We start from the raw sequence: 72,089 nt of genomic DNA on the forward strand, positions 1-72,089 counted from the left end.
GAAGGCTCCAGAATAGTTGACACCTCCAAAACTAACCTACCCGACAGGGTAACCCAAACTAACCTACCTAGCAGGGTAATTAGGACTAACTAAAAAGGGACCAAGTTTAACTTGACCTATGGCATTGGTGAAATTTTGGATGATAGTATGTTAGGGAAGCTTAGTCTATGCATGTCTAGGAAGATATGCCTTCGACCTGCTGCATTTGGCTAAGTGGAACTAACCGAAACTACCCTTTATGGATTCTAACCAATTAGACCAAGGTTTTGTACTAAGTCCAGTGGATAGGACTATTTGAAAAACCCTCGAAGGCATGTTTACTCTAATGATGTCCAAGTAACTCACCATAGCCCAGAAGTTTATCCAAAGAATGTCTATTTGTTGAATCCAAAACTAAACCTGAATCTAACACAAAGTCAAACCAAATCATAAATCCGAAGCAAATTCATCTCACAAAATTATAGGATTCTTTGATTGAAAACGTAGATCGGGTGAGATAACTAAGGACTCAATTAAATAAAATTTAATTATTAAATTAAATTAAAATTAAATTAAATTAAAATTAAATTAAATTAAATTTACTTGAAAAATTCTTTTAAAAACAATTAAAAAATTCTTTTAAAAACTTTAAAAATTATTTTAAATTTTTTTTTTTAACTTTTAAAAATTCTTTTAAAAACTTTAAAAATTATTTTTTTTAAAAAAATATCTTTTAAAAACTTTAAAAATTCTTTTAAAAAAAACTTTTAAAAAATTCTTTCAAAAACTTTAAAAATTATTTAAAAAAAAACTTTTAAAAAACTTTAAAAATTCTTTTAAAAAATTTTAAAAATTCTTTTAAAAACTTTAAAAATTATTTAAAAATTTTTTTAAAAAAAACTTTTAAAAATTCTTTTAAAAACTTTTAAAATTATTTTAAAACTTTTAAAAACTTTAAAAATCATTTTAAAACTCTTTTAAAAACTTTAAAAATTATTTTAAAACTAACCTAAAAAAAAGGTTAATAATAATAATAACTTAAAATTTTATTAGCTTGAATTTAGACTAATTCTAGTTCCTACCTATTATAGGAAACGAAGTGATTTTGGACAGTGGTTGCTCCAAACATATGACTGGAGATCACACCAAATTCACCCAACTTACTTTTAAAAGCTTAGGAACAATTGCCTTTGGAAATAATGACAAACTCAAGGTAATTGGTATAGGTAACATTGAGCTAAAATTTGACTTCATTATTACAAATGTCTTACTTGTTGAAAATTTCAAGTATAATCTCCTAAATTTCAGTCAATTGTGTGACACTAGGTATAAAGTTAGGTTCTTATCTACGGAATGCTTAATCAAACGCCTAGATAATCCTACGATAAGTCTAAAAGGGTTTAGAAAAGACAACATCTATACAATTAACTTAACCACTTCTTCAATTAAGTGTTATTTAACACAAAAAGAAGAAACTTAGTTATGACATAGAAGAATGTCACACACAAATTTAAGAAATATAAGCAAATTAAATGGATTAGTTAGAGGCTTACCAAAATTACCTAACTTAGACTCAACCATATGTAATGCTTGTCAACAAGGCAAACAAACAAAATCTACCCACAAACCAATTAATCAATCTCAAACTAATTCAATACTAGAACTTTTACATCTAGACATGTTTGACTCCCATGGGGTCAAATCAATAAACGGTAGTTTATATTGTCTAATAATAATAGATGACTACTCTAGGTTCACTTGGATAAAATTCTTAAAAAATAAGGATGAAACCTTTGAAAATTTTACAAACTTTTGTAAACAAGTTGAAAACGAAAAAGACCTAAAAATTAAGAGAATTAGAAGTGATAATGGAGGAGAATTTAAAAATCATAACTTTAATAAATTTTATCTTGAAAATGGCTATAATCACGAATTTTCATGCCCTAAAACTCCTCAACAAAATGGGATTGTAGAAAGAAAAAATAGAACTTTACTTAAAGCCTCTAGAACTATGTTAAATGAATATAATCTTCCCAAATATTTTTGAGCAGAAGCTGTTAGTACAGCTTGCTACGTGCAAAATAGAATAACCCTAAATAAAGTACATAATAAAACATTTTTCGAAGTTTATTATAATAAACAACCTAATATAAAATATTTTAAAGTATTTGGGTGCCCAGCCTTCATCTTAAACACAAGGGAACATTTAGGAAAATTTACTTCTAAAGTAGAAAATGAAATTTTTGTGGGATATTCACTCAACAGTAGGGGATACAGAATATATAATAAGGTTACATTAAGAATTGAAGAAATCACCAATGTAAATTTGAGGAATCCAAACCAAACTTAGATCAAACCCAACTTCAGCCAATTGAGTTCATTTAAAGCAATAGTAATCAAGAAGGAACTAATCAAGACTTAAATCATGAAGAGGAAGAAAGAACTTAAGAAAATCAACCTCTTAGAACCATAAGAGTCAACCCAAATCATCCAATTAGCCAGGTAATTGGTGATCCAGACCTAAGAGTTTAGACTAGGCCATCCTTTAGAAATCTAACTCAAATTTCTTTAATTTAAAAAATTGAACCTAAAACCATAGCTGAATCCTTACTTGACCCAGACTGGGTCATAGCTATGCAGGAAGAACTAGCTCAATTTGAGCGAAATGAAGTTTAGGATTTAGTACCACCACCTAAAAATAAAAAGGTAATAGAAACAAAATGGGTATTTAGAAATAAACTAAGTGAAACTGGGGAAATTACTAGAAATAAAGTTAGGTTAGTTGCTAAAGGGTTTAGTCAAGTAGAAGGACTTGACTATGATGAAACTTATGCCCCAGTAGCTATATTAGAGTCCATTAGAATGTTACTCAGTTATGCAGTCCATAAAGGGTTCAGATTGTATTAAATGGACGTTAAATCTACCTTCCTAAATGGATTAATAAAAGAAAAAGTCTATGTAGGACAACCACCTGGGTTTGAAAGTCTAGAACATCCTGACTATATATTTAAATTAAAGAAAGCTTTATATAGACTTAAGCAAGCACCTAGGGCATGGTATGAAAGGCTAACTTCTTACCTAATATCTAAAGGATTCAAACAAGGTTAAATTGACCCAACCCTATTCGTTAAGTTAATAAAAGAGGATATTTTTATAGCCCAAATCTATGTAGATGATATAATTTTTTGTTCAACTAATTCAGAATTTTTAGATGAATTTACAAATCTAATGGGGCAAGAATTTGAAATGAATCTAGTAGGCAAATTAACTTATTTTTTAGAATTACAAATCAAACAAACAAATGAGGGTAATTATATTTATGAACAAAAATACACTAAAGAATTACTTAAAAAATTTGGAATGGAAAATACTAAAGAAATAAAAACACGTATGGCAGTAAACACAATCCTAGATGACGACGCCAATGGAAAATTAGTTGACTTAAAATACTATAGGAGTGTCATAGGTAGCCTACTGTACTTAACAGCAAGTAGACCGATATCTTATTTGCAGTTAGTATATGTGCTAGATACCAAACATGTGCTAAAGAATCACATTTGACTCAAGTCAAAAGAATCTTTAGATACCTTAAAGGAACAACAAATGTAGGTATTTGGTATCCTAGAACTAATAATTTTGAATTAATAGGGTATTCTGACTCAGATTATGCTGGGTGCAAATTAGATCGCAAAAGCACAAGCAGTAGATGTCTACTACTAGGTTCATCACTTGTTAGCTGGTTTAGTAGAAAGTAACACTATGTTGCTCTATCTACAACTGAGTCAGAATATATAGCCATAGGAGAATGCGTTGCACAACTATTATGGATGATGCACACTTTAAAAGATTTTAACTTAAACCTTATAAATGTAAAAGTATTAATTGACAATATTAGTTCAATTAATTTAAGAAAAAATCCAGTGCATCATTCCAGAACCAAACACATTGAAATTAGACATCACTTTATTAGGGATCATGTCACTAAAGGAGACATTGAACTCAAGTACATTGAGTTAAAATCTAATTTAGCTGACATATTTACTAAACTCCTCCCTGAAAGTGAGTTTAGCAATTTACGTAGAAAATTAGGGATGTGTCTAATAGATTAGGAATTTTAAAATTGTTTTCAAAAATGGTTATTTTCAAATTCTAAGGCAAAATACTTTTATGTTTTCAAAATTTTCTATTTTTAGAATTTCAAAAATAGTTTTAGCCTTAAACTAGGGCAATCCCTTAGAAAGCATGTTCCCCTAGGACTAGTACTTGAGCATCTCACCAACACCTTAGGATTCCCTTATTTGTGATTGTCAAACATAGAAAAGGGTGAGATGCATAGGTAAATTACCTTGACTTAAGATGCTTATTTAGTGCATCGACATAAGTCTAGGCGTTAAATACCAAACAGATATTAATCAAGTTAAATCATTCAGTGTAGTCAAACACTAACTGATGCTAAGACTTAACTTGACTAACCAAGTGAAAACTGCTATCATCTAATAGTCAGTGAGTAGCTAACTACTTAGACGGATTTTGTAATGTCAGGTTCAGGGGAAGGTTAATTATTTTTATACTTATTTTAAAATTAATTTTTGCAAAATACCTCTTTTTAAATCAAGTCAAAACTAAGTGTTTTAAAAAGTTATTTGGATTTTTCAAAATTAGTTTTGAAAGTTAAAATCATTTTTGAAAATTAGCTTTATTTTCAAATTTTAACCTTTTCAAATTAAATTTTGAAAATGACAACTTTTAAACTTAGTTTTTGATTTAAACCCTCCAAACTTAGGTAAAAAAATTGGTTTTGAAAATTGGATTCTTCATTTTTGGAAATTGTATTCTACTTAGGTTTAAAAACATATTTTTAAAAATTTATTTTGAAAATTGGAGGTTATAGACTCAAAGTTGAAAATAAATTTTACTTAGTTAAGTTTTACAAACTCAAACTTGATTTTACTTAGTTTAAAAACTTGACTTGTAAATTGAACTTAACCCTAATATTTTTTACTATCTTTGCAAATTATGTTTTCAAATTGTAAAACTCTTTTCGAAAGATTAAGTTAAAATTACAATTATCTTAACATAGCAACTTTTTGAAAAAGATAAGAGTTAAAAGCTTAAGTTATTTTTCTATATTATACTCCCCCAAGAAGATCTGACTTACATTTCTAAATTTCTTTTACCTTGTATTTTTTTTTACAAGTTACCTTGTTGTTCTATGTTAATTTTTTAATGAATGTCAAAGGTGGAGGGTTAGGTGGTTAAGTTAGTTAAACAAACAGAACAAAATTTAAAAGCTAACTTAACAACCTTATGCTTGTTTTTTACTTGCATATTTATCACTAACTTAACCATGTTGTCATTGCATCAAAAAGGGGGAGATTGTTGGTGCGGTTAGCACTAACGGTCTAACTCAAGTTTTGATGAATAACAAAATAGGTTAAGTTAGTTTCGTTGTTATCTAACACTCTAATCGAGTGTGCAGGAGAAGCCCAGACAGGTCGACGGGCTGACCTGATGTCTGGCACGAAGCCCAGCTAGGTCAACGGGTCGACCGGATAGCTGGCACAAAGTACAAATGGGTCGGCAGGCTGACCGAACGTTTGGCACGAAGTCCAGCTAGGTCGACGGGCTGACCGGATAGCTGGCACAAAGCCCAGACGGGTCGAAGGGCTGACCAGATGTCTGGCAGGTAAGTGAAGATAAGTCACTGGAGGAGAGTGACTATGAGGACGAGTTCCCAAGAAGGGAACTTAGGTGTCTATCCGACTTAGAACCATTTCGGAACTCTAAGTCGAGATCTTGACTAGATTCCGGTCTCGAGGAGATGGAATCTAATTACTATTCTGTTTGATTTTTAACTGTGCTAATACTCTGTTTTGTAGGATATATATCTTATATTTGCATCCGAACTAACGTTTTTTTGCAGGAAGGAATCTGTTGGAAAATGAGGATCCGAGCGCCCGGAGGTGAAATTTTATCCCAACGTCACCTCGCCAAATGGAGCTCACTGATTGGCTTGACTACGTCACATCTAGGGCGCCCTGAAGGTTCTGGGAACCCCGAACCTCCTATATAAGGAGGGTCAAGGCTGGAGTCAAAAACACAACTTATGATCTGCTCTTCTGTGCTCCTGCGACGCTGCGAACGCTCTCCGACAAATTGTTAATTTGTTTGTATTTCTTTTTGTTTGTATTTCTTTATTGTCGGTGTTTTATTTTCTAATAATTCTTGTACTTCTTTTGTAATCCTCATTTCGAATTATTAGTGATTACCCATCGAAAGCACCCTTGTGTGCGGACCTTGGAGTAAGAGTCGACACAGGTTCCGAACCAAGTAAAAAATTACTTGTGCCATTCTTTTTTTTTTTACTTTTTCCGCTGCATATTTACTTACTCGAGATTTTTTAATCGATATTAACCCCCCCTCTATCGAACGCTACGATCCAACATAAATAGCCTATACACTTAGTCAACTTATCATATCACAATAAGATTTAACTTGAACCTTTAACAACATCAAAACTCAGATTTGATTCTGATACATCCTGCACCAACATCAGCCAGTACTACGATGGTGCTGGTCTTCAAGACCAACACCAAGGTATTAGTTTTTCAAGAACAGCACCAACTGGTGTTAGTCTTCTAAGACCAGCGCCAACTGGTGCTGGTCTTTTAAGACCAACGCCAACTGATGTTGATCTTCCAAGACTAACACTAATGTGGTGTTGGTTGATGTTGATTTCAAACCAACACCAACGTGGTGTTTGTTGGTGTTGGTTTCAAACCAATACCAATGTGGTGTTAGTTGGTGTTGGTTTTAAACCGGTACCAACGTGATGATGATTGATGTTAGTTTCAAACCAGTATTGATGTTAATTTTTAAAGACCGATATTAACGTAGTGCTAATTTGAAACCAACGTTCGTGCAGATTAGTGTTGATTTCAAATCAATGTTAGTACTGGTGTTGAAAAATCAATATCATTAATTGATGTTAATTTTAAACCAACATTTATGTTTGCTGATGCTAGTTTCAAATAGCATATATATATATATATATATATATATATATATATATATATATATATATATATATATATATATATATAGTGCTAGTCAACATTTAAAATTCGAATCAAAACTCTATTTAATTTTACATAATTTTAATTTAACCCGAACAAAATTCGAGTCAAAATAAGTCGTTCAAAAATATTTATTATAATTTATCTTAAAGTTTCTTTCAGACATTTAAGTAACCATTAATGTGATTCATTCCACTATTTTTTTTTTAATACTATTTGAATATGAACCTTTTATTCCCATAAAAAATATTTTTTTATTAGCTCATTAACTGAATTTATTTATGGATCAGAATTTATTGATATTAAATAAATATAATATTTATTTCATTAATGAAAAGAAAAAGGATAGATAAAGAGGAGAAAAGAGTTTTGAAAGAGAGATGATATTTATCTAGAAAATTTATCTAAAAATTTTTTAAAGATAGACACATAAATGATGGGACCCACAAAAAGTGAAATGGTGGGTCCCATCATTTATGTGTCTATCCTTAAGAATTTCGTTTGGTTTAGGGTAATAGGAGTGGGAAATGGGAATGAGAATCATTGATTCCCATTGTTAATGTTTGGATTATAGGAATAGGAATACAAATAAGGGAATGAATCCTTGAAATTGGGTAATAACTCATTCCCATGTACCTCCCCTTCAATGAGTCATTACCCTATTTTCATCAATCAAAATATTCCCTTATTCCAAAAATACCCTTGACTTAAAACTAAAATTTTCTCCATTAATATTAAATATCAAAATATATTTATTTATTTTTTCTTTCATATCACTTATCTCTCCTTATTCTCTCTCATTATATTTTCTCTCTCATCATAGTTTCTCTCTCATTGTTTTATCACACACTTTCTCTCTCCTTAATCTCTCTTATCACACTCTCTTTCCTCTTTTTTTCTCATTACACTTTCTCTCTCATCATACTTTCTCTCTCCTCAATCTCTTCCATCGCACTCTCTTCCTTCTTTTGTTCCTCATCATACTTTCTCTCTCATCACACTTTCTCTCTCCTCAATCTCTCCCATCACACTCTCTTTTTTCTCATCACACTTTCTCTCTCATCACACTTTCTCTCTCCTCAATCTCTCCCATCACACTCTCTTTTTTCTTATCACACTTTCTCTCTCATCATACTTTCTCTCTCCTCAATCTCTCTTATCACACTTACTCTTTTTTTTTTTTTTTTAGCCCCACGGGGTTATCTCGGCTGGTAAAGGCGTGGAAGTTTGCCACTGAGAACATGGGTTCGAGTCCGCAGGGCAACGGGGATTTATTCCCTATCCCTGTGCAAAAAAAGTCTCGGCCCACTGCGTACTTGCCACCGAGCTACCGTGATTTACCTCCCTCGTGATGACCCTGGGCAGGGTGCGGCGGGGGCCCTGAGGGCGAGGGTTTCGCCTTTTGCCACACTTACTCCTTTTTTCCTCAACACACTTTCTCTCTCATCATATTTTCTCTCTCCTCAATCTCTCTCATCACACTCTCTCTCCTCATTTTTTTCTCACTATATTTTCTCTCTCTTCATCCTCTCCTATCATACTTTCTCTCACATCATATTTTCTCTCATCATGCTCTCTCCAATCACACTCTTTTTTTTCCATTTTCTCTCATCACACTTTCTCTCTCTTCATTCTTTCTTATCACACTTTCTCTCTCATAATACTTTCTCTCTCATCATTCTCTTTCATCATATTTTTCTCTCACATCTAATTTTTTCTCTTATTTTCCTTTAAGGGTAAAAAAGGAAACTTTGATTTATTCTGATAGAAGATATACAACTAACCAAACATTGCTTTTAAGAGTGATATCCATGCTCATACTCATTCCCATTCCACAATACAATGATTCCCATTCCGATTCCTATTCCTAGGAAAGAACCAAACGCCCCCTAAATGAATTTTCTAGATGAATATCATAGCTCGTTTTCAAATTATCCTCATTTTTATTAAAGAGTTATGTATTCAATAATTTAATATATTTTATAGTTCATTTGTTAAAGTCGACGTCGACGTCGAAGTCGGCATCGACATCGATATCGACGTCGAAGTCGATGTTAGCGTCAAAATCGACGTCAGCATTGCATCGACATCCAAGTTGGCATCAAAGTAGTCATTGAAGTCGGTATCGGCATCAAAGTCGACGTCGACATCAATGTCAACGGAGTGCGAGAGTCGGATGGTACGAGTAGAGCAATGCGAGTGTTTTTATCACGACGTAAAGAATATTTAAAATAATAATTTTTAGAATTAATATAATAAAACATAGATAAAATTAAAACATAAAATTTTTTAATTCTCTTTGCCCTTTCTTAAACCTCAAATTGAGATATAAGAAACTCTTTTATTTCATGAGTAAAGAAGGATAAAATTTATCCTTCTTTATCTTTTTTTCGTAACTCACTTCCTCTTAAATAAGCTTGTAACAGGTGGAGGGTCATTACCCTCCATCAATACAAAGGTTGAACGAATGATTGATCCAATCTGTTCGAACTAGAGGATCTCATCCCACAATTAAGAAGGCACATTGCTCTCTCGGGACAATTACCTAATTACCTAATATTTAGATCTTCCAATCAATAACTAAGGAATCTAAGTAGATTTTCCCTCATTCAAAAAAACACACTTGCAGCAATCAAATTCAATCAATTTGATACCCGTGCGGCGCTGCTTCAATCCAATCCATTTTAATAACCGCACTCTTAACTCTATACGACTAATTACGGCCGCCCTGTCAACCATGGTCTCCTTCTTCCTCCTCGTCCTCGCCGTGATCTTGCCGGCGGCGGCCGCAGCAGCAGCGGCCTTCTACCTCCTCGATCCCCTCCCGTGGAGTCGCAAGAGGAAGCCCAATTACCCGCCCGTGGTCGGCACAATCCTCCACCAGTTCCTCAACCTCAACCGCTTATTGGAGTTCCAAACCGACCTCTCCCGCAAGCACTCAACGTTCCGGACTCTCGCCCCCTTCTGCAACTACGTCTACACCGTCGACCCCGCCAACATCGAGTACATCCTCAAGACCAATTTCGCCAACTACGGCAAGGTAGTCGCGTTCCCGCCCCCTTTCCGTATCCTGTTTGTTACCCGGCATGATTCGAGTGCGCGATGTCGATTTTTGCTATCCAGGGCAGTGTCAACTACGATTGCATGAGTGACTTGCTTGGGGATGGGATCTTCGCCGTGGACGGCGAGAAGTGGTCTCGCCAGCGAAAGATCTCCAGCCACGAGTTCTCCACCAAGGTGTTGAGGAATTACAGCAGCGCGGTGTTCAGAACCAACGCCGTTAGGCTCGCTAGGGTTATCTCAGACGCGGCCAGATCCAATGAGGTGATCGAGATCCAAGTGAGCCCTAGTTCTACTCATTGTCTTCTTGAGCTTATTGCGAATGGGGCTTTCTCATTCACATCTTCGATTTTCAGGAATTGTTCATGAAGTGCACACTGGATTCCATATTCAAAATAGGGTTTGGGGTGGAACTAAACACGCTGTCCGGATCAAGCAGAGAAGGGAGGGCTTTCGCGAAGGCCTTCGATGATTCGAGTGCTCAAGTGCTTGTGCGCTACTTTGATGTGCTCTGGAAATTCAAGAGGTTTCTGAATGTAGGCTCCGAAGCCCAAATGAAGAAGGACCTCAAAGTCATCGACGATTTCGTCTACAAACTGATCGATGCAAAGATTCAACAGATGTCTAAACATGTTGTTGAATTTGTATGTCAGCAGCTGATGTTAACATCTTGGTTCTATTGTCTCCTTCTACATGTTGACTCTTTGGTTTTTGGCAGATGGAGAAGGAAGATATCTTGTCTAGGTTCCTAGTTGAAAGAGAGAAGAATCCTGACGAGATGACCTACAAGTACCTGAGAGACATTGTGCTGAACTTTGTGATCGCCGGCCGAGACACGACCGCAGGGACGCTTTCGTGGTTCTTCTACATGCTTTGCAAGCATCCTGAGATACAAGAAAAAGTGGCACAAGAGGTGAAAGAAGCAACCAAGATAAAAGGTGAGGCAACCATGGATGAATTTGCCAAATGCTTGAGTGAAGAGGCCATCAACAGTATGCACTACCTACATGCTACACTGACTGAGACTCTCCGGCTATACCCTGCTGTTCCGATGGTTAGTCGTCGTCCTCCTCCTCGGATGATATATCTTTGTATTGATTTTGCATAGATTAGGCAACCAAATAGCATGATATCTAATGGATGCCATTATTTATAATTCAGTAGTGGTACAAGAAGAGATATAGAAATGACTATCTCAAAATCTTTGGTATCAATAGCATGGTAAAGATTTGATTGCATCATCCATAGAACTTCTAGGACAGTACGAAATTAGCTTAGAATTTTGAATAATTCTCTGAGTTGGCAAACTTATGTTTCAATTAGGATGTCAAGTATTGCTTCTCAGATGATACACTTCCAGATGGATTTGATGTGAAGAAAGGCGACATGGTAAACTATCAGCCATACCCCATGGGAAGATTGAAATCCTTATGGGGTGAAGATGCAGAAGAGTTCAGTCCAGAGAGATGGCTCGACAACGATGGACTTTTTGTGCCGGAAAGTCCCTTCAAGTTCACTGCTTTCCAGGTGAGCAAAACCAATAAAAATATCAAGATGCTAACTCTCAACAAGTTGATCGGAAGATGATCTTCTGCTTACTCTTGGTGGTTTTTATAGGCCGGCCCTCGAATTTGTCTGGGAAGGGATTTCGCATACAGGCAGATGAAGATCATTGCCGCGACACTTCTGTTCGCTTGTAAATTCAAGCTGTGGGATGAGAAGAAAGCTGTCAAACATAGGGTCATGCTCACCCTTCATGTTGATGAAGGCTTGTTTCTTTCTGCACTGATTAGGTGATGCAAAAATTAAAAGTGTGAATTGTGATAAATTGGAAGGGAGGAAAAACTAATCTAGCTATGCATCCAGCTGAAGTATAGAAATAATAATAACGGCAGATTCATAGGTGCAAATGATTACCCAGACCTCATGAAATGTATTTTGATCAGTAAATTATTCCCAATAGTCGAATCATTGTGTAAAAGAATTACTCTCAGAGACGATGCACATGCCCTTTGAAATCTTGTCACACTTTCTCATTCCTTTACCTTAAGATTTACTAAAGTTAAAAAAAATATATGTAAAAAAAATATCAGTCAAGATTGATTATATATACATTTTAACATTACCTAACTGAAATATATACGTACTTGTTTGTGTTTGTATTATCGTAAACATGTTCCTTAAAATTTTATCTAAATAAATATAATCTTAACTCTTTCATTTCTTATTTTGTCCAACAAACTCATCTTAACATTTTCATCTACTCTAAGTGCTCAAATCATAATCCAATAATTAGCTACATATAACCTAACATTTTCCTTTAAGTCTCCATATAACATAACACTTTCTTTTAAATCGTACTATGAAAAGTAAAATATAAAATGATGGTCCAACATAAATAAATAAATAAATAAATAATGGTACATGAACCTATGCTCCATGTATATAACCCCAAAAAAAAAACAATAAAAGCTCAGCTACATAAATTTAACTAATCAGATTGAGGGGGAAGAGATAGATACTTGAGATACAAGTCTTGCAAATTGTCGGTTATTTACAAACAACTTTCCAGATAGTTTCTTACGGCTTAAGAAAACAACAAAAACAATTAAGAGAAAAAATACAACTCCTGTAAACGGGATTATGTACCATAATAAAGTTCAACTTTTCTTTCTCCAGCATATGCATGAACAATGAGGCCCTTACAAAAGAGGGAATAAATGAGATACAAAAAACTATAGGTCTCATTGACGCAAGGGCAATCCATTGTTTATCCAAATAGGAGAATGTCGTATAGCTTCTCGGGCACAAAGGTAATTTCTGATCAGTGCGAATATCAACCATAGTTGCCTTCTTGGACCTGTAGAACAAAGACCAGTATACTCAAGTAAGCATCTGCAATTCCGCAAATTTTGAGAAATAGTTCATACTTCAGATACCCAAATGATAGTGCCTAGATATCTGCACACGTAAACCTCAATGGCTGGTCCATGGCCTTCGACGCATCCATGCACAATCATGGAATTGGGCGAAAAGCTAATTGAACTTTGAGACTCAAGATTAGCTATGAAAAATTGTTGTCTTATAGTGATGTATTTACATTGTCTTAGTTTATCCATTGGAAGGCTCCTTGAAGGTTTAATTGCTTAAATGGTATAAGTCGATGTGAATGGACAAGTTTGTGATCCATTTCACTAGTGCTTTATCATTGTGTTTCATTCTTTTATCCACCTTGTTCCTCCCTCTTGCATCCATCCATCCTACATCATATATATTAGTTATATACAATAACTAGAAAACTTAGCATTTCAATAGTTCTTGAATCTTTATAGTATTGCATTAATATTCAATGATGCATAAAAAACATATTTCAACTGAGAAAGAATAGAAGGGTGTTTAGTTGTTGACGAGAACTTGAGTATGAATCACCAACACATCTAATAGACATCCAAGCAGGAAAAGCCATTTCCTACTAGAATAATCCAATTTTAATTACCATTGCCATATAAACAGGACAGAAATAAATAGTTCGTCACTTCATGAATCCATGTTGGTCTCTATTGGGCAAAAACCTCAATCGTAGATTTGAGTATCAACTTGTATTAGGTGATACGAGGTAGTTTCATCGTTCCAGCAATATATCAGGACCAGTATGAGAATGGCAAAGAATACTTAACATTTTAGCCTATGTAGTCTTAATATGAAACACTACTACTGATACGAAGTATGGTACGATTGATAAGGAGTTTGTAGATAGTATAGATGGATACAAGATTCAAAAAACAAGTACATAACCAAAAACATCATACCTATCAAACATGCACGGTAAAATTAAAAAGAATTTATAAAGAGATTAATTAATCAAAAAATCTTAATTTGCATGCTATTAAATTAAAGAAACTATATGAACTTATACGTAATATAGCATGTCTAAGTTTCAAATCTTAATCTCTTCAGAACTGTAACTTCAAAAATGAATTCTCAAATAGTTTTTAGATAACTATCGATGAAGGAAAAGATATGGCATACCATCTTTCGTTTTTTTTATCAATGTACAATTCAACCCGAACAAGCTTTTTTATGGAAATGTCCAGGTAGATTAGCATGCATCACGAGTTGACAAACAGGTAGTGTTAAAAAACTATTGACCCTTAAAAGTCCATTGTATAATCTTAATGAATTAAATTATAGACAGATGAGTATTTATAAAAGAGCTGGATTGTAAGTTCAGGATTGTAAGTTCAGCACAACCAGACAAACTGAGACCCTTATGTGTGCAATATGAGTCAACGCCATTATAGTATCAACTTGAATTGGGACCAATACCAAAACTGAAATCGAGGTTATAAACAATACCAAAGTTGACACCGATATGGTCATCAATATCAGTTGTACCAATTGAGTAATATCAAAAATGGAAAATAATGCTAGGTTAAATTAGCAAATAATATGAAATTATTATCAAGTTCACATTACTAAAATGTAACATCATATTGTATAATCTAGTGGACATATGACTAATAGTACCTAAAGTACTAGAGTCAATAAAGAATAACTTAACTTAATTAAACAATTATTAACATAAAGTTGTTAAATAATAATAGAGGTTTTGTCCTTCTGAACCAAAGATTGATGAGATGCTTGATCTACTTGGTGGGAGACTACGTGGAGCAAGTTCATTATGTTGATCTCGCAACAAAACTTAGGCAGCAAATAGGTAAGAAATGTAAGGTAGAAGTCATAAGAACAACTAGGACTCTATCTCCTCCACTATGCCTCTGATAGCATTCAAGATAAGACCAAGAAAGAGTTGGGTGATCATAGTCCAAACCAAGGTTGGTTCTATTAATCCAACCTAAAGACTCGAAATTTTCTCCCCAACCACTAGTCTTTCCCACAATTAGAGAACTTATACAAGTAGCATTTGAGAATTCCAGTATCTTAAGTGGCAGGATCTCATGCAGACAACTTGTCAGCCAGAGAAGATGTCAATTAATCAACATGTCCTTTAAACCTTTGTCTAATCTAACTGTTACACTAGTTCTCAGAATGTTATATTTTTTTATTCAGACCCAATGTCTTTAAGACCTCTCTAATTCAACTAGCAGCAAAAATACACTGCCAACAGCCACCTAAAGTTCTTATTTCTTAATTGTTTAATTGGGCTTTTGAGCTCATTTCCTCTCTTTTTTGTCCAAGAGCAAGTTTTAAGTTTATTGAGTAGTCTTGAAACTTCCAAGCAAGCTTTGACCTACAGGAGTTCAAAAGATATCCAACTTGATCAACACATAATACAAGCTATCCATGGAGAGAAGAAGTCATTAAGAATTGCAGACCTATTTCCTTATCTTTTTTTTGTAATTTGGATGAGTTTTGAGGTTGGTTCCTCTTTGTTTAGAATCATTGCAAGTTTATATGTCTGCTTCATAGGGTGAACAAGAGTTAAGGTATGATTGTAGATCCATTTAGTACTTGTTTGAACCACTACTGTTAATGGGCCTTTTATTAGGAGGGTTTTGCAAGAATGGAATTAATGCATTGTGAAGCTTGCCAAAGGTTGCTGACAGCCCAACACTTTCATAGAGCTCAAGGAACAACAGTATGTGGGTACCATTGAAAAAGGTGTCTACAAGGGGTTACTCACAATAAAATAATTTGAAATCTTTAAAAAAATTACAAAAAGTGCCAATAACTTAAAACATTTCATAGTTGTAAGCAAAAGTACTTGAGAAAATAGTTGATCTGTAAAATCTTAAACAAGGGGGCATAGGTAAAGAGTTTGCTCATGTAAGGAACCTCTAATCCTAGTGCTTGCAGAGTGATTAGCTTTCCTACTTGCTTATACATGTGCAATTGTAGCTAAAGATTAGAATGCTTATAACTGTCATTTGGAAAACCCTTTAACTTATCCTTGTCCTTAGTATAAGCATCCAATCAAGAATTTTGAACTTTGGTGCAAGCTTATAATAGTTATGTTGTCATATATTAGTAAAACGTTCTTAGGATAATCGGCTCATTCACATGTTTGATTGTTTAGTACCTAAGAACATTTATCATTAATGTGAACTTGGGAGGATACCACAATAGCAAGTACATGATGTGATTTAAAAGTAGGGTTAAGATAGGTTAAAACTAGAAAGTTTAAATTAAAAGGTTTAGATTAGAAAGCTTTAAACTGTCAAAATTTGTTAATTAAGCTTTTAAAAAATATATCATATTTGACAGTAAAATAGATTTTGTTATTAGGAAAATTAGTTAAGTAGATTATGCCCTTTAAATTATTTTAGAACCTAATTTAGATTCAATTCAAAAATCAAAATAGTTAATGAAAAAATCATTTTGGCTTAGCTGGAGCATAGTTATAAAAACTGACTGAAAAGCTAGAAAAGCTCTGAGTCATTAGATTGATAGTCGAACTAGTGGATTAATTGGCCTGGTTGCAACCTCTAGACCAGGAATATGAATGATATAAACATATTTGCCAACTTACATATCCCATATACCGTACATATTTTTGGGTCTAGATCTGACAAACAATCAGTGCAGAAACTGTAGCACTGCCAAGGCAGGTATAGATATTTTTCACATACTAGGCAATACAGATATATTCTGTATACCCCGGTTAACTTGTTTTTTCTTACCATGCGTCATGTCACATAGAAACAAAGAAGTCAGCTATGTATATCGATGAAACACATTTGCATCAGAAAATGGCTTCAATTTTTGCTCTAAGATAAGGTTATCAGGATTATGAATCTATGATCCCACTTGGGGGAGAGATTTATCTTATGTTTACTATGAAGTAATTGAGAGGAAAAGAAAGGAATTCGTGAAGTTTGAGATTCATCCCATTAGTTACCTTGTCAAAATTTGGGAGGAAAGACGAAAGAATTTGATTCTGTGGAATCAAATTTGGGAAAAATAACATCTGAGGAATAGCAGGAAGAAGCAAATTCCTAACTTGGAATCCAATCAAAAAGTTCACATTGCCCTCCTTTTACAGATTCCAAATAACGGTGAGGAGGTCAGACAAGCATTTGCTTAGACGATGAGCTCAAATAGGGGAGGTCGAGCAACAGTTACAGCTTAGGCGACAAACAGCATTAGAGCTTAAGGTTGGCTTCAGAGCTTGATCGGTAGCAAGAGTTGTTAGAGCTTGAGCGGTGAACGAAATCAAAGCCTTGGCAGCAAGCGATGTGGACAAGCATCTGAGATCATGTAGTGGAAGTTGTTGGAATTCATATGGTGAATGATGTCAAAGTTCATACAATGTGTGAAGCTCACAGGGCGAGTGGATTTGTGTAATGTCAAAGATCAAACAATAAGCGAGGAGAGCTTAGAGACCGACGAGTTGAGTAGAGGGTAAGCTCAAGGAATCTATTCAAGAGACAACGGCAGACACGTTTTGTGAGTGAGCTTGTGTGCTTGCGAAAGGCGAGGAAGAAAAGGGTGAATTTGTAATTTCCCCTCTTCTTTCATCTTAAACAAAGTGTTGAGCAATTTATTTCCTTTTTTCTTCCCTTATCCTCTGCTTTATTTTCTTTTAGTGTTAAGCAACCACAACATTAAGGCTCAAATTATAGAATCACGATGCAGAATTATAAATATTTAAAACTGTTCGAAAATTTTAAATTTATCATAAGAATTAACTTCTAAATTTAGAATTATCATGTGTGCTAAATTTTGATATATGGTATCTGATGTGGTGGACATTGGAGCCTATCCGGGGCAAGGTCAGGACAAGAATCAAGTTGCTTGGTCAAAAGTCAAGTCAGGTGTAAGTTGTATATATTGGATCGGGTCATAAACATAACCAGCATTCGACTCTCTCAGATTAGTCTCCCGACTCCCTCAGATCAATCACCTGACTCCTTCAAGTAGGACTTGCATCTTATGTTGCTCGTTGAGCCGTTGCCCTCGGCAGACGCCAATAACGTAGCCGTGCTCTCCCAAGAGATGTGGGCAACGTAGACGTTTATCCCGGAGAACATGGGTAATGTAGTCGTTTCTCCCGGAGGACGTGGGCAGCGTAAACATTCATCTCAGAGCATGTAGGGAATGGGAAAGCACAGTTGCGGCTCTATAAAAGGCCGTCCGCTCCCGCGGACACAGGTATGCACACAACCATCTGGACTCCTATACTACACCGCTTTCATCTGCTCTTAGCCCCTGTGCTAACTTGAGCAGGAGTGACTACGTCAAGTCCAACCTCGATACTCATTCTAACTTCTTGCTAAGTGTGTGTAGGATCTCCATGCGGCCCCACACCATCGTGTCACCCGCAATCTTCTCCACGACAGTTGCTCTCCATTGACTCACTAGAACATGGTCTAGGTTTACTAATATCAAGCTTTAAATGCAATGTGGTTGTAAATATATGTTTGTTAAGTAAAGATTGTTAAACTCCAGATCCTACATGGGAACACTGAGGCAGCATAGATCAGGACATAGGCTCATAAAATCTTGACGTAACTGGATCCTACCTACTATCTCAATCATCTAAGCTAATTTGGATCCCAACATCATAAGATCCTAAGGTCTTCATGACATTACTGACTACCATTGCCCTCAGAAAATTATGGTTTTATTCATTTCATCTAAAACGATTAATTCTGTCCCTCTTGGAGGAAAAGCATCATGTTATAGGAGACAGTGTTTATTACTTTCTTGGGTTGTCGTAGTCTATCCTCTTGAACCACTTAGGAAATGTCTTTTTTCTACTCATATTCAAAAAACAAAAATCTGTAAAATAGTCTAGATTGAATGTCATTCTTAGGATTGAACACAACTGATATTGCATGGTTTTTATCCAATTACATCAAAATTAACACCAAGAGCATCCCAACAACTCTGTACTCTCATTAACCTAGGAGACGCTACATTCAAGTCAAATTCATATATGCACTGTGCCAAAGTTTGAGCATCTAAATCCGGCTATCACATCACATAATTTCCATGCCTTATGCAAAATTATCCATAACCAACATGACAACCCAATTTGTGTTTGTTGAAAAGATTTGATATGCCAACCTCACAAACAAGCACTAGCAGAGAATTATTATGAGAAACTTCAAAAATAGTCTTAAAGCAAACAAGTGAAATAATGCTGAGTGTTCTCATCTATTTCTTTACTGATTATGTACGTTAAAAATGTATATAGGAACTTACCAAAATATTTACCAACTTTGGACGCTGAGTGTCCTCGTCTATTTCCACCCTCAGTCCCATTTGAGCAATTTGAGGTGTGATGAGAGGCTCTTTCAACTCAAGTTGGGCAACTTCATACTGGTTGGCTACATTACCTTCCAGCAAGTTTCGTATGGTTAATGTGGCAATTTTCCTCATGTAAGGATAACTTTCATCCACAATGCACTGTTGCAGTAGCAGAGGGATTCCATCCTGCTTTCTGATCTCATCTTGAACATGCTTTCTTCCATGTAAATAATTGCAAATGATAGATACTACATCTTTCTGGAAACCTTGGTATGGGGCCAATTTTGAGCTTGACAAAGGCTGTATTTCTTGATTATCAGAAGTGATTGGGGGCTCAAGTTCCCGAAGAAATCTTAAAAGAAGCTCTATTAGATCTTCACATTGAAATAAGTCAGCAGGGTCCTCGGTGGATGTTGAACGTTGTTTACAAGAACATATGTCCCTCAGCATCAGGAGCAAGTACTGTAGGGCAGTGTTTGCATGACCAGTCTCAGCAACAGATTTTGTTAAGGAACTAGCAGTGGTAATAGTATAAGCTTCTATCAATATTTGAAGAACACCAAGTGCAAAATTCTTGGAAATGGGAAAAGAGAGCATGCCATCTAGTAGTGTTTCAAGAAGGAAGATTTGCTCTTTGGTGAAGTCAACACCACAACTTGCAATGCCAATGATATTAACCGAGCTTAAGCCCTGGAATACAAGGGTAAAATATGTTTCCTCGATGCAAACTTTACCTAGGAGCCAGTAGAAATACGCTTCTTTTTGAAGAACACAAACTGCAATTTAATGTAAAATGATGACAAAACTTCAATAACACAAACGCAACCTACAGAGCATTTCAGATTAAATTATAGAGAGAAGCAAAATATATATATAATCAAGTGACAAGGGGTCATAGAGTAGAGGAAATTAAAATTACATGTCAAGCATAAAGCCTAAAATAAGGTTTAGGCAGAACGAATGTGGATCAAGCTAAGAAATTTGCCTTCTATTTAACACATTTACAATATTTGCCCGAAAACCACTAGAATGGAAATTTTCCGTTGCTGATATACGAGGACTAGGAATTCAAAGGCAAATCAAATAGAAAGAGGATATTGTTTTGTGCCAGACACTGTCAGGTTTCAAGATTAAGAAAATAGTATCATAGTCTGAGACTAGGGTTTAGAATGCCAACATATTTTAACTTCTGTGAAAAATATAAACATTGCAGCAAACAAACGGTAGAAACTGACCTCCGGACATGGTGATGATGATGTTCAAGAGAATAGGTAATCCCCTCTCCAGCTCGCAAAGTTCGCTCAGCCTCCGGCGATATTCCCCTGCAGTACAGCACGTGTTCAAGACCCCGCATAGGGCATCGCAGATAGCAGGGTCGCTCGACCTAGAAATCTCGCGGAACCAGACGGGGAAGAACCGAGCCCACACGGCGTCCATGTGCGCCTCGCCACCTGCAGCGACGCTTGCCAGGACCTGAAGCACCGTCCGGACGATTTCCATGCTGACCGACGGTTCACCGATGAGGGCGGAGGCGACCCGATCGAGGCCGCCAGCAGCGAGGAAGGCTTCCTGGTTGGCATGGTCGCAGTAGCAGAGGTTGCGGACGAGGTAAAGGCGGGGGAGGAGGAACGGCGAGGGGGATGAGGAAAGGCGGCGGAGAACTGCGGTGAGGGTTCCTTCGGCGTTGAGGCGGGCGCGGCCAGCGGCGGTCTGCGAAACTTGGAGAAGGTGCTCTAGGGTTTCGAGAGTGTCGCCCTCGTCGCTGAGGTGGGTCGCCATGCCGCTGAGGCTTCTCTATCGCTCGACGCTCTCCTCGGAGCCGAATGATTCGTCAAGGAAATGATTAAGAAAATGCGAGTTTTTATAGTCGAGAAGATGAGAGACTGCAGTGGGAGTCGTCGGCGCTGTTCGGGACGGGACGGGACGGGACGGGAAAGGGAAACGGCGTTTGACGGCCGGGATGAGAGAAAATTGCAGGAAACGAATTTTGAGTTCTTGACATCTCTATTTTAATGTGCTGATTTGGCACATAAACAGTTCTACAAAACACCATTTAATTATATATAATAAAACTTTATGGATCGAAAAAAGGAGAATTGTCAAAATCACCCCAAGGCTTATCAAATTTTTAAAAGACCATGATTTAAGTATAAAATAATCTCTCCTTCGATTTAATTTTTTTTAATTTTAATATTTTCCACGTGTACATTTTTAATTAAAAAAATGTAACAGTCGAACATGCCTATCTTTAGAGGTATAAATGAATTAAGTTGTTCATAAATTATTTGAAATTTAATTCGATAAAAATTTATTTGGGCTCATTTAGATAAGATAAATAAATCAAACTTAAATTTCATAATATTCGACTCGTTAGTTTGTGAGCATATTCGTTAAGTTCATTAATTAATTTTTAAATAAAAAAATAAAAATTTTGATATTTAATTAATAAATTTTATATTCTACTTATAAATGATATAGATAAATATATTAAATTTCTCTATTATAATAAAATTATAAATTTTAATAAAATATTATAATTTTTTTTAAATATATAATTTAATTTTTAATAAATATTTAAATTTATATTTATTAAACTTATTTAAGTTAGATAAAAGTTTAAATAAGATTATGAGCCGTGAATATATTTGTTAAATAAAGTTCAAGCTTGGCTTAATTATAAATGAGTCAAACTTAAATATTCGGCACGACATTACATTCTTATCTCTCCTTTTCTCGTAACATCATCCCGGCATAGTAACAGGGTAGTCAGGGCGTAAATCCTTGTCCCTGTGTCCCTCTTCTCACTGCGCACTAGCTTTTTCGATTACCGTGATATATTTCTCTCGTGATGATCTTGGACAAAATACGACGAAAACACTAGAGGCAAACGTTATCACCTTTTGCCCAATTCCTCAATCCCGGCATAGTCACGTGCCGGATTTCAATACGAAACCGCTACGAGGGTGGTGATATATCAGTGTTTCGTCTGCTGTAGCCGCAAACTGAAGTTCGCCTACGGCACCAGCCGGCTCGAGGCCACAAACTCTCCTACCCACGTTTTCAACGCCGCTGACGTCACCGGCCGGCCCAACGTCGACTGGTGCGGGAGTCATCGCGTGGAGACCATCCGAGTCAACGTCGTCGGCACTCTCACTCTCGCCGAGGGCTGCCGAGAGCGCGGCTTGATTCTCATCAACTATGCCACCGGGTGCATCTTTGAGTACGACGACGAGCACCCTCTCGGCTCCGGCGTCGGCTTCGTCGAGGAGGGCACGCCCAACTTCGTCGGTTCCTTTTACTGCAAGACGAAGGCCATGGTAAGTGATGATCCGATCTTTCTCATGCTTCACCTGTCGTTATAGATCTGACTATCTCCTAAGTGATCGGCTTGAATCTTCTGATCGGCTCTTGCTTCATTTTGTTGTGAACTCGCATCTCGCAAGAGACAAATGTGCGACCAATATTGGTCGATCTGTGTCTGAAAATGTGGGTAGGTGTTATTCGGAACTTTTTACCGCTGGAGATCTGATCAAATCATTTAAGTACTTAGAATTTTTGTCCTGTAGTCGATCCATTATTATCATCTGGTGCCATTGCAATATTAATCTTAGCTTAGAGCATGATGCATTGGTATGCTTGCGTCTATGTTTTGACCTCCTCAATGTTTGAGTATTTGTCTGTATCCTTAAGCCTATCTTGACAATTACATTGATGCAAAATGATTAACAACTTCTATTTTCCTTGTCTTCTAGACCCAATACCCATTATCTGTTACTTAAGTTGTTTCCAAAATCTTAGCTAAAAGCAAAGTATAAGTCTGGTTCTAGAAAATTTGGGCATATGCCATAGCTATCTCCATTGGCTGAGGGAAATTTGTCTTCTTCCATTTGACCATCATAAATAAGAATTTTGGAGTTGCCATTGCTTGTACTCTGTCTCCTCATGCCTTCTATCATCTTGCTCTACAATCTTAACATTTACTTTAGACTCCAACGCCATGCTAAACATTCTTTTGGTCTTTGATACAAACACTAAGAGCATCCACAATGGTTGGAGCTCTTAGAGACTCCTTCGGTGCCACATCCACGCTACGTCAAAAGTAAAAAAACCCCACACTTCTTTCCACTATAAAAAAAATCTCTCAACAACTCTTTTATGGGTCTCACACTTTTTCATTATATATATTTCTCATCTCTCCTTCATATTTTACATTATATGTAATTAATTTTTAATAAAATTTTAAATCCATAAATTGCTAACATGAAATGACATTAATAATTAAAAAAAAATACATAAATATTACATTACATCAAATAAAAAGACATAAATTATAATAATATATAACAATAAACTTAAATACATCTATACTAGGTCACGTCTCTTTTAAATTTTTTCAACCATTTTCTCATATACCTGGTGTCATCTCACTAGTATCCTTAATAAGAATTTCATAATCTTTATGAAAGATCTCGGCTTCCCGCAAAGTCATTTTTTACATTTGATATTCTTTAATATCTTATCATTTTTTGTCAATGTTTTGTTTCATTGTGTCGCCCTCTATGACTTTGGATTTACCCTTCCTCTTCGCTGCCTTTTGCCTTATCTGACGAATGCGGACTTCAGAGTCATCCACATCAATACTCATATCTGGATTTAATGTTGAAGTGTTTCCTTGATTCGGATGTCCTTGCCTTCTTACTAGAGTAATGAACAACTAATTGTGGAGCATATTTGTCATACTCTCTAAGAACCCTCCACACATGCATATACATATATACTTTAAGTCCTTGTTATTGTTGTTGACTTTCCACATATTAAATGTGTTCTCCAACATATTCTCGTCATTCCAACTATTTTGACAGTGAGTATAAAAATTATTATAGCTAGGTTGCAAAAAAATCATTTACCATTGATGCAAACCTATAGTAATGTGATTTTAACCGTTGATAGCTTCTCGTCATTGATCCTGTGGGTCGATGCTTGTTGTAGTAATCAACTATACATTTCTAAAAAGCTTGATCCTTCTGGTCATTACCAACAAGTGCATCGGTGTTGATAATTACCTATGACTTCGCAAGGACCATATCTTTATCAAGAAACCAAAATCTTTGTTTTGAATTTTCTTTCTCTGGGTCAACATCACGCTCTTCTTGTGATGAGTGTGGTGGCCACTGAGTTGTTGGAACAGATGATGGCGTTAGAAATTCTTTGTCGCTGATAGATGGGTCAATAGTAGCCCTTCTTGATTCATTCGAAAGCATGACTGATGGTTGAGTAGGAGAAAATACATAAGGAGAAGGCATCCCAAATTGATTGTCCATGGCTGACCAATCTTGGGGTGGATATATACCAAATGGAGCTCAGGCGGCGTTACTTAGATTCATCAAAAAATTTTGAGAACTTTGGGAATTTGGGAAATTTGGAGGATATTGTGACTTAGAAAATGAGGAAGAAATAATTTCTTATACAAAAGAATAGGTACACGACTCTCTTGTTTATAGAGAGAATTTACAATAGAAAGGAAACTAATGAAAAGGAAATTAAATAATAAGGAAACTAATTAAAGCTAATTAAAGCTAATAATTGACAAATGATCCTTTCCTATTTTTCCTGATTTGTATATCTTTGATTTTAATGATGACAGGATTTCCAACACTCCCCCTCAAACTGGTTTGTAGATATCTTCCATAGCCAGCTTGCTAGTCAGCTTATCAAATTGTTTCTTGTGTAGTCCCTTCGTTAATACATCAGCTAATTGTTCATTTGTTGGAAGATATGTCATGCATATTACTCCAGTGTTGATTTTCTCCTAGATGAAATGTTTATCCACCTCTATATGCTTTGTACGATCATGAAGAACAAGATTATGAGCTATGGAAATAGCAGCTTTGTTGTCACAATAAACCTTTATAGGAGTTGAAAAAGAAAGCTTCAATTCCTCAAGAATTCTTTTGATCCACATTACCTCACAGATTCCATGGGCAACAGCTCTGAATTATGCTTCAGCACTACTTCTGGCTACCACATTTTGTTTTTTACTTCACCACGTAACTAGGTTCCCACCAACAAAGGAACAGTAGCCTGATGTTGATCTCCTATCCATAACACTCTCTGCCCAGTCTGCATCTGTGTAGACTTCGACTTGAAGATGTCCATGTTCTTGAATAATAAACCTCTTCCTGGAGTTCCTTTCAAATATCTCAATATCCTATAGACGGCCTCGAAATGTTCTGCTCCTGGTGAGTGCATGAACTGACTTACCATGCTAACTGCGAAAGCGATATCAGGCCGCATATGAGACAGTAAATCAACTTTCCTACGAGTCTTTGATAAAGGTCCCTGTTCTTTACTTCTTCAGCCCTAGCTGCTTGTAACTTCAAGTTAGGTTCAATTGGAGTCTCAACCATTTTACATCCCAGCAAACCTGTTTCTCCAAAGAGATCAAGAATATATTTTCTTTGATTAACAAATATATCTTCCTTGGACCTTGCAAATTCCATTATGAGGAAATACTTAAGGGCTCCTAGATTTTTAATTTGAAACTCTTTTGCAAGTCTCCTCTTTAGGTCTGCTAATTTTGTTTTATCATCACCGGTTAAGATAATGTCATCAACGTAAACAATTAAAACAACAACTTTACCCCTTTTTGAATGTTTATAAAATATTGTGTGATCGCTTGACTCTGCAAAAAATCATAACTAATAACAGCCTTTCCAAAGCGTTCAAACCATGCTCTTGGTGACTGTTTAAGCCCATATAATGCCTTGTTTAATTTGCATACTTTTTCACTGCCAAGTCCCTTCTCAAATCCTAGCGGTAGACTCATGAACACCTCCTCTTCTAGATCACCATTGAGAAATGCGTTTTTAATGTCAAGTTGATGTAGAGGCTAATCTGAATTTGCTGCAAGAGATAACAGAATTCTGATAGAGTTTATCTTAGCAACTGGAGCAAAAGTCTCTTGATAGTCAATCCCATAAGTCTGAGTGAAGCCTTTAGCCACCAGTCTAGCCTTGTACCTTTCAATGCTTCCATCAGCTTTACATTTTATTGTAAACACCCATTTACACCCAACTCGTTTCTTGCCTTTGGGTAGATCAACTATCTCCCAAGCGCCACTTCTCCTTAAAGCATTCATCTCTTCCATGACTGCTAAATTCCAACTCAGATCATCCAATGCTTCCTGTATATTCCTTGGAACAAACAAGTGTGAAATCCTAGAAGTGAAAGCTTTATGGTTTTTTGACAGTCTTTGGTAGGAAAGATAATTTGCAATAGGATGATTAGTGCAATTTCGAACACCTTTTCTAATTGCTATAGGAACATCAAGATCCAGAATAGTAGGTGAAGAATTAGACACAATAAGAGGAATCAAAGCTGGACTTGTGATAGGGTTACCTGAAATTTCGAAGCCAGAGCTCGATTTTTCAGACGGGTGTTGTGCAGGCTTGACATTTGAGTGTTTATTCCTAAATGAAATCTCTTCCTAGTATAAACCTGAAGCTCAGAATTCATATCACGATGATCAGTTTGTAGTATTTCTCCCCCTGATCGAGAGTTTCCAACACTAGGCACTAGAGGTGGGTGATTATTTTCAAGATTGCCGGAAAAAATGATATTGGAAAGTGGGTTAGAAATGTCCAAAAAATTAACTTTTTCTTCACTTGTTAGAAAAATAGGGTTTTGCTTTTAAAAAGGACACATCCATGCTCACAAAAAAAATTTTTGTTTGGGGATCGAAACACTTATACCCCTTTTTGTTCGACGAATAATCCAAGAATACACATTGTATAGCACGTGATTCAAGTTTTGAACGAAATTGACATGGAACATGAACATAGGCAGTACATCCAAAAATTTTGACAGGCAAATCAGAAAACAATCTAATTTCAGGAAAAAAAATTTTAAGATAATCAAGAGGTGTTTGTACTCTAACACCTTAGTAGGCATCCTATTTATCAAATAAGAGGCTGTTAAAATTGCTCTACCCTATAAATACTTAGGAGTATTCATATAAAACATCATGGCACTCGCTACTTCAAGTAAATGTTTATTTTTTCATTCTGCAATGTCATTTTGTTGGCGGATATCTCGGCAAGTAGATTGATGAAAAATATCTTTTTCATTCAAAAAATCACCCAAGTGCTCATTAAAATATTTTGTTCCATTATCAGAATGTAAAATACAAATTTTGATTTGAAATTGGTTTTCAATCAGAGTGTAAAAATTTTTGAACAAATTTCTCACTTCCAATTTTTTATTCATTAGATAAATCCAACATAAACATGTATGGTCATCAATAAATGTTACAAACCATTTTTTTCTAGAAAGAGTAGAAATTTTAGATGGGCCCCAAACATCACTATGAATCAAGTAAAAAGGTTTGGAGGCCTGGTAATTTTTTGACAATAAGTTGAACGATGAAATTTTGCAAAAAAAACAAGTTTCACAATGTAAACAAGAACAATCAATGTCTTTAAATAATTCTGAAACTAAGATTTATAGATAAGGAAACCTAGGATGCCCTAGTCTATAGTGCCATAGCATTATTTTTTCTTGAACTGAGTTTGAACTAATACTGTTAAGGCTCTGAGCCTTTTTATTACTAACAGGTATTTCATCTAAGTAGTAGAGATCTTCAATCATCCTAGCACGCCCAACCATCATCCCCGAGTTCTGGTCCTGAAATTCACAATGTGATTCAAAAAATATAATACGACAATTAGAATCTTTAGATAGTTTACTAACAGACAAGAGGTTGCAGGCTAATTTAGGAACATGAGGAATAGAATTAAGATTAAATTGTTCGGTCAGTTTGATAAGTCCTTTGCCTGCAATAGGTGAAAAACTACCATCGACAATTCTAATTTTCTCATTTCCATAACAAGGGGAATAAGTATCAAATAGGTGAGAGCAACTAGACATGTGGTTTGTGGCTCCAGAATCTATGATCCACGGAGAGGAGCTTAAGCAAGAGAGAGCTTTAGACATGTGGAGAGCTTTAGGATTGCTACCTGTTTGTGCAAAGGAAACACTAGGAATACGAGATGAGAAGTTGGATTTTATCAGCTTCAAGAGTTGATCCATCTGCTCTTTGTTGAAGGGACCTGTGTCGACTTCATTTGCGGTAGGAATTCCACGATTCTTCTCTCCTTGCTTGTTATTTTTCCAGTTGGCAGGTTTGCCATGAATTTTCCAACATGTCTCATGTGTATAGCGAGGCTTGTTGCAGAAATCGCACCAAACTCGAGGCTTATCATCAGACCTGCGCTGGTAATTTGCAGCATTAGTAAATAAGGCAGAATTTTCAACTGACTTACTAGTACTCCTTTTTCCGAGCATGACACTCCTTCGCCTTTCTTCTCTTCTGACTTCGGCAAATACTTCACCAAATTCAACGTTGAGACCAGTAAGAAATTTGTAAATACGATCGTCTTCCATGGTTTTCTTGTGGTGGTTGCAGTCATCAGCAAATTTCCATTCGTATGTGCTCAAGAGGTCAAGATCCTGTCACAATCTTTTCAATGAATTGAAATATTTTGTGACAGAATCATCTCCTTGACGCATTCCCCCAACTTTAAAGTCAATTCAAAAACCTGAGATTTGTTACCCAGGTCAGAATACATCTGACTAACATTATCCCACAACTCTTTTGCAGTAGGATAACACATGTAATTGGTACTTATATCCTCCTTCATGGAGTTGACTAGTCATGTCATAGCCAAGGAGTTTTCAGCATCCCATATGGCATGCAGCGGATCATTAAGAGCAGGAACCTTCTTGTCACCCATGATATAACTGATTTTTCCTTGCCCACGGATATACATTCGGACGGATTGCGACCACCGGAGGAAATTGTCACCATTTATGCGGATGCTGGTGATTTGGACTGAATGAGAGTTGGAAAGGTGTTGCAGGGTCTCAGAAGGTTTTACCATAGTGCAGGGATTGTAGTGGTTTCGGACGCGACTTCTGACATTGCTCTGATACCAACTTAGAAAATGACGAAGAAATAATTTCTTATACAAAAGAATAGGTACACGACTCTCTTGTTTATAGAGAGAATTTACAATAGAAAGGAAACTAATGAAAATGAAATTAAATAATAAGGAAACTAATTAAAGCTAATAATTGACAAATGATCCTTTCCTATTTTTCCTGATTTGTATATCTTTGATTTTAATGATGACAGGATTTCCAACATTGTGGAACATATAAAATATTTTGAAAATTTGGAAGGTGTTGTGGGTGAGAGAAAAAATGAGGATATTGGACATTTGGAGGAATGCAGACATTTAAGAAGATGTATTTTCTTCTGTATTTGAAGAATTCAAAAGATTTATAAAAGAAGTATTGAAATTTTCATCCATCTCGAATACAAATGGAGAATGAAAGGAAGAAATAAGAAGTAGAGAGTGAAGAGAATGAGAAAATAAATGAAAAAAATGAGATTGGAGATATATTTATAAATTTTTCAAAATTAAAAAAATAAATTTTGGTCGTTAAACAACAGCTAAAAATTAGTCATTGTTAAATGACTAATTTGTTAGCCCTTGTTCAACGAGATATTGTTGCTTTTTTTTACAAATATTAAAAAAAATACATTATTTTAATATTAAAGAAAATAAAACATTTGAAGAAGTGGCTCCATATTCACAAAGGAACTCCCTCCCACTATGGGAGGGAGCTCCTTGGGCGTTGCCGGTCACAATGGGAGCTCGTGTTGTCAATTTATTGTGTGGTCATTTGGTTGGGAGTTGTTTCCTTAGCTTTTTACCCACTTGTGCATTGGTCACTGAATCTCGTATCCATACCATTATTGTCTACAGTGCCTTGTCACTTTATTGATCTTTGCATCCTTTATGCATAGGCCATTATGATTTACCATGATTACGTGGAAGAAAGATGATAAATAACAGAACAATTTTTATAAAAGTAACAGTACATTTTGCTTAATATTAATCATGTAGGAAATTTTGCAAGTAGAAAGTTTTGCTCTCACTTCTTATTCCTCATTTTCCTCCTTAATTATTATACATTATTTCTGTTGATCCATGATTTATGTGTACTATATCCACATTGTTCAACAACATAGAAATATAGCACCTAATTTGTATAACTTCGATCCAGATTCCAAAGGCCAATCTGTTATAGAATTTGGTCATCCAAGTTCGAAATGTCAAGTCAGCCTACATTAGCCAAGAACAGGACCATTACGTACAATATTTCAACCTAATCACATATGGCCAATTATATCAGCTCTAACTTTATCAATGAGACTTTTATACAGCATCTCTAGATCATACAAAATATAGGCTATCTCTGAAATAATGAAAAATCTTACTTCTTTGTTTTTCGCCTTGATTATTGTAGATTATTACTGTTGAACCATGATTTATGTTCATCGTTCAACACCATAGATAGAAATGTAGCACCCAATTTGCATTGCTCCAATCCAAATTCCAAAGGTCAATCTGTTATTGTCTAAGAATTTGGTTGTCCAAAAGTTGGCAATATCAAATCACCTTAAATTGGCCAAGAACGGTGGTACCTACATCATATATTCTACCAGATTCTCCCTGAACAACCGTCATCATTTGGATAAGAAGGCGAGATTGTTGATTCTTCTAATTAAGTCCAAAATTCCTACATCATGTTGAGTTGTGTGTTTTAATTCAAACTATTCTTCTTGGTATTTGTTGTTGTTCTAGTAATGCATGTGTGTATGCATTTAGTCCCACATTGCTAAGCTAAGAAGGTTGGAAGACCTTATATATGGAGCCCTTCCATCCTTGCTTAGCAAAATTAAGGGGACCTACATGTATGCGCGGGCCGAGCCCAAATCAGGTGGTTTCGGGGTTTCGAGCCGGAAATCCATAAATCGGGCGCAATGCACACGATCATCGCTCTCACAGGCGGCCTGGTTTGTTTTTGCCAGGGAACCGACGCGAGTGGTTGTCGGATCTTGGGAGGGAGAATTTTGCCGGAGAACCTCTGCACCGTGGGCGGCAATCGCTTCAACCGGAGGATAGCCATTTCTGAACCTTACTCTTTTATTTACCTGTTCATTGCATGCTTGCTACTTTGGTACAAATATATTGCTGTGTTAGTGCTCTCAATTCTACAACAACACATCATATTCTACCAATTACCAAAGATCCTACCTGAAGCAGCTAAGCATTTGATTGGAGACTTGCTGGTCATGTCCAAACCACAAGTATTGACTCTTCTACCCTGTCAGTATTATAGATAACTGAAAATTCGGTATATTATGTAGAGATTCATGGAGGAAAAAATTATATTTACTGGAATGAGCCTTCCCCCTATAGATAAGAAAGCTGTATGTCATGGATCACCTCAGTGAGACACTAGTTAGTCCCATCGCTTGCCTACGCTTGAAGATCTTGTGGAGAGAGTTAGCTAAAAGGATGACCAAAAAGAGCTGCAGGAAATTACCTTGATAGAGCTCTCTGCCACATCTAAACCAAGCTCGACAATATTCATAATCCAAGAAACCCATTTGTGGACAATCTGGCAGTCTCAAAAATCATCTCAAGTGCCACCTTAGTCACAATCAAAAGCCTTATCATAGTTAAATTTAAGAATTAAGGCAGTGAATTACTGTAAGATAGAGGGGAGAGTTTACCTATATTACTCTGCTGTTTTTTTTTCTTGCTATTGTAAACTCTCATGCTGACATTTTGGAGATGGTTTGTAGGTCCCTCTGATCTTAGAAAGTATTTGGAACCTTAAAAGAACAGGATGCGTAGATGCCTCTGATGGTAGAAAAGGTTTGGAATCTTATTAATAATTTTTTGGGGGAATTCTAGTTTGATTTTGAGAATGGGGATATTTGGACATTTGAATTTTGCTGTGAAGTTTTTTTATGAGAAAGGAGATTTAGCAACAAGATCCCTCTTTGGTTAAGTTGTTGTTACATCGTAAAGCAACATACGGATATTACATTCATGCTGTAAAACAATCCATACCTTCACTTGTAGAAGAAGATGTTTTATTTTAATCCTTAGTGAACATAACATAGTCATCAGAGCAATAAACCTACTATGCTTATGCTATGAGTTAACCCTTGCATCTGTTAAATATGTGATTACGCATTCTTTTGGTTTTCAAATACATCCATGCAAACTATGTTGTCAATTTAACATACCATTTCGTTTAAGACCCCCTGTCTATCCCCTTTTGGCATGTCGAAGAGCTGCTGAAAAACTACGAGAACGTTTGCGCCCTCCGCATTTGAACGCCAATCTCATCGGACCTGGGAAACTCGCAATTTCATCACCAAAATCACCCGCTATGACAAGGTCGTCAACATACCCAACTCCATGACCATTCTGGTGGCAAAGCATAATCTTACTGGTATATGGAACTTCACCAACCCAGGCATGGTGAGCCACAACGAGATCCTGGAGATGTACAGAGGCTGCGTCGATCCAAAATTCACATGGAAGAATTTCACACTCGAAGAGCAAGCGAAGGTGATCGTTGCCGCGCGGAGCAACAACGAATTGGATACCACCAAACTGAAAAATGAGTTCCCAGAGCTCCTCCCAGTTAAGGAGTCGCTCATCGAGTATGTTTTCCAGCCAAATCAGAAGACACGTGCCTCCTAAGTTCGTTCGTTCAATTTGCTCTGCCAGTTCATCTACTCATTGAACAATAAGTTTGCAAATGATGCTTGATTATGGTTAAACCCTTGATCCACATTCAGAATGAAGAAGAGAAGAAAAAGCCATGTACGAGTTAATTATCTGTTTTATTGATAGTGGAAATCATCCAAGAAGCAAATATTTTTTATTTGTGATTTTGATTCCTTTAATTTGGGTTTCAACAATCTTCATCCATATATATAAATATACATATATATTGACAGATCATGATTAATAGTTAATCCTCACCATTTTGTATATGTTTCTGGTGGCTACACTACACAGGAGGCTTGGACGGGGTGATCAAGATGACGAGGCCTGGGAAGACGTCGTCGGGGTCGTGTATGTGCGGGTTGCGCTCCACGATGAAAGGGTCGCCGCACTTGTCGCTGATGCTGTGCAGCGTCTCCCCCTCGCCCACCACGTAGATCTCGTCGCACGGCCGTGCCACTAGCCGCCCGCCGCCGGCCGGCTCGTCCAGCTGCACCGTCGCCTCCGCTGAGCCGCCTTCACGCAGCGAGCTGGCCAGGACGAGCGCCCCGAGGACCAACGCGACGTACCACGAGGCGGCGTCGGCGGCGGAGAAAACGCTGGCAACGGGCCTCCTCGCCATTGGCATACGCTGTATTATCGACGGTGAAGTAGGCAGTGGTATTTATAGAGAAACAGAGATGCACAGAATGTCAGTGCCGGATTCCTTGGGAAAGTGGGGAGGCCGAAGTTGTGTGGGAGTTCACGTAATGTGGAGAGAAGGATTTCGCATGGGCAGCGGTGGATGGCGGTGGTGGTGGTGGGGCGGAGCCACTCAGCCACCTCAAGTGCGGCCAGATACACTGGCTTATGATTAGGGGTGAGCATTCGGTCAAAATTGAACCGACCGAATCGAATAAATCGAAAATCGAATAAACTGAATTTCTTTTCAACTAACTGAACCGATCGAATTTCCCTATGAACCTGAACCAATCGAACTGATAAAATATCGATTAATTCGGTTTTCGACCGAATTGACCGAATTAACCGAATTTTAAAACCCTATTCGGTTTTACCTTTAAAAATAAAGATTTTATTTAATTAATTATATTTTAAAATAAAAATTAATTAAAATAATATTCTTATTCGGTTTAACCGAATTACAAAATTCAAAATCGAAACCGAATTGAATTAATCAAAACCGAACAGAATTTTTTTAAAAAAACGAAAATCGAATTAACCGAATCGAATTTCTAAATTTAGTTGGTTCGGTTCGGTTAATTCGATTTTTCTGAATTTTTGCTCACCCCTATTTGTGATTGCATGCTGGTGGTGCTTGTTTTGGGCCCAAAATGGTGATGGTGATGGTGATGGTTGGTGATGGATTGAGAATGGATAGATGCTTTGAAAATGGATAGTGGAAGGGCTGGCGCACAGAGACAGCACCAGCGTCGAAGGTCTGCCGTATATTGGGGTCTTTATGTCTAGAGGAGAGGGTTTGCAAGATGCACGAATGATTCTGCTACTGCAATTTGAGATAAGGCATCGAAGGGGCGGGTTTGCATGCACGCGCACAAGATAAGTCGGCATTCAATAACCATAATTACTTGGCCAAAAATAAGATGAACGTCTATCATTTGCGTTTTTATCAGATGATGATCTTATTTTCTGATTAAATTCAAATAAGTGTCTCTCTGTGCTTTTATTTTCTAAAAGTGATCTATCCAAAAAAAAAATATTATTATATTATCTGATGATTCGGTCCTATAAAAATTAGTAATTAATTTTATAATTATAGAAATTAACATTTAATTTCTATAACGTGTGTAAATTAATTACTAGCTTCTACAATATATTATATTATCATTTGATCGTGTAGAAATAGGTTGCTAGCTTTTATAATTGTAAAACCTAGTAGTTAGTTTTTACAACCATATTTTATATTATTTTAATTTTAATTTTATGAGTGATAACATAATTAAAATAATATTTCAACGAATAAACTTAACTAAATGATAAATGATAAAAACTTTATGACATTTATTATGTTTTAAATAAACATAATTTAATTATGATCCAATTTACAGAAGTTAGCATATAATTTTAAAAATTAACCGGTAGTTTCTATATATGCTAAAAATTAACAGGTAGTTTTTATAATACTAAATATACAGATATTTTTAAAATGAGGGGCGTTCATTTCTATAAGGAGCGCTCATTTGGATTTTTGTTTTTTCACGTTAATATGGTGTTTATGGTGTTTATATTAATTTGAGATGTCCTACTAATTTTTACCTTAATTACTTTATTATAAACAATTAAATATAATAATAATAATTACTGATCATAAATGTTATATAGCTATATGGTTGATCCGGTGGTAAGAGTCCGGGACCCCCTAACGAGGGGTCAATGCCACGTGGAGGTCAAATGGCCAAGTAGCCCGCCGGAGAAGGGTGAGCCGACCGGACTTGGAAGAAATGGATAAGACCGATCGGCCGACCAAGGGACATTCGGTAATAAAAGGCGCCCCGACCGGGTAGGGGTTCCGACGCTCTGTCGAAACAGTAGTTAAGAGCCGAACGGAAGAGCCAGGAGAAAATGACACTGCTAACAGTCTCTACATAGCGCCTACTGGAAATTTCCCCAGCACACCAATATCAAAGGCAGGCCGGACGCGAGGTGAGTGCCGTCCGGCCAGCGCGTAAAAGGAGGAGGGGCCGGCAGGACGGACTCCCTGTCCAGCCGGTCGGACGCCCCGGATTATGAGTAGTAAAGAAGGGGGAACATCTTCTGACAGCCGTCAAGTCATATGGCTAGGTCATACTCCTAGTCTGACAACGGGGTGTCCTGTTGTCTCATCGAAGGCGCAATGGGACTGTTGCAGTATGGCGTCAGGTAAGCTCTCTGACAGGTACATACCGGGGTATGGGCTGCAGACACGTATGCACCTCGGTGGACGTGCATTAGTTCTTTCACCGCTCTATATAAAGAACCTCTTACTTCGCCGGAGGTACGCACGCTACGAGTTTTGGAGCCCCTTTCTCTCTATTGAGCTTTGCCTGACTTGAGCGTCGGAGGGTCGCCGTCGGGAACCCCTTCCCGGCCCGACTTCTGTGCAGGATCGCCGGAGCTTCGGAGGCCTACGCCATCGACTAGGAAAGCGCCACGTGCCCAGCGTCCTTTGGTTCGGCGATTCGGACAGGATCAATTTGGCGTCGTCTGTGGGAACGCTCCTGCATCCGATCGGAAACAATGGATGAGGCTGGACGACAACACACGGTAACGCTTTCGAACGAGGAACTCGACGCTCTGATCGAGATAAGGGCCGCCAAGCTCGTGGAGCAAAAACAGAAAGTCACAGCCGAGCGGGCGGAGCAGCAAGCGACATCAGCGTCTGGTGGTCGAGCGGAAGCGCCACCAGCCACCGTTGTATTTCATCGAGCCTTGTTCCGCACCCCTGAAGCCGTACCAGCTCACAGAGATAGGGGATCTTCTTCGGATGAAATGCCTAGACGAGATGACAGAAAGGGGAAAGCCCCCCGAGTGGACGCATCGCCCGAGCGGATCAATCGCCAATTTTCAGAGGCTATTCTACGAGACCCCCTGCCCAAGCATTACGTGCCTCTGACGATCGGCGAGTATAATGGGACAACCGACCCAGATGATCATTTGGGTAAGTTTGACAACACGGCAACCCTACATCAATACACAGATGGGGTGAAGTGTCGGGTTTTCCTCACCACCCTCTCCGGGTCGGCTCAACGGTGGTTTCGGAGGCTGCCGGACGGATCCATCACGAGCTTTAAGGATTTCCGAACGGCCTTCCTCCACCATTTTGCGAGCAGCCGACGCTACCAGAAAACGAGCGTGAGCCTGTTCACCATCAAGCAAGAAGCCCGTGAATCGCTTAGAGGTTACATCCAGCGGTTCAACCAAGTGGCGATGGACATTCCAACGGCCACCTCGGAAACTATGATGAATGCCTTCACACAAGGCCTAGTGGATGGAGATTTCTTCCGATCGCTCATCCGAAAGCCACCCCGGGATTATGATCACATGCTACACCGGGCTAACGAGTACATCAACGTGGAAGAAGCGCAAGCGGCCAGGAAAAAAGAAACTCCAGCCGAGCGGCCCCCTCCGTCCGAGCGGAAACAACATGCCGCTAATCAGCCGCCCAGAGGACCGAGGGCCGAAGCAATCCGAGCCCCCCATGTCCGATCCCACGTGCAAGAGGTAGCTGCCGCTCGGCCAAAGCCAAAGAAGAAATGGACCCCGATGTTCTGCTCCTTCCACCGGACGGATACGCATAATACAAGGGATTGTCGAAGTTTTCCCTTCGTGACTCATCCCGTGCCCCGGAATGCCGGACGACGGTCTCCCTCAGTCGACAGGCGGCAGAGAACTCATGATGCCGAACGGACACGAACCGATAGGCCGCAGCAACAGGCCCCCGAACGGCATCGTTCTCCAAGGCAGGAGAATCGCCGAGCGTCCAGAGAACGGTCCCGACCGTCCGCTCGGGAAGAGGAAAATAGAAGCAATACTTCCCGAGGCGAGATCAACGTTATTGCTGGCGGGCCGACCGGAGGAGACTCCAACCGAGCTAGAAAGGCGAGCGTCCGGCAGCTCCAAATTCATGCAGCCGGCTGTAGCCGAGAACGAGCGGAAGGACTTGGAGTTGAAGTACCCCACGACGATGCTCTGCTCATCAAAGCAGTAATAGCCAATTACACTATTCACCGCGTATTTGTTGACACAGGGAGCTCAGTCAACATCTTATTCAAGAAGGCGTTCGATCAGCTGCAAATTGATCGAGCCGAGCTGTTACCCATGACAACTCCGCTCTACGGGTTTACGGGTAACGAAGTTCAGCCGGTCGGACAGATCCGGCTGGCTGCCTCGCTGGGAGAAGAGCCGCTCAAGAGGACAAGGACAACAAACTTTGTGGTGGTCGACTCTCCCTCGTCCTACAATGTCATTTTGGCGCTCAGCGAATTCCGAGCGGTCGTCTCAACCTTCCATCAGAAGATCAAGTTCCCCGTGGAGGACAAAGTGGGAGAAGTACGGGGAGATCAGCTAGCAGCTCGGCGATGCTACATCGAGATGGTCCGAGCAGAAGCCAATTCCGCTCGGAAGACGCCCCGAATCGAGGTAAACGCCATCACTGAGAAGCCACCTTCTTTAATTTATGAAGAAAAAGAGGAGGTACAGATTCACCCAACCCGATCGGAGGCCACGACTTTTATTGCGTCCGATCTGGAGGAGAAGCAGAAAGAGGAGCTGATCCAATGCCTCCGAAGAAATCATGATGTCTTCGTCTGGTCGACACATGAGCTGCCCGGAATTTCGCCGAGCATAGCGCAGCACGAGTTACATGTCCGACCGGACGCCCGGCCGGTAAAGCAGAGAAAAAGAGATTTCAGCGCCGAGCAGAATGCCATCATCCGGGCGGAGGTGGAGAAGCTTCTGGAAGCCGGCCATATACGCGAGGTGCAGTTCCCGAGCTGGCTGGCGAACGTAGTATTAGTCTCCAAGCCGGGCAACAAATGGAGAGTATGCATAGATTTCAGGGATCTCAACAAAGCTTGCCCGAAAGACTTTTATCCCCTGCCCCGGATAGATCAGCTGGTGGACTCTACGGCCGGCTGTGAATTAATATGTATGCTTGACGCTTACCAAGGCTATCATCAAGTGCCGCTCGCCCGTGAAGATCAAGAAAAAGTCAGCTTTGTGACGGCCGACGGCACCTATTGCTATAAGGTGATACCGTTCGGATTGAAAAATGCGGGAGCCACTTATCAGCGCTTGATGAACAAAGTGTTCAGAGAACAGATCGGGCGGAATCTAGAGGTATATGTGGACGACATTCTCATCAAATCTGTCCGAGCGGCCAATCTCCTGGAGGACATGGAGGAGACTTTCCGAACACTGAGGAGGTATGGCGTCAAACTAAATCCCCAGAAGTGTCTGTTCGGAGCGAAAGGAGGACGTTTCTTGGGTTACATCGTGACCGAGCGGGGTATTGAAGCAAATCCCAGCAAGGTGAAAGCTCTGCAAGACATGCCGCCACCGAGAAGCACGAGGGAAGTGCAGCGTCTGACCGGTCGGATAACGGCTCTCTCCAGGTTCATCTTTAAAACTGCCGACTGGAGCCTCCCTTTCTTCAAAATATTGCGCAAGGCCACTAAGTTTCACTGGGATGGAGAATTCGATCGGGCGTTCGAAGACTTGAAGGCCTATCTGAACTCTCTCCCAGTATTAGCCAAGTCGACTGCTGGTGAGCCACTTTATATGTACTTATCTTCAACCGAGCATGCAATCGGCTCGGCTTTAGTGAGGACGAGCGGAGAAGAGCACGTGTATTTCCTTAGTCATATTTTAAAAGATGCTGAATCTCGCTACACTGGGCTCGAGAAGCTGGCTTTTGCTCTGATCCTCGCCGCTCGGCGCCTCCGTCCATACTTCCTGGCGCATACTATCATCGTCAAGACCAATAGCCCGCTCGGACGTGTGTTACTGAATCCAGAAGCATCAGGGCGGCTCATCAAATGGACGACGGAGTTAAGTGAATTTGACATCCAATACCAGCCCCGCTCGGCGATCAAAGCGCAATCCTTAGCCGATTTTGTGACTGAGGTGCAAAGGCCGGAGCCGGAAGCTATGTGGAGAATATATGTGGATGGGTCGTCCACTCGGCTCGGAAGCGGGATTGGAATATTGTTGATCTCCCCTCAAGAAGAAAAGATGCACTTATCCGTCAGGCTGGATTATAAGGCTACCAACAATGAAGCAGAGTATGAAGCCCTCATAGCTGGCTTGCAGGCTGCCCGGCATGTGGGAGCCGGTCGGGTAACGCTCCACTCGGATTCGCAGTTGGCCGCTCAGCAGCTCTCCGGTACCTTCGAAATCAATAGCGCTCGGCTCAAGCTCTACGCTGAAGCCTTCGAGAAGCTGAAAACCGATTTTAGAGAAGTTATTGTCCAGAAGATACCCAGAGCAGAAAATCAAGCAGCTGATGAGTTAGCCAAACTTGCGAGCTCAATAACGTCGGTCGCCATTCAGCAGTCAATTGAAAAAGTACTGTTGGTGGCGCACGTCGACCGGATGAAAGGCCTCACATTTCCAAGCGACTGGCGGACGCCCATCATAGAGTTCCTCCGCTCAGGCGCCACACCATCCAATGAGTATGAAGCCCAGCTGCTAAGGAGGAGAGCTGGTCGGTTCACACTCCTCGGCGATCAGCTTTATAAAAAGGCTTTCTCACGCCCGTTGTTGAAATGCGTGAGCTCGGAGGACTCGGCTTACATCCTCCAAGAAGTACATCAAGGATCGTGCGGAGGACATCCGGGCGGACGAGCACTAGCTAAGAAGATCCTACTAGCTGGATACTTTTGGCCGACTTTACAAGCAGATGCCGCTCGGACAGTGTCGAAGTGTCTTTCATGCCAAAAGTACCATAACTTCAACCACCGACCGGCAGAAGAAATGAAGGCATCAACAGTTTCCTGTCCGTTCGATCAATGGGGAATAGATATTGTTGGTCCATTCCCGATGGCGACCGGGCAGCGGAAATTTTTGCTAGTGACGGTTGATTATTTCTCCAAATGGGTAGAGGCCGAGCCGCTAGCCAAGATCACCGAACAGATGGTCAAAAAATTTATCTGGCAACACATCATCTGTCGGTTCGGCATCCCTCGCCGATTGGTCTCAGACAATGGGCGGCAATTCACAGGGAAGATGCTAGAGGATTGGTGCAAAAGCTACGGCATCGAGCAACACTTCACGTCCGTGGCTTATCCGAAGTGGCCAATCGGGAAATTCTTCGTATTTTGCGCGCTCGGCTCGACCATATGGGAGGAAGTTGGCCAGATGAAGTGTTGGGCGTCTTATGGGCCATCCGAACGGCTCCAAAGGAAGGGACGAGCGTCACGCCTTTCCACTTGGTGTATGGTGGCGAAGAAGTCATTCCTGTTGAAGTCGAAGTCGATTCCGCTAGGATCCAAAGCTATGATGAGGGTAACGCTGAGCGGAGGAACACAGAGCTGGATCTGGTCGAAGAGGAAAGAGCCAAGGCGTCCGTCCAGCTGATGGCGTACCGGCAACGGATGAAGCAAAATTACAATCGCCGCGTAATCCCCAGATCATTCCAGGTCGGCGATCTTGTCTGGAAGAAAGTCAAGTCGGTCGGCGACGTCGGCAAATTGGAGGCACCGTGGGCGGGCCCGTTCAAAGTTATTGAAAAGCTCCGCTCGGGCGCATATTATTTGGAGGATGAAGCCGGGCGGCAGCTGGATCGACCGTGGAGTGCAAATCATCTCCAGCCTTATCGAGCTGGATGAAAGGTGCATGAATGTAATTCATTTTTGTGTATATACTAGTCGCCTGCGTCCTTGTAATGCAGGAAGCAAAAAGATGAAAACGCATTGAGCATTATCCGCCGAACGGCTTACTGCGTGAGGACCCCGTGCCGTTCGGCCGGGGCGTGTAAATATATAAGACAAATGCTCGAAGGTGAAGACCCCGCGCCGTTCGGCAGGGGGAATTGTACCCGTACTAAAGGCTCAATATCGAAGGCCCCGGGCCGTTAGGCCGGAGGTATATTGTACGAGTCGCACGCTCGATAGCGAAGACCCCTCGCCCCTCGGCAGGGCGTATATAATCAGTTAAAAGTTAGCTGTGAAGACCGTCGAGCTCCGACGTTAAATATCGAGAGACGAGCCGGCGTCTATAAACATCCGAGCGGAAGACCGTCGAGCTCCGACGTTAAATATCGAGAGACGAGCCGGCGTCTATAAACGTCCGAGCGGAAGACCGTCGAGCTCCGACGTTAAATATCGAGACGAGCCGCGTCTATAAACGTCCGGCGGAAGACCGCCGAGCTCCGACGTTAAATATCGAGACGAGCCGGCGTCTATAAACGCCCGAGCGGAAGACCGCCGAGCTCGACGTTAAATATCGAGAGACGCCGGCCTATAAACGTCCGAGCGGAAGATCGCCGAGCTCCGACGCTTAAATATCGAGAGATGAGCCGCGTCTATAAACCGAGCGGAAGACCGTCGAGCCGACGTTAAATATCGAGACGAGTGGCGTCTATAAACGTCCGAGCGGAAGACCGCCGAGCTCCGACGCGTTAAATATCGAGACGAGCCGGCGTCTATAAACGTCCGAGCGGAAGACCGTCGAGCTCCGACGTTAAATATCGAGAGACGAGCCGGCGTCTATAAACGTCCGAGCGGAAGACCGTCGAGCTCCGACGTTAAATATCGAGAGACGAGCCGGCGTCTATAAACGTCCGAGCGGAAGACCGTCGAGCTCCGACGTTAAAAATCGAGAGACGAGCCGGTGTCTATAAACGTCCGAGCGGAAGACCGTCGAGCTCCGACGTTAAAAATCGAGAGACGAGCCGGCGTCTATAAACGTCCGAGCGGCTCGCATTGCAAGAATCTAGTGCAAACCCCTTTGAAATAAGGCGCAAAGCTAGAGATGGTTAATTAGAATTAAAAATGTGAGCAAGTGAACGAATGACGTTCGAGCGCCGAGCGGCTACCTAGTTGCATGGCGAAAGATGTTATTAAAGGCAAGCGGCTTGAGTCCACGTTATAGCGTAAAGCCGAGCGGAGGAGTTATAAAGAACACTTAAAATGTGACGAAAGAAAAATTTCTTGTCAAAATAGAAGTTGGAGGAACAGAAAAGATTATCTATTATGCACTGGGTGAACCAAAAAAGTTACTACAAAAATAAGTTGAACCGAACGGCTGGAATACAAAAAAGTTCAAAAAACGCTTATCACGCGTCAAAGTCAAAAAGAGTGTCTGGGATGGCGCCCATCACGGTTGCGAGGTCCTCGGCGGGCAGGTGGCCCTTGGTGTTCAGGTAATCTACCGCCGCCTTGATCGCTTCTTCGAAAGTGAGAGATATCTTGTCAGTAAACTTCTCTCCGAAATCTTCCGAGCGAAGATGCGCCTTCCTCACTTCGTCCGAACGGGTCGACTCCCCCTCTTGATATTCTTTGAGCGCGGCGTGGGCAGCGTCGCTGGCGGCTTGGAGGTCCTTCAAGTCTCCATCAAATCTTTGGAGATCGGCCGAGCGGCTCTCCTTCTCGGTAGCCAGCAGAGCATCCAGATCCTTGATGCGTTGCTCCAGCCCTCAGATCTCCACCTTCATGCGGTCCATATCATCGATGGCCTGGAGCTTCCGGGTGGTCGCCGTCTTGATCTCCTTATCCCGTTGCTTGATCATCGCCTCAAGCCGAACGACCTTGCTCGCCAGATCGGAAGCCCTTTTCCGTTCGGCATCCAGTAGTTTTTTGGCCTTCTCCAGAGCGGCCGTCGACTGCCCGGTACCCCCCGCAGCTTTTTGTTTTTTCAACTCGTCCTCCAGTTCGGCCAATCGATCGCTAATGGCGATCTGCTCCACCCAGTTCTGCTAGCAAATGTGGACAGGTTAAAAACATAATTCAAATACGCAAACAAAGAAACAGAGCATACCCCGGTGGCCTGTTGTAGGTTGCTGTCGCCGAGCTACCCGGGAGTCATCTTGGCTATTCGATGTCGAGCGTCCACCCAAGCTTGGGCAAGAGGGCCCGTCAAGTTGATCTGCTGCTCGGGGACCATTGGCCGATCAGTAGCAGCCATGTACGCCTCCGAAGGAAGGCGCAGAACGGTTTTAATTAAATTCTGGCCGCTCGGCTCGCTCTGAGAAGCGTCGGCCTTACCGGACGGCCCACCGGTGGACGAGGAGGGAAGCTCGCCCAAGCGCCTGATACGGCGCAGGGTTCTTGTAGGACTGGACGGCGGCACCTCGGAGCTTGCCCTCGGAGAGCCATGTGGGGTCGGGGTACTCTCTAGGGAAACCGTCCCGGACAACACCGGAGCATCCGCGCCCCGCTCGGGCTGTGGTTCATTAAATGGAGTTGAGGCAGATGCGGATTCCGGTCGTCGGCGTTTCCGAGTGCGTAGCGGCACATCCTCGGCCGAACGACCCTCCACCTCGGCTTCGGTAGAAGGTTCTATGTCGCCCACGGCCTCATCGTGAGAGGCAGGGGCGTCTAAGGCTTCGGGGACAGTTGGAGTCCCCTCACCTTCTTCGCCGGCCGGATCAGCTGGAGCCGCCAAGCCCCGCTTGGCGACCTCTTTGTTCTTCACCGCCTCGATCTGAGCGGCTTTCAATTTGAGCTTCTCGGTCGCCTTAGCACGCCACATGACTTCAGCTGCAGAAGCAAGAAATAAATCAGTTAGAACAAAATAAACGGGAGGATAAGGGAACTTACTCATGTTGCAGGGCAGATCGGCTGGGGTAGAAGACAAGCCGAATATGTGCATTACTCCCGGAAGGAGCAGCTTGTCAATATGATAGCGCTGACCAACTAGCCGTTCGGCTGCATGAAGGTAGGCCGCGTCGCCTCTAAATTTGCCGAGCTCCGGTTGCGCCGGCAGCGCCGTCTGCCACTTGGTACGAAAAGTTGGCCGCTCGGGAAAACGTATATAGAAAAAATGCTTCTTCCAGTGTTTGTTGGAGCTCGGCATGTTATCGAAGAGGACGAAACCTATCCTAGACTGGAAAACAAAGGTGCCCCACTCGGCTTGCTTGGGATAAAAAAAGTAGTGGAAAATTTTTGGGTCTAAGGGGATGCCGTTCAGTTTGAACAAAACTATCACTCCGCTCAATAGCCTAATAGAGTTGGGAACTACCTAGCCGAGCGGAATGCGAAAATAATTGCAAACTTGTAAGAAAAATTGGTGGGGTGGAAAACGCAGTCCGGCCAGAAATTGGTCTCGGAAGAAAAGAACTGTGTCGGACGGCGGTTCATGAGGCCGATCGGCCAGTGTGGCTAACACTATTGGTGGTCGGTCGGCAGGTCATAGGTTCGAGTAAGGCGCAAGGCGTCCTCCTCGTCGAACCGGCTTTCCATGGCCGAATACCAAAGACTCGGAGCATCGCCGGTCGACTGCAAAGTACTGGTCATGATCAAAAGACAAGAATGCGGGACAAAAGGGGAAGGTTCAAGCGAGGAATGGATGGAAACCGACTGAAGGAGACGATTAACAGAAAGAAGAAAACGTTGGAGCGAGAAAAAAGGTCTTACGAGCAAGGAAGACGGTTTGAAGACGCTGTAGGGTCGCCGGAAAGCCGAAACGCAGGGTCGCCGGCGAAAGGAGGAGCAGCGGGATGTCTGGAAACGAGGAGGTCGAAGTGCGGCGAAGAGCAGGGGTCGGGAGCTTTATATGGGCGGCCGCCATCAATTTCCACCGTCCGATGCAGGTCATCGATATCAAGGTCGTCATCCAATCGTTCATTTCAAACGGCGGTTGTCCCATCCGAAGTGACGCCACCGCCATAAGCTGACGAACGCACGATCGCCACGTGTCAGCGGGATATTGGTCGCATTTAATGAGCTCCCCTTACCGTGCGCAGCGCACGTGATGGATAGTAGGGGAGAGCATCGGACATGGATTCCAAGAAAACACAAGGCACGGACAAGATGTCGCCGAACGGACGAGCATCCTTATGCCTGGCCGAGCGGCCCAATGCAGCGATCATTGCTCAGTCAGATCGGCAGTCCAGTCAGTCAGATTTCGCCTCCTTCGACTAGACTCGAGGGGAAGGCAAGTGATCCGGTGGTAAGAGCCCGGGACCCCCTAACGAGGGGTCAACGCCACGTGGAGGTCAAATGGCCAAGTAGCCCGCCGGAGAAGGGTGAGCCGACCGGACTTGGAAGAAATGGATAAGACCGATCGGCCGACCAAGGGACATTCGGTAATAAAAGGCGCCCCGACCGGGTAGGGGTTCCGACGCTCTGTCGAAACAGTAGTTAAGAGCCGAGCGGAAGAACCAGGAGAAAATGACACTGCTAACAGTCTCTACATAGCGCCTACTGGAAATTTCCCCAGCACACCAATGTCAACGGCAGGCCGGACGCGAGGTGAGTGCCGTCCGGCCAGCGCGTAAAAGGAGGAGGGGCCGGCCGGACGGACTCCCTGTCCAGCCGGTCGGACGCCCCGGATTATGAGCAGTAAAGAAGGGGGAACATCTTCTGACAGCCGTCAAGTCATATGGCTAGGCCATACTCCTAGTCTGACAACGGGGTGTCCTGTTGTCCCATCGAAGGCGCAATGGGACTGTTGCAGTATGGCGTCAGGTAAGCTCTCTGACAGGTGCATACCGGGGTATGGGCTGCAGACACGTATGCACCTCGGTGGACGTGCATTAGTTCTTTCACCGCTCTATATAAAGAACCTCTTACTTCGCCGGAGGTACGCACGCTACGAGTTTTGGAGCCCCTTTCTCTCTATTGAGCTTTGCCTGACTTGAGCGTCGGAGGGTCGCCGCCGGGAACCCCTTCCCGGCCCGACTTCTGTGCTGGATCGCCGGAGCTTCGGAGGCCTGCGCCATCGACTAGGAAAGCGCCACGTGCCCAGCGTCCTTTGGTTCGGCGATTCGGACAGGATCAATGGTGATAAAGATAGATCCTCTGAAAGTGGATTAAAGCATTATAGATCGACTGACGTGGAAGTTAAAGTAAAATTGTCAAAATCGTAGGGTTCAGCGGACAACGAAACCACAAATCAGGGGTGGCCGAGTGGGCCTCTAGAGTCGGTCGGGCTTGAAAGGTCGATCGGACCATTCGAGCAGTTGGCCCTTTGCAACTTGCAACCGAGGTCCAGAGCCAAATACTAAGTTACCCAACCCACCGTTCTTACCGATCAGACCTAAGGTTTGTGTTGGATCGAGACCGCGCTAGAGGGGGGGTGAATAGCGCTCGTGGCTAAAATCGTTCGATTATCGGAATCGTAAAACATAAGAGTTAATGCAGCGGAAATTAAGTAAAGAGACACAGACACGAAGGAGTTACTTCGTTCGGAGCCTAAGGCGACTCCTACTCGAAGGCCCGCGATCCTTGATCGCTTTCGGTGGGCAACAACTATAAATCCGTTAAATAGTTACAGATTGCAAGTACAATAATAAAATATACCAACAACAATGTAGAATCGAAAAGACTGAGCTCCGGGTCGTCGGGGTGTACTTGCAGCACTTCAGGATGGTCGTATTCGCAGCACGTTGCAGAAGATCGCTTTGGAAAGTTGTATTTGAAGCTGCACCTCAACCCTCCTTTTATATGTGGTTCCGGGCGCCTGGATCCCTTCCAGGCGCCTGGAGTGTGACGTGGCCAACCAACCAGGATGCTCCACGTGGCGAAGTCGCAGGATAAACTTTGGTCCCGGCGCCGGACTGTCCGGCGCCGGACCTCCGCCGGATCCATTCGGCGCCCGGACCTCTTTTCCAGCAGTTCCTCACCGCAAACAAAGGTTAGTCCGAGCAAAATACACCGCAAGACAGTGTTAGAATATGATAAAACATAGTAAGGAATAAACGGCAGTCTTCGGACTCGGATTTCCGATAGGAAAACCCTAGGTCGACCCGACGCCATCGTTTCCTCTGCGAGGAACGCGTCCTCACCTACTCCACTCGGAGATTTACTGTTGCCACCGATCCTCCGGATCGATCGGACTTTTCTCAAGACCCGATGCTTCGGACTTTCTGGACATCCGCTTCCCGCTAGTCCAGCTTTCACCAGTTCGCGACACCAGGACTTTTCACCTAGGGTCACCACCCCCTAGGACTTTTGCCTGAAGCCCTCGACCTGCCAAGACTTTCCACATAGGGTTACCACCCCCTATGACCTAGGGTTACCGCCCCCTAGGGTTTTCCCTTTGCCTAACCGCAGCTAGGACTTTCCTGAAATCCTCAAGTAGACTTGTTAGACTAAAAAACATCTTAACTTTGAATTCTTTGCCGTTATCAAAACACGAGTTCGATCGTCGGATGCTTCCCGCACCAACAATCTCCCCCTTTTTTATTATGGCAACACAAATTCAAAGTTAAGTAAACAAGCGAATAGATAGTCATTTTAAACATAGGCAAAATTTGCTAAGTATAGATGAACAAGGTAACTAAAGTAAATTTTGCCCTATATACTCCCCCTTAAGTTTTGGCTCCCCCTTAACTTTTGCTCCCCCTTGAATTTTATATTTTTAACTTGAATTTTATATTTACTATATTTTTGCTACTCTCCCCCTTTGCCATAACTCAAAAAATGGGCAATGTGTAAGGGGTTGTACATGATTAAAGTTAGCAATGTTCAACAGAGTTTGGAAGTTAAGGTGGACAGGATTATTCATTTAAGTTCAGTTGGTCCTTAAGTCCAAGCATAAGTCATGTTTATATGTTAGGTATCAGAGCCATAGAGAACAAAACATTCTTGAACATAGAAATTGAGTGTCTTTTGCCAACTGTCTAACCTTTAGTTACTTGCTGATTGTCTATAGGACAATAGCTTTTACTAGGTTAGTCAAGTTAAGTTTTTTTTTTTTTTTTTTTTTAAAAAAGAACGATCTGTCTATACATTTGGTTCTAATGGCCATGTAATTTGTTGACATAAACTTAATCCTAAGTTCGTCGGTGGGAAACCTAGGGTCAATGCTAGGGGTAGAGGGCACAGCACCAGAATTAGTACGCTTCCTAAATTTGAAACTAATATTATACTAAGGTAGAAAGAAAAAAAAAATTATAAAAATAAATTTTAGGAGGGGATAGAAATTTTACCGAGGAGCCATTGTTAGAAACTTTAGAACTGACGACCTCGGTTGAGTCACGACTTCGTATCAACCTCGAAAAAAAAATTTAATTTTGAAAGTCTTCGCAGAGAAGCCAAGATGAGGCTCAAGGAAAACTTGGGTGAGGGTAGGGGGCGCCTGCTGCCCCCTATATATAAGAGAGTCCGGGCACCCGGACGTGTTCCGGGCGCCCGGGGTCGTGTGAGGCGGGGCGCCCGGGATTGTTGCGGGCGCCCGGGGTCTGAATACCGGGGGCGCCTGCCCCCGGTTTTTGACCGTCGTATATGTATATTATTATTATTAATGCTTTAATTTTTAATTTAATCTTAATGCAAGTATGATTAAAGATGCTTAAATCAACTTGATTCTTAACCATCTTTAAATGAGAATTAATTCAAATTTTGAATTGAGTTTGAAATAATTTGGAATTTGGGTTTAAAATAATTTTGAAATTCATTTTGAAAAGATTTAAAAAATTTTGAAATTGATTTTGAAAAGATTTTAAATAATTTTGAAAAGATTTTTAAATAATTTTGAAAAGAATTTTGAAAAGATTTTTAAATAATTTTGAAATTAATTTTGAAAATATTTTTAAATAATTTTGAAATTTATTTTGAAAAGATTTTTAAGTAATTTTGAAATTAATTTTGAAAAGATTTTTAAATAATTTTGAAATTAATTTTGAAAAGATTTTTAAATAATTTTGAAATGATTTTGAAAAAGATTTTTAAGTAATTTTGAAATTAATTTTGAAAAGATTTTTAAATACTTTTGAAATTAATTTTGAAAAGATTTTTAAATTATTTTGAAATTTATTTTGAAAAGATTTTTAAGTAATTTTGAAATTAATTTTGAAAATATTTTTAAATAATTTTGAAATGATTTTTAAATAATTTTGAAATGATTTTGAAAAAGATTTTTAAGTAATTTTGAAATTAATTTTGAAAAGATTTTTAAGTAATTTTGAAATTAATTTTGAAAAGATTTTTAAATAATTTTGAAATTTATTTTGAAAAGATAAATAATTTTGAAATTAATTTTGAAATGATTTTTAAGTAATTTTGAAATTAATTTTGAAAAGATTTTTAAGTAATTTTGAAATTCATTTTGAAAATATTTTTAAGTAATTTTGAAATTAATTTTGAAAATATTTTTAAATAAATTTGAAATTAATTTTGAAAAAAATTTTAAGTAATTTTGAAATTCATTTTGAAAAGATTTTTAAGTAATTTTGAAATTAATTTTGAAAAAGATTTTTAAATAATTTTGAAATTAATTTTGAAAAGTTTTTTTTTAAATAATTTTGAAATTAATTTTGAAAAGATTTTTAAGTAATTTTGAAATGATTTTTAAATAATTTTGAAATGATTTTGAAAAGATTTTTAAGTAATTTTGAAATTAATTTTCAAAAGATTTTTAAATAATTTTGAAATTGATTCTGAAAAGATTTTTAAGTAATTTAAAATTAATTTTGAAAAGATTTTTAAATAATTTTGAAATTGATTTTTAAATAATTTTGAAATTAATTTTGAAAATATTTTTAAATAATTTTGAAATTAATTTTGAAAAGATTTTTAAATAATTTTGAAATGATTTTTAAATAATTTTGAAATGATTTTGAAAAGGATTTTTAAATAATTTTGAAATTAATTTTGAAAAGATTTTTAAATAATTTTGAAATGATTTTTAAATAATTTTGAAATGATTTTGAAAAAGATTTTTAAGTAATTTTGAAATGATTTTGAAATAATTTTGAAATGATTTTGAAAAAGATTTTTAAATAATTTTGAAATTTGTTTGAAAAGACAATTTTATTCCTTAGTCATCTCACCCGATCTACATTGTCAATCAGGGAATCATATAATTGATGTGAGATGAATTGAGGTTCAATTTACAGGTTTAGTTTAACTTTGTGTTAGATTCATGTTTAGCTTTGGGTTTAACAAGTAGGCATTCTTTGGATAAACTTCTGGGCTATAGTGAGTCACAAGGAACTCATTAAAGTAACCATGCCTTCGAGGTTTCCCAAATAGTCCTACCCACTGAACTTAATACTAACCCTTGGTCTAACTAGTTAGGAACCATTTAAGGGTAGCTTCGGTCAGTTCCACTTGGCCAAATGCACCAGGTCAAAGCCATATCTTCCTAGACATGCGATGCCGAAGTTTCCCTAACGTACTATCATCCAAAAATTTCACCAGTACTGTCTTTCAAGTTAAATCTAACCCTTTTTAATCTATCCTTAATTACCCTACCGGGTAGTCTACTCTTGTTTTACCCATTCCGGGTAAATTAGGTTCAGTTACCCTGTCGGGTAGTTCAGTTGGAGGTGCCAGCTAGTTTGGATCCTCCATCTACTTTTCACAATTTCGATTTGTTGAATTTTGAATTTGATTTTTAATTTTAGTTTTTAAATTTAATTTCGAATTTTGAATTTTGAATTTGATTTTTAATTTAATTTCGAATTTTGAATTTGGTTTTTAATTTTAGATTTTTAATTTAATTTCGAATTTTGAATTTTGAATTTGATTTTTTAATTTAATTTCAAATTTTGAATTTTGAATTTGGTTTTTAATTTTAGATTTTTAATTTAATTTCGAATTTTTAAATTAAGATCGTTTTCATTTTAGCTTTCCCTGGATCACGGCCTCGATATGGTCTGTCGAGGTAGTATATTTGATCCTTCGGAACCCAGTATTGGCCAAGTCCAATTTGATTGATCAATTTGGACTTAGGGACCCATGCTTGGACTGATTTACTACTTTGTTTGTTTATTAAGGATAAATAGGATTTATATTTCTTTTTATATCCTAGCCCAGTTCTATTGTAGACGGCTCTTTGTGTCCCAAGAATTAGATCCAAATTCTTGGAGCCCAGAGAGAATTTTTCTAAAGTAATTTTTAAATCTTTTAACTGATTTTTCATATTTAAATTTTCTTTCTCAAGTTGTTGTACTTGAGTTGAATCTTCAGTTAAAGGTTTTGATTTAGTTACTTCTTTAAGAATGGTTACCTCTTTTAAAAGTGACTTAATTTTCAAATTTGACTTGGCTAATTTGCGAAGTAAATAATTGACTAAATTATTAAGCCTAGGAATACTTACAGCGGAGTCTGGCCCTTCAGAAATGGATGCGGATCCGTGGCTTCGTTCGGAGTCTGCTTCTGACTCGCTCTCGGATTCGCTGATCTGGTCCCGGGCCATCAATGCGAGTAAACTCGTTTGGTCGAGTTCGTCGTCTTCGTCCTCCGAAGAAGATTCGTCCCAGGTTGCCTTTAGGACTTTCCTTCTTCTTTGCTTCTTGGCTTCCTTTTGATTGGGGCAGTTGGCTTTTATATGCCCCTTTTGGTTGCACCCGTAGCAAGTGACTTCGAACTTTGTTTTTGAGTTCTGTTGAGCCTCCTTGGATTGAACTGCCTTCTTCAGATCTTTCTTGTTGAAGCCCTTCTTCTTCTTGTAGAGTTTCTTTACAAGATTCACAAATTCGCTGGCCAGTTCATCTTCTGAATCTTCTGAATCGGGTTCGTCTTCTGATTCCGATTCAACTTTTCGCCGTCCTCTTGATTCCCGTGTTCGACTCGTTCCTGCAACCAAAGCAATCCCTTTCTCGGATGGCTGTGCATTAGTTTGTTCATGGAGTTCAAACTCACTAAATAATTCGTCTAATTTTAAGGAGGACAAATCCTTAGAGACTTTGTAGGCATCTACCATTGATGCCCACAATGTATTCCTTGGAAATGAGTTTAAAGCATACCTTATGACGTCCCGATTCTCTATCTTCTGCCCGATTCCATGAAGAGAGTTAAGGATGTCTTGGATTCTCGCATGTACAGAACTCGCCGTCTCGCCTTCCTGCATCTTTAGATTATATAACTTATTAAGTAGAAGATCTCTTTTACTTACCTTGGTGTCGTCAGTGCCTTCGTGGAGTTCGATTAGCTTTTCCCAGAGCTCCTTTGCGGAGGTGAATGGGCCGACCCTGTTGAGCTCTTCCTTGGTAAGGCCGCACTGGAGGGTGCAGGTAGCTTTGGCGTCGGCTTCCACCTTTTTGATTAGAGAGGCGTCCCACTTCTCGCAGGGAGTCGGTTTGCCGTCGTCATCGGATGGTAGCTGAAGTCCCGTCTTAATGATCATCCATGTTTCGAACTGAATCTTCAGATACGTCTCCATTCTTCTCTTCCAGTAATCGAAATCGTCTCCGGAGAATAGTGGGGGACGAACAGTACTGAACCCCTCTTGTTGAGACATTTTGATCTGAAAAAGTACAAAAACACGAAGATCTATTCCAAGACTGAGTCTTGGATTAGTAGTGCTGGAAGCAGAAAAACGAGCTCAAGTGGTATTGACCAACTTTGAGCAAAAAACGATTCGATAAAAGAATTAAAATATAGCTATAAAGCTAAATGTTAATTGACCCTTTTTTTTTAAAAAAAAAATACCACGAAAAAAAATTTGTTTTGAAAGGTGGTTGCACCAATTCAAAACGACCCCGCTCTGATACCAATTGTTGGATCGAGACCGCGCTAGAGGGGGGGTGAATAGCGCTCGTGGCTAAAATCGTTCGATTATCGGAATCGTAAAACGTAAGAGTTAATGCAGCGGAAATTAAGTAAAGAGACACAGACACGAAGGAGTTACTTCGTTCAGAGCCTAAGGCGACTCCTACTCGAAGGCCCGCGATCCTTGATCGCTTTCGGTGGGCAACAACTATAAATCCGTTAAATAGTTACAGATTGCAAGTACAATAATAAAATATACCAACAACAATGTAGAATCGAAAAGACTGAGCTCCGGGTCGTCGGGGTGTACTTGCAGCACTTCAGGATGGTCGTATTCGCAGCACGTTGCAGAAGATCGCTTTGTAAAGTTGTATTTGAAGCTGCACCTCAACCCTCCTTTTATATGTGGTTCCGGGCGCCTGGATCCCTTCCAGGCGCCTGGAGTGTGACGTGGCCAACCAACCAGGATGCTCCACGTGGCGAAGTCGCGCAGGGGATAAACTTTGGTTCCGGGCGCCCGGACCCTCTTTTTCCAGCAGGTTCCTCACCTGCAAACAAAGGTTAGTCCGAGCAAAATACCCTGCAAGACAGTGTTAGAATATGATAAAACATAGTAAGGAATAAACGACAGTCTTCGGACTGTCCGAGTCTGGCTTTGGATTTCCAGCCGGAAACCCTAGGTCGACCCGACGCCTACTGTTCCCTCTGCGGGGAACACGTCCTCACCTACTCCACTCAGGAGATTTACCTGTTGCCAGCCGATCCTCCAGATCGACTGGACTTTTGCTCAGCACCCGATGCTTCCGGACTTTCTGCTGGACATCCGCTTCCCCGGCTAGTCCAGTCTTTCACCTAGTTCGCGACACCAGGACTTTTCACCTAGGGTTACCACCCCCTAGGACTTTTGCCTGAAGCCCTCGACCTGCCAAGACTTTCCGCATAGGGTTACCACCCCCTATGACCTAGGGTTACCGCCCCCTAGGGTTTTCCCTTTGCCTAACCGCAGCTAGGACTTTCTTGAAATCCTCAAGTAGACTTGTTAGACTAAAAAACATCTTAACTTTGAATTCTTTTCCGTTATCAAAACACGAGTTTGATCATCGGATGCTTCCCGCACCAACAGTTTGATCGGGCATAATGTGCCTCTTCGACAACAGCAAGGCCAAGTGAAGAATAGACTCATAGCTCCATTCAGTACAGCCAAGTTGGTGACGTCCCGGCCTAGCGGCTCCGATCAGCTTATAGTAGGATCCATCTATATATCTTACCGTACTCTTTTGGAAGTTTATATCGTCGATAACAGAGAATGTCCAGCAAGTAAATAGTACTTTAGAAGCTTCTTGCCTGTCATATTAGAGATTTACTTGTTCGCTTAAGGATGTTTGACATACGTGCACAGATATTACAGTGGCACTATAAAAGAGGGTCTCCATCTACAAGTAGAGATATGGGATGCTTCATTGTTCTACACGCTCATTGCTACAGTTTTTCATTGTTCTTCTTCTCCTTATACACGGATCACTCCTTCTCTAGACCGACACTAACACTCCTGGTTTTGCAGGATAGCGCAGAGTCTTCTTCCAGTCAACTGCAGAGCCACATTCCTAGTAGATCGTCTTTTCAGCTTTTGAACAGGATCATATTTGGCGCCATCTGTGGGAACTACACCTGCATCTGAGATGTGATGATAGAAGATATTAGACGACTCACTACAGTAACGTTAACCCAAGAAGAGCTAGAAATGCTAATAAATGCTTGAAATGCCAAGATGGTGCAATAGCAACAGGAGATAACAGCCAACTGCCGAGCGTCGAATGACTCAACTGTATCGGCAATAGGTCAGCGAGCTGACCATAGAACCCAAGCGGAAGACCCTACTGATCGCAAGCCAAACCACCGACTAATGGGCGCCTTCTAGGAAGTACCAAACATGTCAATCCCATATCACAGGGCTTTATTCCGCACACCCTCGGAAGTGTTAGAACCCCGAGGTAGTTTTGATGTAGTCAACCAAGTTCAATTAGGTCCTATTGTATTTGATCCTTGTGTCTAAGTGTCTAGGAGCTTAGGAACACAAGAAGTCGAGCAGAAGACGCAGCTAGAGAGAAGGACAGCACAGGGGAGAGCCGACGGGCTCGGTGCGTTCGAGGGATGAGGTGCTGCGGAAGAGTACACCAGTAGATGAGAAGGGCGTGCGCGACGTTCGTGGGACGAGAAGTTGGGGAGGAAGCCTGCTCAAGGAGAAGACCGAAAGATGGGTACAGGCGAGCCCAATTCCGGATGGAGGAAATCACCCAGACAATCGGAGTGGCAAAAGAGCAAAGGGAGTGTTGTAAGAGCTGCTGGAGGCGCCTTCAACAGAGTTGAAGGCACCCTCGCGCTTCTCTATGGAAGGCGCCTTCGATGAACAGTACGAAGGCGCCTTTGATGAACAGTACGAAGGCGCCTTTGATGAACAGTACGAAGGCGCCTTCCAACCTTTGAAGGCGCCTTCCGATAGTCGTTAGCCGCGGATAAGCTTTATCCTCAGCGGATAAAGCTTATCTAATGGAAGGTGCCTTGGACCTCTTTGGAGGCGCCTTCAAGATACGAATAAGATTTTGTATGAGCTATAAAAAGGCCCCTGGAGCTAGGAAATATGCAACAACTTCGGTATTCATTTCCGTAACTTTCTGAGTTTTCAAAGTGTGTAAAGGACATCTCTGCCTTAAATGAAGGAGATCTGCAATGTTTTTTTTCAACGCATTGGATTAATAAGCATCTAGATTGTAACTAAGTAAACCTCTGGTCTTTTACCTATTCTTTATTTTATTAGTTGTTCATTTATTGTTATTATAATTGCTATCATGTTGCTAATTTACATTGAAAGAATGAGAAGGGTTTTCCCATTTTTAATCTACAGGCAATTCACTCCTCGCCCCTCTTGCCGACCGCACGGGAGCCATCAAGTGGTATCAGAACCCAACTGTTTCAGAAGGACTAACTGTCAACTAAAGTACAAAGACGATGGTCAAACCCAGCATCTATCTGCCTAAGTTTGAGGGAGAGTTCGCGATATGGAAAAGGAAAATGGAAGTCCTTTTTAAAACTGATTTTGATTTATTGTTAATATTAAAATATGGATTTGTAGCACCGAAAGATAAAGAGGAGTATCAATGGACCAATAAGGAGTAAGCATATTTTGTGGCAAATGGACAAGCCGAATTCCATCTACTAAGTGTGTTACCTCTGCAAGAAGTCAACAGAATCGGCGCATACAAATCAACAAAGGAACTTTGGGAGAAGTTCCTGGAATTACACGAAGGTACCTCCAAAGTCAAACTCACGAGACGGGATCTGCTCCAGAACCAATCAGCAACCTCCGGATGGAAGAAGGCGAATTGGTTTCTCATCTATACGGAAGAATCAAAGAGCTAATTACCGGATTAACAAATCTCGGAGAAACAGTAACTAATCGGGGCGCGCAAAGGTATGCCTTAAATGCGTTCCCGAGAACACTTGAATGAACATCTATAGTAGACTCTTACTATATCTCTAAAGACCTCGAGGTAAGTACATTAGAAAGCCTTTTATTCCACTTTCGAATTACACGAATCTCGATGTGTAGGACAAAGAAAAGGACCAAGTCAGAACCTACCACTACAAGCCCAGAAAAGTGAACTAGACTCAGACTCCGAAGTATCCATCGACTCAAATAAAGTAGCATTATTGGTAATAAAATTTAATAAATTTATTAAATCTAAAAAATTAAAGTTGCAGATGAAAAAGGACTTAAGAAGCAAAAGGAAGATTCGATGTTACAATTGCCAAGAAGAAGGACACATCAAAAATGACTGTCCTAAACTAAAGAAAGACAAGGGCAAAAGACCAACAAGAGAGAAACTCAAGAATTTAAAGGCAACATGGGATGGATCTTCATCCTCCGAATCTGAGATCGAGGCCTACGTCAGACTAGCCCTACTGGTCGACCACCAAGGAGAAGATGAAAGCAGTTTAGAGATGAACATCGATAAAGGGGGAGAATCATCATAAAAAAGCTGCCATGAAGAGGAAATATCAGAACACGCCTTATCTCCTAACGAGTCATTTCAATTTATTAAATTACTTTCCAAGGATTTAGTAAAATTAGAAAGAGAAAATGTTGAATTGAAAACAGTCTTAGCAAAAACCTACCATTTAGAAATGTATGATAAGTTAAAGGAAGAAAATAAACAATTAAAGGACCAAATTGAAAAATCTAGAAATTCTACACGTCTTAATCAAAATATCTGGAAAAATGATAAAAGTCTAAATTAGTTTTTTAGATACCATAAGGGACAAATTTGGAAAAATGATAAAAGTCTAAATTGGTCTTTTAGATACCATAAGGGGCAAATTAGAAAGTTATCACCAAAATATGTTCCTAAAAGATACGTAATCAATCCAGTAGGAAGAAACTTACATTGGGTTCCCAAATCCTGTTTAGAGTAAATTAAATTTTTTTTAAAAAAGCTATAATTTGCAGAAAAAAAATAAATATTTAATTTCTTTAAAAGGCTTTATCTAGAAGCAATTGTTGTTCCAATATCCAAGAAGGTCTAGTGTCTTGTCACAACCTGAAAGCCAATTATTGAAATAAATGTTTGATAGACTAACTGTTAAATAGTTAACTGTTATAATTTTTTTGTTAAAAAGGTAGTTTTTAAATTAAAGTTTTTTTATTTTCTGTTTAAGTTAACTCCTTTGTGCAAAAATTTATATCTACCTTATATATATTCAACTCCTTTTTTCAATTTTTTTTCAATACTCGAAAATATATTTTTATAAATTTTTGATAAATAATGAATTTTCTATGGATCATTTGCTGAAAACTTTATTTCTAAAACTAAAAAATCTTGAAAATTATTTTTGACAAATTTAAATTTTGTTGACCCTTAAGAAAATTTTTCCTTAACCCTTAGAAAATTTTAATTCTTTATCTAACTTTTCCTTGATCACTTTATTTTTGGTGTAATCAAAGGGGAAGAAATTAGTATAAGTTCAGGGGGAGTTTGGATATTTGTAGTTTTTTTTAGAAGCAGTTGTTGTTCCAATATCCAAGAAGGTCTAGTGTCTTATCACAACTTGAAAGTCAATTATTGAAATGAATGTTTAATAGACTAACTGTTAAATAGTTAACTATTATAATTTTTTTGTTAAAAAGGTAGTTTTTAAATTAATTTTTTTTTATTTTTTGTTTAAGTTAACTCCTTTGTGCAAAAATTTATATCTACCTTATATATATTCAACTCCTATTTTCAATTTTTTTCAATACTCGAAAATATATTTTTATAATTTTTTGATAAATAATGAATTTTCTATGGATCATTTGCTGAAAACTTTATTTCTAAAATTGAAAAATCTTGAAAATTATTTTTGACAAATTTAAATTTTGTTGACCCTTAAGAAAATTTTTCCTTAACCCTTAGAAAATTTTAATTCTTTATCTAACTTTTCCTTGCTCACTTTATTTTTTATGTAATCAAAGGGGGAGAAATTAGTATAAGTTCAGGGGGAGTTTGGATATTTGTATTTTTTTTAATTCTTTAATTCATTGTATTGCAATTATTGTTTGCAATTTACTTATGTTATTATATTTTTTAATTCTTACTTGAACTTGGGTTGATACACTTCAAAAAGAGAGAGATTGTTAGAATCTCGGGATAGTTTTGATGTGGTCAACTAAGTTCAGTTAGGTCTTGTTGTATTTGATCCTTGTGTTTAAGTGTGCAGGTGCTTAGGAACATAAGAAGTCAAGCAGAAGACACAGCTAGCGAGAAGAACGACACGAGGGAGACCCGACGGGTTCAGTGCGTTCGAGGGATGAGATGTTGTGGAAGAGTACACTGGTGGACAAGAAAGACATGCGCGACATTCCAGGGACAAGAAGTCGAGGAGGAAGCCTACTCGAGGAGAAGGCCGAAAGATGGGTATAGGTGAGCCCAATTCCAAATAGACGAAATCACTCAGACTATCGGAGTAGCAAAAGAGCTAAGGAAGTGCTGTAAGAGCTGCTAGAGGCGCCTTCAACAGAGTTAAAGGCGCCCACATGCTTCTCTGTGTAAGGCGCCTTCGATGAACAGTACGAAGGCGCCTTCCAGCCTTTGAAGGCGCCTTCCGATAGCCGTTAGCCGCAAATAAGCTTTATCCTTAGCGGATAAAGTTTATCTGATGAAAGGTGCCTTAGACCTCTTTGGAGACGCCTTCAAGCTACGAATAGGATTTTTCAAGAGCTATAAAAAATCGCTAGAGTTAGGAAATATGCAACAACTTTGGTATTCATTTCCTAGCAACTTTCTGAGCGTTCATAGTGTGTAAAAGGTGTCTTAGATTAACAACCACCTAGGTTATAACCAAGTAAACCTTTGGCCTTTTATCTTTTCTTTATTTTATTAGTTTGATTTATTGTTATTATAATTTCTATTGTGCTACTAATCTACGTTGAAAGAACAAGAAGGGTTTTTCCATTTTTAATTTATGGGCAATTCACCCCTCCCCTCTTGTCGGCCGCAAGGGGGCCGACAGGAAGAGCATGGTCGAACCAAAAGGATGCAAGGGTCATCTTTCGAGAATGTGCTTGTCAGGGATATGCGAAAGGAAAAGCACCCCAACTCGATGACTCTCCCGAGAGGATCAACAGAAATTCTCCCAAGAAATCCTAGACAATCAGTTGCCACCTCACTTCAGGCATTTGATGATCGGAGAGTACACAAGGTCAACTGACCCCGAGGACCATTTGCTCAAATTTGACAACATAGCCACGCTCCATCAATACAGCAACGAAGTCAAGTGCCGAGTGTTCCTCACCACACTCTTCGGATCAATGCAGAGGTGGTTCAAACGCTTGCCGATCGACTCCATCTGCAACTTCAAGGACTTCCGAGTGGCTTTTCTTCAACATTTTGCTAGCAGTCGTTGTTATCAAAAGATGAACCTGAACCTATTCGCATGTAAACAAGGGTCCAAGGAAGCATTACGAGTCTGTATTAAAATATTTAATCAAGTGGTCATGGACGCCCCATCAGCTACTCAGGAAATCTTGGTAAGTACCTTTTCATAAGGACTTACAGATAATGACTTCTTTCGCTCACTTATCAGGAATCCTCCAAGAGACTTCAACCATCTGATCGAATGGGTTATGAAGTACATCAACGTCAAAAAGGCTCAGTCAACTCGAAAAAAGAAAGTCATTCCCGAGTCGACGACTATTCCAGAGCACCAAGCGGCCTACACCCATCCACAGCCAAAAGGACCCCAAGCAGGCGCAACACAGCAACATCAAGAGCCCCGAGCCCATGCAGTCCAGCATATGGAGGTCGAGCATGCAAAATTCATCAAGCCCTAATAGTGGGCGCCGCTCTTCTACTCTTATCATCGCTCGGTAACTCATAATACAAAGGATTGTTACTATTTCAACCCAAAGTCACGTCGACCAACTCCCCAAGGAATTCATTGTCGATTGCCCTCTCCTGATGGCCACCATTACCGCCGATCAGGCAGACAATATGATCAAGACCATGCACATGTAGAGCAACACTTACCACAGTCCTAGCAAAGAGATAACTAGAGGCCTGCTCGGGTATCGGCCGATCGGCTATACCTATCAGCACGGGAAGAAAATCACGGCAATGCCGCTCGGGGAGAGATCATCATGATAATAAGAGGCTCGACTGATGGTGATTTCAATCAAGCTCAGAAGTCACATACAGGTGGTTAAAGATCCACGTAGTATGATGCAACCAAGAAAAAGCACGGAGATAGAAATCATTTTTGGTCCTCAAGATTTGAAGGGGGTAGAAGTCCCTCGCGATGACGACTTGATTATCAAGACAGTAATTGCTAGCTATAACATTCACTTCATTCTTTGTCGATAAAGATAGCTCGGTAAATATTATATTCAAGAAGGTGTTTGATTAGCTATAGATCAATTAGAGTGAACTTCGGCCCATGACAACTTTATTATATGGCTTCACTGGTGATCCGGTGGTAAGAGCCCGGGACCTCCTAACGAGGGGGCAGCGCCACGTGGAGGTCTAAGGGCCAAGTGGTCCGCCGGAGAAGGGTGAGCCGACCGGACTTGGAAGAAAAGGATAAGACCGATCGGCCGACCAATGGACATTCGGTAGTAAAATGCGTCCTGACCGGGTCAGGGTTCCGATGCTCTGTCGAAACAGTAGTTAAGAGCCGAGCGGAAGAACCAGGAGAAAATGACACTGCTAACAGTCCCTACATAGCGCCTACTGGAAATTTCCCCAGTGCATCAATGTCAACGGCAGGCCGGACGCGAGGTGAGTGCCGTCAGGCCAGCGCGTAAAAGGAGGAGGGGTCGGCCGGACGGACTCCCTGTCCAGCCGGTCGGACGCCCTGGATTATGAGCAGTAAAGAAGGGGGAACATCTTCTGACAGCCGTCAAGTCGTATGGCTAGGCCATACTCCTAGTCTGACAACGGGGTGTCCTGTTGTCCCATCGAAGGCGCGATGGGACTGTTGCAGTATGGCGTCAGGTAAGCTTTCTGATAGGTGCATACCGAGGTATGGGCTGCGGACACGTATGCGCCTCGGTGGACGTGCATTGGTTCTTTCACCGCTCTATATAAAGAGCCTCTTATTTCGCCGGAGGTACGCATTCTAGGAGCTTCGAAGCCACTTTTTCCACTTGCTTACCTAACTTGAGCGTCGGAGGGTCGCCGCCGGGAACCCCTTCCCGGCCCGACTTCTGTGCAGGATCGCCGGAGGTTCGTGCGACCAGACGGAGGCCCACGCCATCGACTAGGAGCGCGCCACGTGCCCAGCGTCCTTTGGTTCAGCGATTCGGACAGGATCAATTTGGCGTCGTCTGTGGGAACGCTCCTGCATCCGATCGGAAACAATGGACGAGGTTGGACGACAACACACGGTGACGCTTTCGAACGAGGAACTCGACGCTCTGATCGAGATAAGGGCCGCCAAGCTCGTGGAGCAAAAACAGAAAGTCACAGCCGAGCGGGCGGAGCAGCAAGCGACATCAGCGTCTGGTGGTCGAGCGGAAGCACCACCAGCCACCGTTGTATTTCATCGAGCCTTGTTCCGCACCCCTGAAGCCGTACCAGCTCACAGAGATAGGGGATCTTCTTCGGATGAAATGCCTAGACGAGATGACAGAAAGGGGAAAGCCCCCCGAGCGGACGCATCGCCCGAGCGGATCAATCGCCAATTTTCAGAGGCTATTCTACGAGACCCCCTGCCCAAGCATTACGTGCCTCTGACGATCGGCGAGTATAATGGGACAACCGACCCAGATGATCATTTGGGTAAGTTTGACAACACGGCAACCCTACATCAATACACAGATGGGGTGAAGTGTCGGGTTTTCCTCACCACCCTCTCCGGGTCGGCTCAACGGTGGTTTCGGAGGCTGCCGGACGGATCCATCACGAGCTTCAAGGATTTCCGAACGGCCTTCCTCCACCATTTTGCGAGCAGCCGACGCTACCAGAAAACGAGCGTGAGCCTGTTCACCATCAAGCAAGAAGCCCGTGAATCGCTTAGAGGTTACATCCAGCGGTTCAACCAAGTGGCGATGGACATTCCAACGGCCACCTCGGAAACTATGATGAATGCCTTCACACAAGGCCTAGTGGATGGAGATTTCTTCCGATCGCTCATCCGAAAGCCACCCCGGGATTATGATCACATGCTACACCGGGCTAACGAGTACATCAATGTGGAAGAAGCGCAAGCGGCCAGGAAAAAAGAAACTCCAGCCGAGCGGCCCCCTCCGTCCGAGCGGAAACAACATGCCGCTAATCAGCCGCCCAGAGGACCGAGGGCCGAAGCAATCCGAGCCCCCCATGTCCGATCCCACGTGCAAGAGGTAGTCCGCTTTTAAAAGCCAAAGAAGAAATGGACCCGATGTTCGCTCCTTCCGGACGGACACGCATAATACAAGGGATTGTCGAGTTTTCCTTCGTGACTCATCCGTGCCGGAATGCTTGGACGACGGTCTCCCTCAATCGACGAGGCGAGAACTCATGATGCGAGCGGACACGAACCGATAGGCGCGAACAGCCCCGAACGGCATCGTTCTCCAAGGCGGGAGAATCGCCGAGCGTCCAGAGCTCGCCCGTCCGCTCGGGAAGAGGAAAATAAAAGTACTTCCCGAGGCGAGATCAACGTTATTCTGGCGGGCCGACGGAGGAGACTCAATCGAGCTAGAAAGGCAAGCGTCCGCTCAAATTCATGCGGTGCGACCAGGCGGTGACAGGCCGGAAATCGGGGCAGGGGACTTGGAAGGAGTTAAGTACCCCACGACGATGCTCTGCTCATCAAGCGAATAGCCAATTACACTATTCACCGCGTATTTGTTGACACAGGGAGCTCAGTCAACATCTTATTCAAGAAGGCGTTCGATCAGCTGCAAATTGATCGAGCCGAGCTGTTGCCCATGACAACTCCGCTCTACGGGTTTACGGGTAACAAAGTTCAGCCAGTCGGACAGATCCGACTGGCTACCTCGCTGGGAGAAGAGCCGCTCAGGAGGACAAGGACAACAAACTTTGTGGTGGTCGACTCTCCCTCGTCCTACAACGTCATTTTGGGACGACCGGCGCTCAGCGAATTCCAAGCGGTCGTCTCAACCTTCCATCAGAAGATGAAGTTCCCCGTGGAGGACAAAGTGGGAGAAGTACGGGGAAATCAGCTAGCAGCTCGGCAATGATACATCGAGATGGTCCGAGCAGAAGCCAATTCCTCTCGGAAGACGCCCCGAATCGAGGTAAACACCATCACTGAGAAGCCACCTTCTTTAATTTATGAAGAAAAAGAGGAGGTACAGATTCACCCAACCCGATCGGAGGCCACGACTTTTATTGCGTCCGATCTGGAGGAGAAGCAGAAAGAGGAGCTGATCCAATGCCTCCGCCGAGCATAGCGCAGCACGAGTAACATGTCCGACCGGACGCCCGGCCGATAAAGCAGAGAAAAAGAGATCTCAGCGCCGAGCAGAATGTCATCATCCGGGCGGAGGTAGAGAAGCTTCTGAAAGCCGGCCATATACGCGAGGTGCAGTTCCCGAGCTGGCTGGTGAACGTAGTATTAGTCTCCAAGCCGGCCAACAAATGGAGAGTATGCATAGATTTCAGGGATCTCAACAAAGCTTGCCCGAAAGACTTTTATCCCCTGCCTCGGATAGATCAGCTGGTGGACTCTACGACCGGCTGTGAATTAATATGTATGCTTGACGCTTACCAAGGCTATCATCAAGTGCCGCTCGCCCATGAAGATCAAGAAAAAGTCAGCTTTGTGACGGCCGACGGCGCCAATTTTCAGAGACTATTCTACGAGACCCCCTGCCTAAGCATTACGTGCCTCCGACGATCGGCGAGTATAATGGGACAACCGACCCAGATGATCATTTGGGTAAGTTTGACAACACGGCAACCCTACATCAATACACAGATGGGGTGAAGTGTCGGGATTTCCTCACCACCCTCTCCGGGTCGGCTCAACGGTGGTTTCGGAGGCTGCCGGACGGATCCATCACGAGCTTCAAGGATTTCCGAACGGCCTTCCTCCACCATTTTGCGAGCAGCCGACGCTACCAGAAAACGAGCGTGAGCCTGTTCACCATTAAGCAAGAAGCCCGTGAATCGCTTCGAGGTTACATCCAACGGTTCAACCAAGTGGCGATGGACATTCCAATGGCCACCTCGGAAACTATGATGAATGTCTTCACACAAGGCCTAGTGGATGGAGATTTCTTTCGATCGCTCATCCGAAAGCCACCCCGGGATTATGATCACATGCTACACCGGGCTAACCAGTACATCAACGTGGAAGAAGCGCAAGCGGCCAGGAAAAAAGAAACTCCAGCCGAGCGGCCCCCTCCGTCCGAGCGGAAACAACATGCCACTCATCAGCCGCCCAGAGGACCGAGGGCCGAAGCAATCCGAGCCCCCCATGTCCGATCCCACGTGCAAGAGGTAGCTGTCGCTCGGCCAAAGCCAAAGAAGAAATGGACCCCGATGTTCTGCTCCTTCCACCGGACGGATACACACAATACAAGGGATTGTCGAAGTTTTCCCTTCGTGGCTCATCCCGAGCCCCGGAATGCTGGACGACGGTCTCCCTCAGTTGACAGGCGACAGAGAACTCATGACGCCGAACAGACACGAACCGATTGGCCACAGCAACAGGCTCCCGATCAGCATCGTTCTCCAAGGCAGGAGAATCGCCGAGCGTCCAGAGAACGGTCCCGACCGTCCGCTCGGGAAGAGGAAAATAGAAGCAATACTTCCCGAGGCGAGATCTGTTAGTTAGAGCCCTAGAGCCAATCATTTGATGATTGTATGGACTCATGTATATCATATTCATGTATATATATTAAGGCATTTGGTTTTTGGTTATTATGCTTATTTGTATTAGTGTCAGATAAAATAAGTATAGTAACGTCCTAGAGTAGAAGGTTCATACCTATATCAATCGATTAGTTGAATCGATAGTGAGATGATATAGGGAACACTACTCTAAATCATTCCTAGTCGAGTATTAACATTCAGGGACAATGTTAATGCAATAAGACTAGCATGTAGGTCAGCTCGATGACTTGATCTCACAAGTCATGGATATAGAGATATCATGCTGACACATGGGTATACATTGGAGAATGTATACTGAATGACCCGCCATGAGAAAGTATCATGGATCGTTATATGAGTGTCATATACTTTCTCATGTGGCTATTAGTATGACTATTAGTCCTTTGACCTGAAGTCACCATGGATCCCTACATAAGGAGTTATGTACTTTGGTTTCGTCAAACGTCACCCGTAACAGGGTGGACTATAAAGGCGATTACTGGGTATGTAATAAATTATGTAGAGGGATGTGAGTGATGTAGATGGGATCTATCCCTCCCATATGACGGGAGCGACATCAATATTCTTGATAGAGTTAGACCACGAAGTGCATGGCCATGCCCAAATGAGTCAACATGAGATGTTGAGCTCATTTGATCGAGTGAATCTACTTGGAGTTCAAGATTTAGATTGATTAGAGGATGACACGGTCTATGCCTCACATTGATCAATCTAGATGTCAAGGATAGAAGGACATTTGACATATTTTGTGAGGAGTCACAATTGGTAGCCACAAGGTGATGTCAGATCTCGACATTCTTGTAACTTGGGTAGTAATGATGTGTTGCTAGATACCGCTCACTACTTATGCTCCTAAATGGGTTTAGGGCATTGCCAACGTTACAAGAACCTATAGGGTCATACACTTAGGACAATTAGATGGAGATTTAGTTCATATGATGAACCAAGAGGATTAGATTCATTTGATGAATCATATTGGATTAAGAGTAATCCAAATTGGGCTAATTGAGTTGGACTCAAGTTGATTCATGTATTCAATGAGTCTAATTTAGATTATGACTCATTAAATCAACTTAATTTAATTAATTAGATTCATTATATTAAGTTGGCTTGAATCATATGGTTGGATTAGATCAACCATGAGAGAGATTTGATCAAGTTTGACTTGATTTGAGAGGAAGAGAAAAAGTCATGTTTGACTTGACTTTTTGCCACATCACTAGTGAGTTGGCAAGATGTGGACCAATAGGATTGCTCCACATCATCAATGTGTGCCACCTCATGGAGGTTACAATCCTCCATAGCATTTAATGTGGCCGGCCCACATTAAATGAGGAGGTTACACTTGTTGCCATGTCATTTAGTGAGGTGGCAAGATGTGGACCAATAGTGTTGATCCACATCATCCTAGAGTGCCACCTCATGGGGGTTACAACTCTTAATGGTCTCCACATTAATTGGAATTAATGTGGGGGTTACACCTCCTAGAGTGGCCGGCCACTTGATGGCTAAGGGGTTTTTTGAATTTCCTCTCAATTGATTCATTGACTCTTCTTCTCCCTTGGGTGCTCTCTCTTCTCCTTCTCCCATTCCTTGGCCGAACACTCCATTGGTGCTAGCACACCTTGTGTTTTGGTCATCTCCTTCTACTTGTGTCCGTGTGGATACATATAGAGGTTGTCTACTTTGAAAACTAGAGATCCGGCGACATCTTGGACAAGCGGGAACGCGAAGGGCTTCGCTACAAGGGTAATGATCTTAACTTTAGTGTAGATCTAAAGTTTTTACAAACTCGTACAAGAAAAGGTTTTTCGATAATTTTGTTTACGAATCTTTGCACGAGATCCATGGCTTTGGGTGACTCAGGGTTTCCGCGACGCAAAAAAGCGGTTTTCGCGGCCCAAAGAACCCAACAAGATCAACGTTATTGCTGGCGGGCCGACCGGAGGAGACTCCAATCGAGCTAGAAAGGCAAGCGTCCAGCAGCTCCAAATTCATGCGGTCGGCTGCAGCCAAGAGCGGGCGAACGGACCGGAAATCAGTTTCGGGCCAGGGGACTTGGAAGGAGTTGAAGTACCCCACGACGATGCTCTGCTCATCAAAGCAGTAATAGCCAATTATACTATTCACCGCGTATTTGTTGACACAGGGAGCTCAGTCAACATCTTATTCAAGAAGGCGTTCGATCAGCTGTAAATTGATCGAGCCGAGCTGTTACCCATGACAACTCCGCTCTACGGGTTTACGGGTAACGAAGTTCAGCCGGTCGAACAGATCCGGCTGGCTACCTCGCTGGGAGAAGAGCCGCTCAGGAGGACAAGGACAACAAACTTTGTGGTGGTCGACTCTCCCTCGTCCTACAACGTCATTTTGGGACGACCGGCGCTCAGCGAATTCCAAGCGGTCGTCTCAACCTTCCATCAGAAGATGAAGTTCCCCGTGGAGGACAAAGTGGGAGAAGTACGGGGAAATCAGCTAGCAGCTCGGCAATGATACATCGAGATGGTCCGAGCAGAAGCCAATTCCTCTCGGAAGACGCCCCGAATCGAGGTAAACACCATCACTGAGAAGCCACCTTCTTTAATTTATGAAGAAAAAGAGGAGGTACAGATTCACCCAACCCGATCGGAGGCCACGACTTTTATTGCGTCCGATCTGGAGGAGAAGCAGAAAGAGGAGCTGATCCAATGCCTCCGAAGAAATCATGATGTCTTCGTCTGGTCGACACATGAGCTGCCCGGAATTTCGCCGAGCATAGCGCAGCACGAGTAACATGTCCGACCGGACGCCCGAATGTCATCATCCGGGCGGAGGTAGAGAAGCTTCTGAAAGCCGGCCATATACGCGAGGTGCAGTTCCCGAGCTGGCTGGTGAACGTAGTATTAGTCTCCAAGCCGGCCAACAAATGGAGAGTATGCATAGATTTCAGGGATCTCAACAAAGCTTGCCCGAAAGACTTTTATCCCCTGCCTCGGATAGATCAGCTGGTGGACTCTACGACCGGCTGTGAATTAATATGTATGCTTGACGCTTACCAAGGCTATCATCAAGTGCCGCTCGCCCATGAAGATCAAGAAAAAGTCAGCTTTGTGACGGCCGACGGCACCTATTGCTATAAGGTGATGCCGTTCGGATTGAAAAATTCGGGAGCCACTTATCAGCGCTTGATGAACAAAGTGTTCAGAGAGTAGATCGAGCGGAATCTAGAGGTATATGTGGACGACATTCTCATCAAATCCGTCTGAGCGGCCGATCTCTTGGAGGACATGGAGGAGACTTTCCAAACACTGAGGAGGTATGGCGTCAAACTAAATCCCCAGAAGTGTCTATTCGGAGCGAAAGGAGGATGTTTCTTGGGTTACATCGTGACCGAGCGGGGTATTGAAGCAAATCCCAGCAAGGTGAAAGCTCTGCAAGACATGCCGCCACCGAGAAGCACGAGGGAAGTGCAGCGTTTGACTAGTCGGATAACGGCTCTCTCCAGGTTCATCTCCAAAACTGCCGACCGGAGCCTCCCTTTCTTCAAAATTTTGCGCAAGGCCACTAAGTTTCACTAGGATGAAGAATGCGATCGGGCGTTCGAAGACTTGAAGGCCTATCTGAACTCTCTCCCAGTATTAGCCAAGCCGACTGCTGGTGAGCCACTTTATATGTACTTATCTTCAACCGAGCATGCAATCGGCTCGGCTTTAGTGAGGACGAGCGGAGAAGAGCACGTGTATTTCCTTAGTCATATTTTAAAAGATGCTGAATCTCGCTACACTGGGCTCGAGAAGCTGGCTTTTGCTCTGATCCTCGCCGCTCGGCGCCTCCGTCCATACTTCCTAGCGCATACTATCATCGTCAAAACCAATAGCCCGCTCGGATGTGTGTTACTGAATCCAGAAGCATCCGGGCGGCTCATCAAATGGACGACGGAGTTAAGTGAATTTGACATCCAATACCAGCCCCGCTCGGCGATCAAAGCGCAATCCTTAGCCGATTTTGTGACTGAGGTGCAAAGGCCGGAGCCGGAAGCTATGTGGAGAATATATGTGGATGGGTCGTCCACTCGGCTCGGAAGCGGGATTGGAATATCGTTGATCTCCCCTCAAGAAGAAAAGATGCACTTATCCGTCCGGCTGGATTATAAGGCTACCAACAATGAAGCATAGTATGAAGCCCTCATAACTGGCTTGCAGGCTGCCCGGCATGTGGGAGCCGGTCGGGTAACGCTCCACTCGGATTCACAGTTGGCCGCTCAGCAGCTCTCCGGTACCTTTGAAATCAATAGCGCTCGGCTCAAGCTCTACGCTGAAGCCTTCGAGAAGCTGAAAACCGATTTTAGAGAAGTTATTGTCCAGAAGATACCCAGAGCAGAAAATCAAGCAGCTGATGAGTTAGCCAAACTCGCGAGCTCAATAACGCCGGTCGCCATTCAGCAGCCAATTGAAAAAGTACTGTTGGTGGCGCACGTCGACCGGATGGAAGGCCTCACATTTCCAAGCGACTGGCGGACGCCCATCATAGAGTTCCTCCGCTCGGGCGCCACACCATCCAATGAGTATGAAGCCCAGCTGCTAAGGAGGAGAGCCGGTCGGTTCACACTCATCGGCGATCAGCTTTATAAAAAGGCTTTCTCACGCCCGTTGTTGAAATGCGTGAGCTCGGAGGACTCGGCTTACATCCTCCAAGAAGTACATCAAGGATCGTGCGGAGGACATCCGGGCGGACGAGCACTAGCTAAGAAGATCCTGCTAGCTGGATACTTTTGGCCGACTTTACAAGCAGATGCCGCTCGGACAGTGTCGACGTGCCTTTCATGCCAAAAGTACCATAACTTCAACCACCGACCGGCAGAAGAAATGAAGGCATCAACAGTTTCCTGTCCGTTCGATCAATGGGGAATGGATATTGTTGGTCCATTCCCGATGGCGACCGGGCAGCGGAAATTTTTGCTAGTGGCGGTTGATTATTTCTCCAAGTGGGTGGAGGCCGAGCCGCTAGCCAAGATCACCGAACAGATGATCAAAAAATTTATCTGGCAACACATCATCTGTCGGTTCGGCATCCCTCGCCGATTGGTCTCAGACAATGGGCGGCAATTCACAGGGAAGATGCTAGAGGATTGGTGCAAAAGCTACGGCATCGAGCAACACTTCACGTCCGTGGCTTATCCCCAAAGCAACGGTCAAGCCGAAGTGGCCAATCGGGAAATTCTTCATATTTTGCGCGCTCGACTCGACCATTTGGGAGGAAGTTGGCCAGATGAAGTGCCGGGCGTCTTATGGGCCATCCGAACGGCTCCAAAGGAAGGGACGGGCATCACGCCTTTCCACTTGGTGTATGGCGACGAAGCGGTCATTCCTGTTGAAGTCGGAGTCGAATCCGCTAGGATCCAATGCTATGATGAGGGCAACGCTGAGCGGAGGAACACAGAGCTGGATCTGGTCGAAGAGGAAAGAGCCAAGGCGTCTGTCCGGCTGATGGTGTACCGGCAACGGATGAAGCAAAATTACAATCGCCGCGTAATCCCTAGATCATTTCAGGTCGGCGATCTTGTCTGGAAGAAAGTCAAGCCGGTCGGCGACGTCGGCAAATTGAAGGCACCGTGGGCGGGCCCCTTCAAGGTTATTGAAAAGATCCGCTCAGGCGCATATTATTTGGAGGATGAAACCGGACGGCAGCTGGATCGACCGTGGAGTGCAAATCATCTCCAGCCTTATTGAGCTGGATGAAAGGTGCACGAATGTAATTCATTTTTGTGTATATGCTAGTCGCCTATGTCCTTGTAATGCAGGAAGCAAAAATATGAAAACGCATTGAGCATTATCTGCCGAACGGCCTACTGCGTGAAGACCCCGTGCCGTTCGGCCGGGGCGTACAAATATACGAGCCAAACGCTCGATGACGTAGACCCCGCGCCGTTCGGCAGTGCGAATTGTATCCGAGCAAAAGGCTTAATATCGAAGGCCCCGGACCGTTCGGCCGGAGGTATATTAAACGAGCTGCACGCTCGATAACGAGGACCCCTCACCCCTCGACAGGGCGTATATAATCAGTTAAAAGTTAGCCGTGAAGACCGTCGAGCTCCGACGTTAAATATCGAGAGACGAGCCGGCGTCTATAAACATCCGAGCGGAAGACCGTCGAGCTCCGACGTTAAATATCGAGAGACGAGCCGGCGTCTATAAACGTCCGAGCGGAAGACCGTCGAGCTCCGACGTTAAATATCGAGAGACGAGCCGGCGTCTATAAACGTCCGAGCGGAAGACCGTCGAGCTCCGACGTTAAATATCGAGAGACGAGCCGGCGTCTATAAACGTCCGAGCGGAAGACCGTCGAGCTCCGACGTTAAATATCGAGAGACGAGCCGACGTCTATAAATGTCCGAGCGGCTCGCATGGCAAGAATCTGGCGCAAACCCCTTTGAGGTAAGGCGCAAAGCTAGAGATGGTTAATTAGAATTAAAAATGTGAGCAAGTGAACGAATGACGTTCGCGCGCCGAGCGGCTACCTAGTTGCATGGCGAAAGATGTTATTGAAGGCAAGCAGCTTGAGTCCACGTTATAGCGTAAAGCCGAGCGGAGGAGTTATAAAGAACACTTAAAATGTGATGAAAGAAAAATTTCTTGTCAAAACAAAAGTTGGAGG

The 72,089-nt window shown here is 41.6% G+C and overlaps 4 protein-coding genes across 5 annotated transcripts; 2 read left to right on the forward strand and 2 right to left on the reverse strand.

Moving 5' to 3' along the window:
* Window positions 1–9,643: 9,643 nt before the first annotated feature.
* LOC121992878 (cytochrome P450 704C1-like) lies at window positions 9,644–12,096 on the forward strand. Its single transcript, XM_042547490.1, has 6 exons — window positions 9,644–10,095; window positions 10,179–10,394; window positions 10,472–10,759; window positions 10,834–11,169; window positions 11,439–11,642; window positions 11,733–12,096. Exons 1-6 carry the CDS (start codon window positions 9,793–9,795, stop codon window positions 11,910–11,912), a joined length of 1,527 nt encoding a protein of 508 aa, XP_042403424.1. The 5' UTR covers window positions 9,644–9,792; the 3' UTR covers window positions 11,913–12,096.
* A 541-nt stretch (window positions 12,097–12,637) lies between these two features.
* On the reverse strand, window positions 12,638–21,281 carry LOC121992879. Of its 2 annotated transcripts, none has more exons than XM_042547492.1 (3): window positions 20,564–21,279; window positions 19,284–20,104; window positions 12,638–12,975 (listed from the first exon to the last, which is right to left on the reverse strand). In XM_042547492.1, the coding sequence occupies exons 1-3, from the start codon at window positions 21,105–21,107 to the stop codon at window positions 12,952–12,954; spliced, it is 1,389 nt and encodes a 462-aa protein (XP_042403426.1). In that variant the 5' UTR covers window positions 21,108–21,279; the 3' UTR covers window positions 12,638–12,951. The 2 variants fall into 2 exon arrangements, with proteins under 2 accessions (XP_042403426.1, XP_042403425.1); XM_042547491.1 differs by lacking the exon at window positions 12,638–12,975 and adding an exon at window positions 12,990–13,375 and having other exon boundaries at window positions 20,564–21,281.
* Window positions 21,180–31,633, forward strand: LOC121991171. Its single transcript, XM_042545190.1, has 3 exons — window positions 21,180–21,185; window positions 22,256–22,645; window positions 31,267–31,633. The coding sequence occupies exons 1-3, from the start codon at window positions 21,180–21,182 to the stop codon at window positions 31,579–31,581; spliced, it is 711 nt and encodes a 236-aa protein (XP_042401124.1). The 3' UTR covers window positions 31,582–31,633.
* Window positions 31,634–33,125: 1,492 nt separating this feature from the next.
* Window positions 33,126–33,644, reverse strand: LOC121992880. Its single transcript, XM_042547494.1, has one exon. The coding sequence runs from the start codon at window positions 33,612–33,614 to the stop codon at window positions 33,273–33,275; it is 342 nt and encodes a 113-aa protein (XP_042403428.1). The 5' UTR covers window positions 33,615–33,644; the 3' UTR covers window positions 33,126–33,272.
* Between the last annotated feature and the right edge of the window lie 38,445 nt (window positions 33,645–72,089).

This window comes from Zingiber officinale, chromosome 6B (genome assembly GCF_018446385.1).
Source record: "Zingiber officinale cultivar Zhangliang chromosome 6B, Zo_v1.1, whole genome shotgun sequence".
Taxonomy (NCBI): Eukaryota; Viridiplantae; Streptophyta; class Magnoliopsida; order Zingiberales; family Zingiberaceae; genus Zingiber; species Zingiber officinale.

Bases quoted from the DNA above. Each gene is read 5' to 3' on its own strand.
- LOC121992878 (XM_042547490.1), top strand. From the start codon at position 9,793: ATGGTCTCCTTCTTCCTCCTCGTCCTCGCCGTGATCTTGCCGGCGGCG. The intron at 10,096-10,178 runs GTAGTCGCGTTC...TTTGCTATCCAG, and splicing joins ATTTCGCCAACTACGGCAAG to GGCAGTGTCAACTACGATTG. The intron at 10,395-10,471 runs GTGAGCCCTAGT...TTCGATTTTCAG, and splicing joins ATGAGGTGATCGAGATCCAA to GAATTGTTCATGAAGTGCAC.
- LOC121992879 (XM_042547491.1), bottom strand. From the start codon at position 21,107: ATGGCGACCCACCTCAGCGACGAGGGCGACACTCTCGAAACCCTAGAG. The intron at 20,105-20,563 runs GTCAGTTTCTAC...ATTAAATTGCAG, and splicing joins CATCATCACCATGTCCGGAG to TTTGTGTTCTTCAAAAAGAA. The intron at 13,376-19,283 runs GTAAGTTCCTAT...TATATGATGTAG, and splicing joins CAAAGTTGGTAAATATTTTG to GATGGATGGATGCAAGAGGG.
- LOC121991171 (XM_042545190.1), top strand. The intron at 22,646-31,266 runs GTAAGTGATGAT...TGTTTTTGCCAG, and splicing joins ACTGCAAGACGAAGGCCATG to GGAACCGACGCGAGTGGTTG.
- LOC121992880 (XM_042547494.1), bottom strand. From the start codon at position 33,614: ATGCCAATGGCGAGGAGGCCCGTTGCCAGCGTTTTCTCCGCCGCCGAC.